The 72,089-nt window shown below is 40.3% G+C and overlaps 3 protein-coding genes across 4 annotated transcripts; all 3 read right to left on the bottom strand.

The window, feature by feature from the left end:
* Positions 1 to 803: 803 nt before the first annotated feature.
* Positions 804 to 7,757, bottom strand: calm3a (calmodulin 3a (phosphorylase kinase, delta)). The gene is made up of 6 exons (XM_023290996.3): positions 7,552 to 7,757; positions 4,367 to 4,397; positions 3,702 to 3,845; positions 3,364 to 3,470; positions 2,755 to 2,890; positions 804 to 2,535 (listed from the first exon to the last, which is right to left on the bottom strand). Exons 1-6 carry the CDS (start codon positions 7,552 to 7,554, stop codon positions 2,507 to 2,509), a joined length of 450 nt encoding a protein of 149 aa, XP_023146764.1. The 5' UTR covers positions 7,555 to 7,757; the 3' UTR covers positions 804 to 2,506.
* Positions 7,758 to 31,312: 23,555 nt separating this feature from the next.
* si:ch211-261a10.5 (potassium channel subfamily K member 13) lies at positions 31,313 to 40,592 on the bottom strand. The gene is made up of 2 exons (XM_023290998.2): positions 40,250 to 40,592; positions 31,313 to 32,190 (listed from the first exon to the last, which is right to left on the bottom strand). The coding sequence occupies exons 1-2, from the start codon at positions 40,590 to 40,592 to the stop codon at positions 31,340 to 31,342; spliced, it is 1,194 nt and encodes a 397-aa protein (XP_023146766.2). The 3' UTR covers positions 31,313 to 31,339.
* Positions 40,593 to 49,014: 8,422 nt separating this feature from the next.
* si:ch211-195m9.3 (galaxin) lies at positions 49,015 to 71,284 on the bottom strand. 2 transcript variants are annotated; one of them, XM_023291009.3, is made up of 15 exons: positions 71,201 to 71,284; positions 71,065 to 71,097; positions 67,348 to 67,387; positions 64,519 to 64,670; positions 61,774 to 61,908; positions 61,059 to 61,244; positions 60,607 to 60,620; positions 60,300 to 60,322; positions 59,553 to 59,656; positions 55,827 to 55,909; positions 54,908 to 55,134; positions 53,687 to 53,843; positions 52,779 to 52,944; positions 50,434 to 50,487; positions 49,015 to 50,326 (listed from the first exon to the last, which is right to left on the bottom strand). In XM_023291009.3, exons 1-15 carry the CDS (start codon positions 71,244 to 71,246, stop codon positions 50,073 to 50,075), a joined length of 1,674 nt encoding a protein of 557 aa, XP_023146777.3. In that variant the 5' UTR covers positions 71,247 to 71,284; the 3' UTR covers positions 49,015 to 50,072. The 2 variants fall into 2 exon arrangements, with proteins under 2 accessions (XP_023146777.3, XP_054867835.1); XM_055011860.1 differs by having other exon boundaries at positions 54,908 to 54,987.
* Positions 71,285 to 72,089: the final 805 nt, after the last annotated feature.

The raw sequence follows: 72,089 nt of genomic DNA, 5'->3' as shown, positions 1-72,089 counted from the left end.
TAAAGCAGCACATAATTACATTAAGGTGTAAGAAACTCAAAATACTTATATGTACTTGTTTTTAGGTGGAGACAAAGCCAATGTTAGGCTTTCTGTAAAATAAATCTTTTGGCCAAATAACTCAACTTTAGCTAATAAACCCTCCCAGCATATGATGTATATTCAAAGTACAGCTGATAAAGGTGTAATTTTGGCTTCTGTGTGAATTATATTGTTGATTCTCACTGCAGTAACACTCTCCAGCTCTGCAATTACACAACCAGAGAGGGATAATCACACCTGCCCGTGCCTGTGATGCTGCAGTTCTTCGTGTCCTGCTGAGTGTGCTCCTGTTTCCAAATTCATTCACCTTATCTACTTAACGGCACGATTAGCATGAGAACGCACATCCAAACGCGGCTACCTGGCCCAGTTAAAGCGGCATCCCATTGGCCTTCGCCGCTGCCCGTCGGCAAGGCAGGAGGCGTTCCTTGTTTGCATTTAGAGTGTGTGAGCAAGAGGTCATGACCCCTGCTGACCTGGATTACCACAGGCTCCAGTAGCAATCTCATGAGCCACTAAATATAGCCTGTGCCTGGGATGGTTTCTTCAGTGAAGGGCTAGGGTGACCTGCCCTGACCCAATCTGAGGCTGTCTGAATGAGATTAGTGCTCCTTTCTAGCACAGGAACACTGCCAGGGAAAAGAATGTGGTGCAATACTAAAGAGAAATTTGTGGTTAGCAGCAGTCAACTTTGTAGCTTGAAACATGATGAAAGTAGACATTCGTGTCAGATTGAACATGTCAAGGAAATGCAGGTGAAGTAAAGCTCAGTCAATTTATTGATTTATGGAAAATATATCACATCTTTACATTTTTGAGATACCCTCAGGAGTTAATAGCCCATCAACCATTTACTTCCAAACATCTGACTCAAAGGTAACCAATTAAAACGCCTCAAACAAGAGAAGTATTTTAGGTTTCACACTTAGAGGAAATCATAAGATACCCCAGCTAACCTGCATCTTAAATTTAGCCAACTGTTCAAAAACCTAATACTGAAACCACATCTAAAGCTGAATCCTTTGCTACAAACCCACTTCATCCCCGTTTCAAAGTCCCACTCTAATAGTCCAAATGGATCACATCACCCCCACCACAAGAAGTATTTGTGAATATACAGTATATGTATTCTGTTCAGTAAAACAGCAAGCAGACTGAAGTTTGATCACCGGACTACAAATTGAAGATCAGACACCAACAAGGACAAGAAATGAGTGAAACCTATGATTTGTTATAGCAGCAGCAACAGTGACATTTGGTTTCTTTTTCTTCTTTCAGAACAAAACGTTATTTTTAACATCCAGATGGTTTATACCAAAGTGCAAATATGTTCAACTGCATGTATTTTTATATGTTATTATATTAAGTAGATTTATTATATTCTAATGAACTACAAGTTTTGCAAGAAGGTTGAGGCGTTTTTTGAGTATTATGGCACATTTCAAAACCAAAGAGAAAACATGTCACAGGTCATTTACTACAACAATAGGCAAATGCAAACTTTACGATACACTAATATATAGAGATATATTTTGTGACCAAAGTTTGTCATCAATACATTAATATTTGAGAACACATTTATAAAGCGTTACATCAATATTGTATCATCAGGATATCTGTATGCAGAACAAATGTATTAACTGCAGTCCTCAAGTGTGTTTTTCACAATAACCATCCTGAAACAATTCAACACACTCCTGCTTCCAATCAGTGCTGCGGGCAATGTAAAGCCCACAACTCAAAACAAGACGAAATCACATCCCACTGGGGAGAAAACCTCCAGCACTTTTCAGTCTCTGAGTAAAGAATGCTCATCTCCAGCCGAGCACCAATGAACACCCTACATCGCAACTATTTGCTCTTGCAATAATCAATAGTGACACAAATTTTACAGATATATAGCTATATATTTATGTATATACCTCCAGTGTGTACACAATCTGACCACTACCTCTGATGGGATCAGAGCCTCCTTGTTGTCACAAGAGACGGCCACAGAAAGGGTGCATGCAAGAAGAGTACTCAATTCAGGTATTTGGAGAATCACCACTGGTGCAAGAGATTCAATTTTCGTTGTTGAAGACTATCGGGAAAGAATTAAATAGCCAACTTCTCTATACGAACTGTAGCAAGATTTCCTATCCCTCTGCCTTTTCAGAGTTGCTCTTTCCTCTAAATTAATCAGGAGCTGGGTGACTCAGCAGAATCTTGGTCTGAAGTACAGGGGCTTCAGCCCTCTTAAAGCTTGGTCCATTAACTTCTCTAGGGATTATTCTGTTGGTGTTTGCTAAACAGATACCTTAGAAGTAGTTGGATGTTCTGAAGCACAAATTGCAAAATTCTACAAATAAGTGATGTTTTAGGGGGGAAGTTGATCATTTGATTAATTGTTCCTTTTTTTTGGTTCTTAAAGACAGTGATTTTAGGAGGACAAGCAACGTTGAGAGAAATTTCAGTCTTCTCTTCACTTGGCAGTCATCATCTGGACAAACTCTGTAAGAAAAGAACAGAAAACAAGACTTAACTGACAGATATAACAATGGACAGATATTGTTTTTGACAGTGCTGCTATCAGATGAACATAATACAGGCGGACAGTCAAAACAAATCAAACAATGCAACAAATGCAGCAGTTGCAGTTATTTTACATCAGCAAACTTAAAAAGAGCTTTGTGGAGTTGACTGCAAGCTAATAAACAAACAACAGCTCACCCTCGTAGTTGACCTGACCATCACCGTCAATGTCAGCCTCACGGATCATCTCGTCCACCTCCTCATCAGTGAGCTTCTCGCCCAAGTTGGTCATGACGTGCCGTAGCTCAGCTGCACTGATGTAGCCGTTACCATCCTACAGATGGAAAAAGAACAACTACTGTTATTGTATATATTATATACAAGAGCTTTAAGTGGAATACCACTGAACTCAGCATCTCTACAATGAATTTCCAGCTAGGACAGTGTTACTTGAGAAACTGTTTGGCTATTGCAGTGTCAGAAGCACGAATTTAGGGTTCTCTGTGAAGTCACAGTCCTGATTTATATGTACTTCTCTAGCTTTAACTACACTGTGCTAAATGCTTACATTCGCTTGGTAGCATGACAAAAACTGGAATTAAAAAATACTGTGAGATTGAGTGACAGCTCAATATCATGCACAAATCTCTCTACAAAACGTTCTCTCTAAACATACAGGACTTTATTACAATAAAAGTTTGACTAGGTTATCGCATAGATATATTGGATATACAATGTCATCTGTAGTTAATTCAGAGACTTTCTAGTTTTGAGTGTTGTTAGGTAATGTTCTCAGTCCTACTGTACCTTGTCAAAGACTCTGAAGGCTTCTCTGATCTCCTCCTCACTGTCTGTATCTTTCATCTTCCTGGCCATCATGGTCAGGAACTCAGGAAAGTCAATAGTACCGTTACCTACACAGTCATACAAACAGAAATAAGTTGGTGAAATTGGGTTACCTTGGTCATGAAATAATTTTAACAGGAAAGCAGACTGTCGACCCAGGATGATGTAACATGGCACTACTTCTTTTACAACCAAAACAGCTTCAAGTACAGACTGTCTAGCGTAAACTCCAACAAATAAATCTGGAACTGACAATACTACCGACAAGAGGAACATATGACACGAAGATCCGTCCTCACCATCAGCATCCACCTCATTGATCATATCCTGCAGCTCAGCCTCAGTGGGGTTCTGCCCCAGAGAGCGCATCACAGTCCCAAGCTCCTTGGTAGTAATTGTGCCATCACCATCCTTGTCAAACAGCGAGAACGCCTCCTTGAACTCTGTGCATTTACAGAAATAGCACTGTTATTTACCAGAAGTATTCACTTCAACAAAAAGACTTCACTTTCAGTGTAGTAGTCTGAGAAACAAAAATAAACACATGGTATTAACATGGTTTGTACATGACTAGTTCAATGCAAAGAGGGAACAAAACTGTTGGGACACCAGACTGATGACCTTTGAGCAATACAACAGCATAGCCTGCATAAAAACACTTGTGTATAATGTTGCATAATTTCTAAAATATGGGTCATGTGTGAACCTTATACGTTTAGTTCAGATTTTCATTTTAAACATACAACAAGGGTCTGATTTACAACTCAGGAAGCCATGTGAATAGCATTAACTACTTTTAGCAGGACCGGATTATAATCAGGACCAAACCTGAACTAAGAGAATACAATCCCAAAAACCTCTGGTTCATATAATCAGCGTCACCTTTGGGTTTTTTTAGGTTTGGTGGTGAAATAAGGTGCTGCTAAAGCTAAACACACCAAACATGGTTAAGGTATGCACTCACCAGCAATCTGCTCCTCGGTCAGCTGATCAGCCTGTTGACAAAAGAAGGAGACACTGATAAAACCCTGACAGCCCATAATGAAAATTATTATTTGCAGCCCTGCCAGTGATAAATAAAAACAGTTAAATTTTAGAATGTGTTCAAGACAGACGTAGCGATCTACGTGCATTCATTTGACATTATGATTGGGCAAAATAATATACATGTGCAAATTCCAAAGATGGCAGAGCAACAAACAACTTATTGTGGTTGTTAATTTAAAAAAAGTACAAGTGGTGCAAGTCCAGGTGGATAGGGAGCATAACAAACTCTAAAGATAAATAAAGATTATGCTACAAACAACAAAATTAGAGAAACTGAAAGGAAAGGAACTGTTTCTCCTACATTTGTTCACAAGGACCAGCAAGACACCTGTCCAAGATTAATTTTGGGTGGATGTGACTTGAAAACAGGCCTAATGAAGATCACCTGCAGCAGGCTACACTGTGTACATAACCCAAACAGATCTGCCGATGCAAATCCACTCTAGACAAACTAATTCATAACACACCAAGATGCTACCTTGCAGCTGGACCCAGAGATTATCTACAATAGACCTAGCCAAAGACTATGTTAATAGATGCAAAACATAAATTAATGACGTAAATGCTATTTGATCTCCCTGACTTCTATTAGGTTAGTACAAAATTAATGCTGGCTCTGCCATTCTATTAAGTGTGGCATTTGAGTACTTGCATTCTATTTATTGTAAAATGTAGGACTTGTTGCATTACTGGCATGAAGTCATAGATGAGGATACACTAGGGTGGAGCTACGTATTTATTTAGTTTATTAGTGCATTTTTTTTTATTACAAAGAAAAGTATTTATGATTACATACATGTGGCAATGTCATTCAAACCTGCTGGTTTTAGAGAGGTCTTTACCACTTTTACTTGTAAAAACAAACAAAAACTTGAATTTACATTTATACACCCATTTCATTTCTCAACTCTTTCTGAGACGTCATTCTACCCTCCACGTGAGGTCTTACCAGGCCTGTCTAAGTCAGTCAACATGCCTACTTCAGGCTGAGAAAGTGTGATGAGGGCCGGGTATAAATACTCCACAGCCCGAAATACACATGCCTGCTATAATTAGTGAGACACGAACAGGGTCGCCAATGTAGCACACTGAATATCACCGCAACTAACCACCTCTTTGCATCTTTTTTACTGAACAGATGTTCAGCTCAGTTCAAACATCACAGACTAACCCTTGTGACAACTGTTGCTGGACAGTGCTTGCTTCTTTGTGTCTTTGTGCAGTCCTTGTCTGATTGTCCGACAACTGGGAAGGAACTGCTGCATGCAATAAACTCCGAAAGTCTACGGCAATTTTACACTGATACTAGTTCAGTGATGAGGATAAGATGATAATGCTCCATTTGTCATATAGTCTGGCGAATCATTTATTCAAGTTCGAAGTTAGAAATTAAACAAATGTAGCTCTAGAGCTAAATAAACTAAAATCTTGTATTAATTAAATCCATGTGCAGCAAAGATAAAGGATAAATTGGTTTCTAACAATCCTTTTGCCTTACTCAAAAACCAAAGTGATTGAAGCTAACATTTCTGTAGCTGAAGGTGGTGGTAATGCCATGTGTTCTTCGAGTCAATTTCAATGAGTCACCATGTTAGTTTGGAGAAAGGTGGGGGGATAAGAAGAAGGGAGCAAGACAGATTGCAAGCGTACCCACTGTCCACTGCCAACCAATTCAGTGGTGCTGAAGCAAGCAGTCTCTGGATCAGGGCAGAACACAGTGCTGTGAGTGTTTGAGGATTTATACAGCTGCTGAAATAAGTGCAGCAAAACAGCATGGTTACCTTCCATCTCATCGGTAAACCGGAGATCATGTCATGTATTCTCATCCTGACAATAGAAAACTACAGTGGCTGCAGGGTTTTGTTTCCATCAGAAAATCAATTTGAATTTACAAATGATGTGTGAACAGCATGCGACTGAATAGGCCTATTGTAACGTGTTCCAAGTTTCCTCACTTGGCAAAGACAATAACAGACCATGTGTCTGTTCTTTTGCAATGCAGAGAGGAACACCAGTGGAAGATAAAGGATGAGGCACAGAGGCAGGGATTCATTTGTCCTGCCATAATAGGGCTTTTTAAAATAGTTAGCTCCCATTTTGGAGGGTGCACTGCAGGTCCTACTGCACCAAGCATGGTTTGGTTCAATGCGGGGGGAAGGGAGGCGAGAAAGGAGGGGTGGCAAAGAGGATCATTCAGCAGAAGCAGAATGCGGTTCAACGTTATGCGCAATACGTAACGCAGGAGATGGTGTCATGATGCCACTGCGAGACAAACTGTGCAAATACATGTTGCAACTCCTTGTTGAACTGCACACAATATGACAAGCAATTGTTGCTGGATGTGAGCAGCAGACTACTACCTGTGAGCTGTATTCTTATGTAATGCCAATCGGCGGCGATTACAAGCTTTTTCTCTCGCTTGTTGCGCATGTCTAACTACATTGAAAACCACCCTGCTGATGTGCCTACAAGAGGTGCTGCTGCAGCGGGCTTGTGTGGCTTCACAAAATGGTAGTTAGCAAGACAGTTAACCGGAGTTCTGATGCCTTTCTTGTAAGATTAACGAGATGGGTTTCACGTTCACACTGGAAGGTCTATTTTTACACATCACCCCCTTCAACACCACCAACCACCACCACGCCCACTCCCGACTCTGAAGCTAACGACAAAAATGCTGGAAACCTTTACCGAGGCACGGCCGTTTAAACCACTTTATTTATATACACTCAGCAAATCAGCCAAATGACTAATACTACAGTAGAGCATTAGATAAACCCATTCCACCTCACAATAAGGCGTGTATGCAGAGCAGCTGAAACACCAATAAGATCTATATTTTACGACAAAATGACTGTAAAGTAACACCATATGCGCGGCTGCCGCAGGATTTTCTACAGATTTTCTTATCAGTAGCTAACTTTAGCTCGTTTTAAATCGGCTTATTAGATTGATATGATAATTATATGCTTCAATGCTTGTGAGCAGATGCAATAACGCGCACGTAGTGGCTGTAAATTCTCCCATTGCAGAGTAATCGATGTTAGCGATACCTAGCTAAGACTAGCTAGCAGTGCTACACAACGTTAGCTTGCTTATACTCACCATTGTCCCGTTGACTTTTAAAGCTCCGTTAATATGCGAAAAGGCTCAGTTTAAGGTGTTGTATTCAACTTACTTAGCCGGCATATACGCTAATACAGCAATTAAATGACACCAGTCTCTTCTAAAATAAGGGTTTCGGTGAATCTGTGCAGCCCGTATCCTGCTGTTGCAGTGGAGTTGCCCGGAAACCTCAATCCAGCGACGCCTGCGTGCTCACATGTATCCCTCCGCCGGTGTCCTGCTCATCTTTGGCCCCACTCAGTGCAACGCAAAAATACAAAACGCTACAGATATAAAGGTGTTCAATCCGCAAAAAATACCCTCTGTTTAGCAGTAAATGTTAATTAGATACTTTAACTGGAGCTGAACTGCAATGATTGCTGCTCTATGTTAAGGAAACGCGCAAAGATACCACCATCACTACTCCTGCTCCATAACAGAAGTTATGGAAAATTAGTGATGTCAAAATTATCATGATTAACGCTGAATTATTATTATTATGAAACACATTTATGTTAGAAGTTCTAAAACTGGAGTTTAAATAAATATAAAAGTGCATAATACATGTTGAGCACCTAATCGCCCTATTAAGACATGCATTTATTTCTGTTTATCTGATAGCATCTGAACATGTCAGCTTCTTGTCTAAGAAAGAATCTTGCTCACGTTGACATAAATGCCACAACAGCAACCTCACTAGGTCAAACCTAGTACATTTTGTATCACATGTAACACAAGTCTGAAAAGCATGCAGTCACATTAACAGGATGACACACACATGCAATGCTACTTCAAGTTGTGTGAAGTGATATGAGAAAGGCTTTTTCCTCATTTCACCACCAGTTTGAGTTAAAAATATCACAGAGAGCAGAGACCTTTCTCATTCACTTTGCTCTATAAAATTTCACATCTGCTTGACAACAAACCTAAGTATCACAATAATAAAACTAACACGATTAAACAGTTTAGATTTATGATACTCACCAATAAATAATGTATTCTGTTGTTCATATGTTTTTTGGCAAAACATTAACAGGGGCTGAAGTTTGGTGTGTGGCTTCTAGCTGTTTGTAGGAGTCTTTCTTCTGAGTTTCTTAAATACCTTCTGGCTCAAGCAACAGCAGGATTTATATTAGTGTCTCCAGGATGCCACCTTCGTAGGGCAACACCACCATGGCATCCTGGTCACAAAGTCCACAGCGATATGGGACCAGGGTTGTTTTGGAATGAACAGTGGTTGTAGAAATCTGAACTGAACCCTCCTATTGTTGTCTAACAATAAAAGTGCTACTAGATCAAAAATCTCTGTGTCAGCTGGTTACATTTGTGGCCACTTACTGTTAGTTGCAATTGGCAGATTGAGTGACCTGGTGATCCAGAAGACTGACAGGGATGGATAGTCAGAGCAGGCAAGCAGAGCCGGCAGGAGTGGTCACGGATGAGCGTTTTTCAGTGGTCCGATGTCATGCAGTGGTCTGAACCAGGCTCTTATGGTACAGGAATGAAGAGTAGACAGGTAGACCACTCGCTGCCACAGGTGTGCTCACTCAGGTGATTAACTAATGACCCACACCTCGAAGCATTCCACACATACACAAACACTCACTGTTACAGCGTATTCCAAGAGCTTGGAAAGCCAGTTTTGGAAATCCTATCAACTATTACAAACACAGGCTGGCTGCTTTAAAGGACAGTGCATAACATTGCTGGGCTTGCAGTCTATTTTTCCTGGGAAAATCTAATCGATTTTAAAGATCCTGTCCAGCTCATAGGCCAATACTGTTAAAATTGTACTAACAAATGTGAGTAAAGCTGCACCTTTTTACCCTACAGCAATCTACAATACAAGGTTCAGGCATATGGGTTCTGTAATGTGTCTTGAGACAAACTGAATTATAACTGGCACTATAAAAATAAAATTGAATTGAATTGAATTGAAACTGGACTTTGTTATGATACAGATAACCTATTTAACCCATAATGAGCATATCAGAGCTCTTAACTTGTTCACTTGACATACAACATGAAAAGGTTTTCAAACTGAAGTCAACTGTGTGAGGGGTATTTTTGGTCACAGGTCACTTTCTCTCTACCTGTGGAGCTGTATTTGTGCATTCTCATAGCTGCCACTGTAATGTATGTCATATTAACTGGCCAGAGCTATGAAAAAATACTTTAAAAATGTTTAAAATGCAAAGATATTGTATGCACACTCACGCAACTAATTTCCTGCAAGATGTTTTATTTAAAAATAGTGAAAATGTAATGTAATCAAGTTTTTTCTTACACCCTGCTGTGCCTGCAGTCTCAGTTGTCTGTTTTTCTATGCTTTTAACAGGGAATTAGCATTCCATAACTTATCTGAAAACATTGCATTCAGTCTCTGACAATGAAGATACTGTGTAACAGAGATGAGTCACTAATTAAAAAAAAAAAACCTTAACGCTTTGTGAGCAGCATTTTGATGGGCTGGAGTGATCACCTTCATCCCATGATAAACATTTCGATCCTGATAAGAGCGGTCTTTTCCAGAATGACGAAAGGCCCATTCACAGGGCACAAGGTATCACTGTATGGTGCGATGAGGAATGTATGTGAATCACAGGATGTGGTCCTTGCTGACACCATATTTTGTTATGGTTTTGGCTTTCTAGTTTTGTTTATGTAAGATCCTGTAGCATCAACCAACCATAACCAACTTTTAGACTCTTTTTGTCATTGTAAACTCCATGTCTGTTTTCTGTTACTTGAGCTTTTATTTTTACGATACCTAATCTTTTGTAATTTTACCTGCCTCCTTTACATTGTACCCACCTCTTTTGATTGTCTGCTCTCCAGTCAATAGTTTCACCTGTGTCTTGTTTTCTAATTTTTTCTCTGTGTACTACATATGTGGTTCTTGTGTTTTTTCCCTGTTCACTTGACATAGTTCCAGTCTGTGCTCCTGTGTTTTCTAAGTCCACTCTGCTCCTTGTGTCTTTTTGATTCCATTTCTCCTGGTTTTGTTTCCCTAATTTTTAGACTTAACCTGAGTTTATTCCTGGACCAGCTGTTAAAGTTTTCCCTCCCTGTTAGTTTTTGTTATACACCCCACATATGAGTTACCTTTTCTTCACTCAATCTGCCAATTACAACTAACAGTAAGTGGCCACAAATGTAACCAGCTGACAAAGAGATTTTTGATCTAGTAGCACTTTTATTGTTAGAAAGGACTTTGGCCTGCAAGCCACAGGACCACTGGAAGATCCTCGTGGAGGCCATGGTTTCCAGATTGTCATCAGCCGCTCTGGTAGCCCTCTGCCAACTCCAGCTCCTGAGATGGCTTGTCACTAGCCTGCTATTCTCCTCCCATCTCCGGACTCTGCATGGCATCAGATGGCATCAACCAGCTAGTATGCTGCTTGTTCCTACCTCTGAGTTAGCCAGTCTTAGCCTGTTAGCTTCCAGCCAGTCCTCATATCAGCAAAGCTCTGGATTGTTTGGTTTGAGTAACTTTTTCAGTTTCCTGCCTAATCCTGCGCCCCAAAATTCTCAGGAGCTTTCTTCTGGTGAGCCCTCCAGAGGGAAGTGTGTCCTGCCAGCATGGCACCTCACCAGAATTAAAAAGGAAGTGAAGTTGAGTTTGTTGCTTCCAGCTGTTTCTAGGAGTCTTATCTCAGCATTTCCTCACATGGAACAGCAAGCTAACTTCAATAATTGCTAATAAATTATCCCCGACATGGAGACGTGATTAGTCAGGTTCTAACCACGTCACACCGTGTACTTTTCCTCGCTTCAAACAGATGAGCTGTCACCCAGAGTTTATAAACTGCTGTTAGATCATTTGTTATACAGCAACCATCTTCAGGTTGAGTTCTGAGCTCCATCACAGCTGTCAGGATATTTTTATTTCACTGTTGCCAAAGAAGACGTTGGATTAGCATCACACATGGACAAACTCTTCAGTGTTTAGTGTATAAATAAATTAGACTATTAGTTATTGGGGCAGTTTGAAAAGCTTGCTATTAGTTGCGATTTTTGTTTATTAGAACATCTTTATGTATCATACATCACTTGATGTACTGTCCAGTCTCATATGTGTGACAAATTTACGTGCCATGACTCTCTCTGTCAGTGTCTTGGTCGTGTCTGATTAAAGCCGTGTGGAACATTAATGTTAAAGTGACCTATGTCTGAATATCAGAATGTCGTCACAAACTGTTGAATTCAGCAATATTACGTACTGAAAAAGGCTCAAGATGCTTCACATATGTAGATTTCCTTTCATTTGTCAACCATCTGTAGTTTGAAAGCTAATTGTGGCCAAATATGTGACTTACACAGGAACAATGTGGATACTTGAAAGTACAGAAAGGTCTTTTCCTTTAACTTGGAGACACCTTGCATTTAGAAGTTACACTTTTAAAAAATAATGAATGAGTTTTTATGCCAATAATACATGTTCTGATGCTCCATTTCATCTTCGACTTCTATGAGAAATGGAAACAATACAGACTGAAGGTTAAGATTAAAAGAGACACTACAATGCATTCTGAGAATTTACTTTCTGCAAGTAAATGAAATATAAATCCAATGAGGAAATATGACTCTTTTTCATTGTTTTGTTTAGTCACTTTTAGTACAGCATTGAATTCCTGTTTCAGTTATCTTGTTGTTTGAACATTTGCCATGATGTGATTCAATAAACATGAGATTTATTATTATGTGTGTTAAATTATCATCAATTTCTAGTGTAGTAATTGTAGGTCTATGTAGGGGAACATTCAGCATGACAAAAAAAGCCTCATATGTTATTAAATTGTAACACGAACTCAATTTGGAAGAAACTTGTAACTGTCTACATGTAGACCCCTATGCACACCAGTTATCATAGCCCTGTGCCTGAATCCACATCACCATTTTGTCATGTCAAAACAGCAAAAAACCAAAACCTTGGTGTGCCACATGCCAAATTCTACTGATGTCAGAGGTCATAAACATTGGTGAAATGTTGACCAAATATTATTTTTAGCATGAAATGTGGATGCATCCCTAGACCACCCTTGTTTGACAATTTTGCACTGTTTTTCCATTTTCAAGGGCAAAATAATTGAAATTTGACCCTCTCAAACATTTGTATCTGCTTGAAACTGTGCCCTCACCACATGACATGACTGTGGGAGTTAGAATTTTGGAGATATTGAAATAAAATTCTTAAAATGGCTTCCCAGACAACCCGTTTCTTTTAGGGTGAAATTACAACTATTACCAGGTGGAAAACATTTGAAATTCTCAAAATCCATCCCAAATCTTTTTGTTGTTGTTGTTGGTGTTTTCTTTTTGCAGAATTTAGTCTGGGGTCCTTAATAGTAACTGACTAAACTCTGAACAAAATCTGAGATGATGCAGAAACATATTTCCTGAATTCTGTCTGAATTAATACTGACAAACTCTACAGCGTGCTTATGTATTCTGCATATCAGTGGTTTTTAATGTGATTAACAAAGAGACCAGCAGAGGGAAACATTACTCCATCCATCCATCCATCATCTAAACACTGCTTAATCCTCATTAGGGGTTGCTGAGTTACATCCACCAGCTATGGACTCCATCCATTTCACCTTGTACTACTGCACCAGCCCCTCATCTTTGTTTTTAAAAGAATTTAGACAATTTATGTCTGATTTACTCAATCTGAAGAGATTACAATTATAGGTGGTTTCAGTGTTTCAGACTTATATAAAATCAGCGTTTTTATGAAAAATTCTGAACAGTTGAGTTATGCTGTTTCATTTGAAATATTACAATTCAAATTCAGTGATTAGTAGGTAACTCTGGTTTCATGAATATGTGCCCTCAAACTGAGGTGAGCTGCTGGGTTTGTGAAATGGCAGACTCATTTATTTCGGGGGAGAACATGCAAACTCCATGCAGAAAACTCCCATGAATGCAGGGACATGAACTGGGAAACTTCTAGCTGCAAGGCGAAAGTGTTAACCACCAAGCCACTGTGCAGCCCCCAGTATTTTGTGCTACATCAAAAATGAGAAAGAAAATGTTGAGGGGCAAAAACAAAGGGGTGAAAGCAGAAAACTAGCTCTAACTAATCTGACGCCTACAGCCCCAAAACTCCGTCAGCTTTTCATTTGCATTTGCAGTCCAGGTGCACACTACAGGTAGATTCACCCAGGATATCACAGAAACAATAACAAACACCATCATCTCACAATGCAGCCTGCCTCTGGGCTTGATGTCCATTTACTTCTCCTCACTGCTGGCTGGCTTGTTGTTGTAGTAAGAAGCGATTTGGTTTGATGTTTGTTAATAAGCCACAATGACCTCCTGAAAAATGACATAATTCCTCCCACCAGAATAGTGTTTGAAGTTTTAGTGTTTGTGATTATAGAGTCTTCTGGATTTAACGGTGGTGCGGCTTTGGAGTCCTATAAATCTAACCAGGCAAATCTTCAAAATGCGCTTTTTTATTCTGATAGGCCTGTCAATAATACTGTTTCCTAACTAAACAAAATGCATTAAATTCTACAGACCAAAAATCTTGAGGTAATCCCCCCATTTCCAGCTCGTGACATATCCACTAGTAGATCTGCAGATTGACTTCTAACAAAACCCTCCAGCCCCAACAAGAGCTTAAAAGTCTGAGGATCTCCTCAAGCCTTGCTAGTGAATTATAATAGTTATGATGTGGATGTTTGTCTGATGTGAAACATAGCTTAAATCAAATGTTTTTCTTGCCTGTAAATGAAGTGATGTCATCAGAGTAAAAATGCCCATATTGCTCAGGCTGTAAAACAAACCTACAAGACTGTTTTCAATTTAACCGCAACTCCTTTGACACCCTTTTTCGTGAAGTTACATCCATCAGCTATGGACTCCATTCATTTCACCTTGTGCTACTGTGCCAGCCCCTCTTCTTTGATTTTAAAAGAATTTGAAGAATTTATGTCTGACTTACTCAATCTGAAAAGATTACAATTATAGGTGGTTTCAGTCTTACATAAAATAGGCATTTTTATGAAAAAATCTGAACAATTGTTCTGAATTATGTTCTTTCATTTGTGATATTGCAATTCAAATTCAGTGGTTAGGACAAAACTCCAATTTTATGAACATGTGCCCTCAAATTGTGTGAGCTGTTGGTTTTGTGAAATGGCAGACTCATTTTTTTCAGAGGTATACAGTTGCCCATTCTGCCCCTTTGCTTGGTTGAGACTGTGGTTTGGAGACGCAAACACTCAACAACCAGCACTATTCAGTTGACTGGTCTGGTCCGGAGCAGTCTGGTCTGGCTGCTGCTTGTAATGACAGTTGGCCAGTCAATGATGATTTCTAATGTACCACGACTTACAGGAATTAAAGTGCTGGCCACAGTGTTGTCCTGGTAAAGGCCATGCCCACCACAAATCCTATGCCTAAATTATTTTCCATCTGTTCTGTTGGGTGTGTTTGCAGGCCCTCATGCCGTTAAACAGGAGCAATGTGGTCTAAAGCCTTGGAAAGCCATCCTGCTTCCTCTTGCCCAGAACCTGGAGATGTTGTGCCCTCTGCTCCACGAGTTTGGGAGAGGTTTGTGGAACTTTTATGATAAAAACCCGGAGAGAGACGAGACACACGTCTTTCCTCCATTTGGCTTTATTCAAAAGAACACGGAGCTCGACAGTGCAAGCGGGAACACAGTGCCAGACAAAAGCAATCGATCATGCATCATCAAACTCGCAATAATCTATAAATATTGTAAGCTTTGTAAACTCTTAATGTTTTTAATGTAACAATCATGTCCACAAGTTAATTATGAATTACAAATCCCTTTTAACTCGTTTTTAAACTACTCATGAATTCTTCTATCAGCTTTTAAACCTTTGTATAGTTCTGCTTTTTTAACCTGTGTGTAATACACTTTTGATTATTTATTTATTTTAAATCGATTTTTTTAACCTGTCACATACTCCCCCTCAAAATAGATGTTGTCCCCAACATCAGGACACATGAAATATTGGGTAATACCACTATCATAGTGCAAATTTCAAGTTAAGCGCATATTCAAACCTCAACTCATTCACCAAAGTTTACAGACTGGAACTCTTTTCATACATTCTGTTTCTTTGAGGAAAACTCATTCACAGTCTCAAATGTTGATTTCAACACTAAATGCAGCATGTGTATACTGGTAGAAACCAAAACAGTCTATTTTCTCTTTTAAGTCACCGTAGTCTCATTGTAAACACAATTTTAATGACCTATGACCTCTAATATAATCTTTCAGCATGAGCCTAATGAAAACACATTTACTCAACTTCAGCTAAATATGATTACCCATTTCAACATTGTGCATAGAACTCTTGGAAATAATAAGGGTGAACACTGTAGACCCATGGCATAGTATGTTCTGGATAACATGGAAACGCTTGAATGTTGTAACAAGCAGGTGTACCCAGTTTGTCATAAGTGAAAACTTTTGGTTTTCTGGATTCACGTCTCGGTCTCAAAGTCACTTCTTCATTCTGATCACTGTGGGTAGGAGAAGCAGGTGGGCGAGGAGAAGGAAGGCTTACCTCCACTGGTTGGTCTTCTACCTGATCAATGTTATCCTCTGGGGGTTCATTAACTTCTGCATCTTCAGGCTCGGACTCTTGCAGCACCTCTTCAGGTTGGTTGTCCTCCTGGTGAGTCGACTGTGTGGTCCCCTCAGGCTGCGGTGAGTCGGGGCGAGTGTTATGGAGGCATGGCACTGGATAATACTCATCGTCGTCATCCTCTTCTGAGTGGATTTCTGGTATCTCAGCTGATCTCGGAGAAGTCCTTCTCTTTAGTCGGGGCTGCAAAGAAGTCTCTAAGGGCAAATGGTCACATGGCAGAAGAAGATTGCGATGTAAAGTTCTGGATCTGCCCTTGCCCCTCTCAGGTTTCAGTTCATAGACAGGAATGTCTTTGCTAACTTGACGAACCACTGTATGCACAACATCTTCCCAGTGGCTTCTCAGTTTGCCTGGACCCCCACGTGGAGTCAAATTCCTCACTAAAACACGATCTCCGGGTAACAGGGTAGAATACCTTAGCTTACTGTCATAAAGTCTCTTACTCCGAGCACCGGCTTTGTTTGCATTCTCTCGGGTGATCTCATAAGCGTCTTTCATACCCTCTTTCCACTTTCGCACGTAGTTCTGATGGTTACCATCACACTGATCATCGTTTGGTGATAAAGAGAACAACATGTCCACTGGTAACCGGGGTGACCGTCCATAAAGTAAGTAAAAAGGTGAAAATCCTGTCACTTCACTTTTAGTAGCATTGTAAGCATAGACCAGTTTGTTTAAAGAATCTTTCCAGTTACTCTTTTGTTTCTCAGTGAGTGTTTTCAACATCTGAATCAAAGTCCGGTTAAAGCGCTCAACTTGCCCATTTCCCATTGGGTGATATGGCGTTGTTCTTGAGCCTGAAACTCCACAATACTCCTTCAGCTGGGCAAAAAGCTGGTTCTCGAATTCACCACCTTGATCATGGTGAAGCCTCTGGGGAAATCCAAATTTTAAAGCATAGTCATTAAAGATCTTGTCTGCCGCTGTCTTACCAGACTTGTTTGTGGTGGCGTAAGCCTGGGCAAAACGTGTAAAATGATCAACAAGAACAAGTACATACTCATAGCCACCATTACATTTGTCTAAATGTAAAAAATCAACAGAAACAAGTTCAAAAGGCTGAGTAGTAACTATGTTTGTGAGTGGTGCTCTCGTCTCACGGATTGGTCTCTTGTTCTTAAGGCACACACACTTTCTCAGTACATAGTCCTCGATTTCTTTTTGCATGAAGGGCCAGTAAAAACGGTCCCGTACCAAAGAAGTAGTTCTCTCTACGCCATGGTGACCCATTTCATCATGGAGTTCTTGTAACACTGTCGACCTATGTATTTCAGGTAGCACAAGTTGTTTTCTGTTTGTTGTTTGTCTGTATAAAACACCTCTGTCATTAAACTGTAACTTGTCCCACTCTCTTAAAAGACACACAACCTGTGGACTAAGCTGTTTGAGTTCTGAACCTGAGGGTTTTGTCTCTGTCAGTTTATATTTCACAATCTGTCCAACCATAGGATCGGTTTCTTGGTCTCGTTTGATCTGTCCTACAGTAAGTGGAGCTATGGGCATGCTCACTGACACTGTGGCACTCTTAGCTGAAATACCCATAGACCATGCTGCACTAGATCCATTCTGATGGTCAACTGCTTGTATAGCTGCACTCACAACATCATATGACATTTCTTTTGAACATTTCTCCATATAAGTCTCCATGTCTAAAGGCATTCTAGACAGACTGTCTGCATCTATGTTCTCTTTTCCAGGGCGATACTTCACTGTAAAACGGAAATCGGCAAGTTCTGCAACCCATCTACACCCTGTAGCATTCAACTTAGCTGTCGACAAAACATAAGTAAGCGGATTATTGTCGCTAAACACAGTGAAGAACGGTGCATAGTACAAGTAATCACGAAACTTATCCGTAATAGCCCATTTAAGAGCTAGGAATTCTAACTTGCCTGAGTGTAAGTTGTAATTTTTCTCAGCTGCAGTTAGAGTCCTAGACCCATATGCTATAACACGGAGTTTGCCACTTTGCCTTTGATACAATACAGCTCCTAAACCTTGGTTAGAGGCATCTGTATGTAAAATAAAGGGTTGCGTAAAGTCTGGAAAACCTAAAACAGGAGGCTGAACTAAACAGTCTATCAACTGCTCTAAGACTGACTGGTGTGTATCACCCCATTGAATAGGCGTACTTGAGGGCACATTGTTGTTTTGTTTCATTGTCTTTCTCCTTATGTTTAACTGAGTCTTTGCTTTCAAAGGAGCTTTGAGTAAGTCATACAAGGGACTAGCAATACGAGAGAAATCTTTGATGTACTGCCTGTAGTAGCTTAACAGTCCAAGTATTGCTCTGAGCTCACCAACAGTACCTGGTTGCTTGTCTTTCAGGGCTCTTACTGCAGCGGTGTCTGCCGGGTCCATTTTGCTTCCCTCGGCAGATACAATCCTGCCTAGATACCTTACTTCTGGTTTGAACAGGTCACATTTTCGGGGTTTTAGTTTTATCCCATTGTCTCTGAGACGTCGTAAAACTCTCCTGACGTCCTCGACGTGGTCCTCAAAAGTTCTGCTAAACACGAGAACGTCATCAAGATAAGGAACACATATCTCGTCCCGCAGTCCTTCTAAGCATTGTTCCATACACCGCTGGAATGCAGCTGGCGCGTTCATGAGGCCGAAAGGAATCCTTATCCATTCGTAAAGGCCCCAGGGGGTCACAAAGGCGGTTAGATGTCTGCTCTCCTTGGACATAAACCCCTGGTGATACGCCTTTCCCTGGTCCAGTAGTGAAAAGATGGTGTTTCCCCCCAGGCTGTCCATCACGTCCTGTACCCGGGGTATGGGGTGTCGATCCGGGTGTGTTTTACGATTCAGCTCCCTGTAATCAATACATAAGCGCAGCGAACCGTCTTTTTTTCTTACACATACAACAGGAGACGAATAAGAGGAAGTAGACTTTTCCACCCACCCCTGTGCTATTAAGTCTTGTAAGTAGTCCTTCATCTCTCTGTACAGTGGCTTTGGTACAGAAAGATATGTTTTCGAAACTGGCTCAGTGTCCTTTAACAAAATGTCCATCTGTAGATCCTTCACACACCCAATGTCATCGTCAGTTTTTGAAAATGATGCTGATTCCTCTCTTAGCATCTGCTGAACTGTCTCTCTTTTGCTTTCACCCAGATGGGACAAGTCGACAGGAGGGTCCCATTGCTCACTGGTGGGAGTGCATCCTGAGACGTCCTGGACATTAATCTTGCTGATGGCCACAGGCGGGAGATCTTTATTGAAGATGTTGGCAGAATAAACAGACCTCACTGACTGCACAGTACCAATAGTTGTTCTCCCTGATAGTGTAATGTCATGGTTTGTAGGGTTCTGCACACTTACAGTTATCTTTGGTGTGGACCCTGCTTTCACCGAAACTAGCGTGTCGCAGAATTCTAAACCATCTGACCATTGCGGGTTTTCAAAGGGTTCAAAAATCAGTGTAATGTCCTCTTTAAATGGCTTAACCTGCACCCTACATTCAATAAACACTGAACTCTGGCTGGGTACAGTCACTCTCTCGTTTGTTGTTTTCACATTGTACTCATGTGCTTGTCCCACACTAACTGCTTTTATGAACGTTCTTGCTTTGCTTCTCTTGAGATGTGGGAAAGCTAGTTCCACTGCTCTCAGAAATCTCTCTTTTTCACCTGAGTCTGTATCATCTCTCATATTTTCAGAAACCAAGTACTCGATAACATTAAATCCAATAATTGGACACTGTTGTTGGTTACCTTTAAGTACTAGAACCGGTATGAGTAACTCAGGGTCACTGACGGTAAGTTTAAACGGCATTTCAACCCATCCCACAAATGGCATATCTGTACCATTAGCTGCTTCGAGTTGGAGGGGTTCGTTTGGGTCAATAATCTCACTCACATTTTTCAGGGGTACTTCAGGTAAGTTAGCGTCTTTCCATGACTCATCAATAGCACAAACCTGTGAACCAGAGTCCCAAAGTGCTGCAACCTGTTTGTTGTTCAAAAAGCATCTGATTTGACATTTACTCCCCACTAACTGTCTGACTGAGGGTATTTTGTCTTTTTCACACATCTTATTTTTGACTCGTTTTTCAGAAAACCTCCTACCTCCCTCATGAAGAGCACCACAAGCGTAGGGTTTACATTTGGTTTTGTGTACCGGCCAATGCTCCCCTTGGCACTTTTTGGAGCAGTAAAGGGCACCTTTACACACAGAACAACATTTTAAATTCTGACTTTCACCTTGTGTAGTACAACCATAACAACACTGGGACCTTTTAATGTCACTGGTCACACCATGTCCCGCTGGGGTGACCTCTCCTAGTTTAAAGTGTTACCCTTGGCTGGTTTCACTGGCCTCGGTGCTTTACATCCAGCACGAAAGTGCTCACTGCTCCCACACCGAAAACAGTGCTGACAAAACTCTTCACCTGCTTGAATACAAAAATAACACCTTTGCTGTGGGCGGGGCATGTAGTACCGCTGCGGAGCGAAGCGCTGCTGGAACTGTGAAGTGCCTCTCATCGGTGCCAGGCCTGGTCCTGGGTGGTACGGCTGAAGAGCTGATCGGGAGTGCTGCTGAAAGGCTGCAGGGACCCGCTGTGGGTAGTAGTGCTGAGCAGTTGGATCCAGTTGGTATGATGTATAAGGTGTGAAGCTCTGTGCTGGGTAGTGGTCCTCAGGTCCTTCACTGGTCGGTTGTGCTGGAGCTGTAGACTTTTGCATGGTCTCTCTGATTTGGGACACCTGAGCTCGCAGGTCCTCTAACAGCACCATCCCTGACCGCATCTCTTTAATTTCTGACAGCAGATCGGATGTCGGGATGGCTGGGCTTTGTTTTTGGACAGTCTTTTTCTCAACAGGTGCTGGGGTGTCACTGGGCTGAACAGCATGCACAGTGGTCGCTCGCTGGGGGACAACATGTTTCTTCTTGTCTTGTCGTTCTTTTTCATTTGCACAGGCGACACTTACTTTCTCCAGCAAAACTTCATCTGATGTGGTGGGCTGTAGAAGGTAGGGCTGCATGTCACTCTTTACATTGTCACTCTGCAATCCTGTTAGGATGGTGTGCATGAATAAACTTTGAACGAGGGCAGGGTCATATTTTAGACCTGACTCAGCCTCCTGGGACGCAAAGAGAATCTTCTGGCGAAGGTCCATGGTTCTCAGGAGGAAGTTTTGTGGCGTCTCCTTACTACTCTGTACCTCAGATGAAAGCTGCTTATACAGTTCAGTGGCCCCTCTCTCCTGATAGTGAGACCTTAGGATCCTCCGTAGGGCGGGAAGAGTCAGATCACTTCTACCTTCCAGGTAACTTCTAAGCTGCAGACCTGGCGTGACGGCACGAATTACTGCATCAATTATTTCATCCTCTTGGTAGCCTTTACTGTGCCCACTTTCAATTTGCCTGGCCAAACTTGAAAATGTGAGCTTGTCTTTTTGTCCTGGCTCACCTATTTGGCCTGAAATCTTAAAGTCTTTGCGCCACATGTAGTTATCTTGGGACACTGGCACTCTTCTCTTTATTGGTGAATTCTGCAGGCTCATTTTCTTACCCATTAGCTGACTCATGGCTTCCTCTTTAGCTTGAAGTGTCGTCCGTAGGGCGTTTACCTCTTTCTGCAGGTCTTCTCTCTCTTTATCCTCATCTACTAACTCCAACTCAGGCATTTTTATACTTTCAATCAAGTCTTTGATACTGAGCAAATGAGACATTCTCTCGTCCTCAAGCTCAGCTCTCTCAACATAGCTTGTGATAATTGTTATTAGCTGGCCTCGAGTTTTGTCTGCAATCCTCTCTTTTTCCAGTCCAGGAATTTCTAGCTCATTACATATTTTTAGCAGTTGTTCAATATTTAGTCCATATAAAGCACCTGTGACTTCTAGCTGCACTTTTTCCAGCTCCGACTCCATTTTCATCTGAGATTCGGGCATAAAGCAGTTCAACTGGGCTTCTGTTAGCTTTGTGATACAATAGTGTCCTCTAGTGGTGGCTGTGCGCACCAGATACAACCTGCTGCACTCGCTGACAGAGCTGCGGTGAATGCCTTCGGTGCCTCGCGTCTCCGATGCTAGCTTAGCAAGCTAGGGTTCGATGAGGGATATTTAGCTTGAGCTCCCACTTACTTCTGGCGGATTTTTCTCTCACTAAACATCCCAGCGGTGCCTCCAAATGTTGTGCCCTCTGCTCCACGAGTTTGGGAGAGGTTTGTGGAACTTTTATGATAAAAACCCGGAGAGAGACGAGACACACGTCTTTCCTCCATTTGGCTTTATTCAAAAGAACACGGAGCTCGACAGTGCAAGCGGGAACACAGTGCCAGACAAAAGCAATCGATCATGCATCATCAAACTCGCAATAATCTATAAATATTGTAAGCTTTGTAAACTCTTAATGTTTTTAATGTAACAATCATGTCCACAAGTTAATTATGAATTACAAATCCCTTTTAACTCGTTTTTAAACTACTCATGAATTCTTCTATCAGCTTTTAAACCTTTGTATAGTTCTGCTTTTTTAACCTGTGTGTAATACACTTTTGATTATTTATTTATTTTAAATCGATTTTTTTAACCTGTCACAGAGACAGCTGGAGCACAGGCACAGACGTTGGGGTGACATCCTCAGGTCCGGCTAGACGTGAAAGGCTACATAGTTAACAGGAGCCAAGGAGAATGTAGACGCATGACTCACAAGGGAATCATAAAGGACAACGAGGGCAAAAAAATATGTGGCAGACAGTGGGAGGAGAAGGAGGGTACAAATGAGGAGGCTTTAAAAAAACAGAATTCAAAGACTAACAAAAATTGAAGCATGAAAAGCATGAATTATAAGTATATAAATTAATAAAATAAGTGAATAAGAGGACAGACAAGTATAATAAAAATGCAGGCAGTGTAGACCAGACTTTATAATAAAAAACTGGTTACTTAAAAGCAGCAGAAAAAAGAATCATCTTCAGCTTTACTTTCATAAATGAATACATTTGTTCCAGTGGGAGCTGGTTCTATAGCAGCATAATGATTAAATGCTATTTATCCTTGTCTAAACTCTTGGCACCACTAACTGACCAGTAACTGCAGATCTTAGAGGCTTACCAGGCTTGTATTCAATTAACATATCTCTGATATATATTTTATTTTATTAGATAAAATATAATGTTTGGTCCCAGACCATTAAGAGACTTATAGAAAATACCTAAGGCCTTAAATTAATTTCTATATTTATTTGGAAGCCAGTATCTTAGAATTAGAGCAATGTGTTCTCCCTTTGTGCTGTTTTGCAATATTCTAGCAGCAGCATTTTGAATGACTCTAATGGTCTTATAATAAAAATATATCCAAGAAAGTTGCAGTGCTTATCCTGTCATTCAGACGAAATGTTGGACAGTGATTGTGAAATAAAAATACTTGGGGAAAAAAGGTTAATAACTTGAGAACAGCTATTCATTCACTCAAAAGAAATTTCTGTGTCAAAGTAAAGGCTTAGAGAGGCCAAGATTATACTCCAGACCTCAGACTTCCTGAACTCTGTTGGTATCTAACCTACTGGACATGAAACACAGAACTGTTTAGAGTTCAAAATGAAACACTAGTCCTGATGGTGGAAAACTGTTTCTTGGGGTTGCTATACAGATTTATCCTATTTAGCACCTGTTAAAAATTTTTCTGTTTAAATTCTAATGCAGCTGCTATAGATATTTTAACGAGAGTTCGGTGTGATGACGATGAAGAACTGTAATGTAGATTTTGTTCAAGAAACTCAGGACTGAGGAAATGCTGCATGTTGACTGTGCACTAAAATGCTTTTTATCAGCATTTATATAGACATATATGTATATACAGCAAGGTTGTTTTTTGTTTTATTACATGTTTTAAATTACCAACATGTGTAATTCTGATGAGCATCTATTTGCTAATGAGCAGGCTTCTAAGAATTGTATTTTGAAGTTAAGCAAAGTTCGCAAACCTGATGTAATGTTTGGAGGATTTTCAACAAAATCCACTGTCAATGTACATGAGTCTATATTGACAACAAACTATTACCCATGTCAGGCTCGCAATTAACATCTGAATGTTTCTTTTATAATTACTGTTGCTTTTCCGACCACTTCCTGGGGCGATACTCTTTTTTTTTAATTGATCATTGCACTTTGGCACGGTGTGTTGGTCCTGTAACACTTTGCTTTTATCTAGTGGACATTTTATGGAGACTTTCAAATTATTTCTAAAAAACCTGGGACAATAAACCACATCCCACAGAAAAGCAGCAGTGGTGTGATTTTTTTAGAGAAAGAGCAGAAAGAGACTTTCTGTGGAACTAGAGTTTTTAGAATCAAAGAAGAAAGAGATCACAACAGCCAATTTGGTTACAAGACTGAGACACTTGAAACCAAATTGGTAAACTAAAATGTCAGTTGTGGCTGATTTGTCTGTCGTAGGCAGTGCCTGTGCATGTGAAGGCTTTCACCAGGTTCTCCGGCTTCCTCCCGCAGTCCAAAAACATGCTGAGGTTAGCTGGTGATTTTGAATTGTCCGTAGGTGTGAATGTGAGTGTGACTGTTTGTTTATCTCTCTGTGTAGCCCTGAGATAGACTACCGAAGTGCACCCTGCTTCAAGCTGCCTGGGATAGACTCCAGCCCCCCATGACCAAAGGAAGGGAGGAAGGAAGGAAGGAAGGAAGGAAGGAAGGACGGACGGACGGACAGACGGACGGATGGAGTGAAAACATGGGCCAAGTATGCATTGTGCTCAAATATGAAACAGCATGGTTTACTGTGAATTCCTATGGTGCCATTTTTGAGCTGGAGTGCACAGAGAACATGTAGGAGGCTCAGCTCTTCTACCCAGGTCTACTGAAGGCCTCAGATAAGGCTAGCACAATGCATGAAGCTGAGGTATCTCCAAACTAGATGCTACGTGGTGGAGATCCTTCACACACTGGTGACCGACCTGCAGACTTTAATTGGGCCCTCTGGCCTATGGTCTGTGGGGAATTCCTGATGATCCTCAACAACAGCCTTAGGAAATACCTGCTTCCTCAGAGTTGCAAGAGAGCCATTCTCACACTCTTCCAGCAAAAAGGAGAGCCATTTTTCCTATTCTGGCCCAGCTACAGTCTCCTGCCCAATGTGACAGTCAACACAGTAGCGAACATGACCATGTTTTGGACGTTACTGTTTAATGTCTGCAGGCCCTCATGATTCCTTAAATTCAATGTGGGACATTTTTTACTGTGCATGCAAACCCTGAAAAAATTAAATGTCTTGTTGTGGTTTGGAAGGCCACCTCACTTCCTCTTGCCTGGAGACAGTTGGAAAACAGGCACAGAGCCAAGGGTGGCGTCCTCAGTTCAGACTAAATGTGAAAGGCTACATAGCTGACAGGAGCCGAGGAAAATGTAGAAACCAGCATGACTCACGAAATTGGATATGACAATGAAGGGGAAAAAAAGATAAGGCAGACAGAGGGAGGAAAGGTGTGAATGAGGAGTAGCAGCAGTCAAAAAGCAAACAAGTTAATTAATAATGCACAGATGTTCTCTGAAGTGCTTACAGACAAAAGTGAAAAATAAAATAAAATATGTAGATGAAATGGTATGAAGATGAAACACAAAACACAACAGAATATAAGTGACTTAATTAATTAGAGAATAATTAAAACAGAGAATTGAGCTGAAAAAGATTCAAGAAAAATGAAAGCATGAAAAAGATCAAGAATATGACGAAACAGAAAAAAGTAGCTAAAGGACAGGCAAGTCTAATAAAGTGCAGGCAGTGTAGACCAGACTTTAGAATAAAACTGGTTACTTAAAAGCAGTAGAAAAAAAGAATCATCTTCAACTGTACTTTCATAAATGAATACATTTGGGGTAAATCTAAATTCAATGGGAGCTGTTCTAGCAGCATAATGATTAGTTTCTAGTTCTCTTGTCACATCTAAACTCTTGGCTAAACTTACTGACTGGTAGCTGCAGATCCTAGAGACTTACCAGGCCATTCAGCCAACATAACTGTGATAAACTAAGACCATTAAAAGACTTATGAACAATAATAAATCAAACTGATAAACCTGATAGTCCACATTAACTGGGCCTGCTGTGCACCTGTGAGATTTAGCAATATTGCTCTAATTCAGGATGTTTTGGACGTCTCTTGTTAATATAGGTTGAACCTTCATCTGATTTCCAAAGGACAAGAAAAGGCTTTTGACTTTATTGAACACAAATGCTGAGTGCGTTTGGGTTCAGCTGAGATGTCCTTGCCCAGATTCAAGGCCTATATAGAAACAATGAGAGCGTACTAAAGATTGACAGCAGTTTGAGGGTTCATTCTAAATACTACCCCTCTCCGGAATGCTGGTTTATATGCCCCATTGCCAGTGGACTGCAAACTCTCCTGACACTGGTTCACGCCCCTCTCATGGGGACAGAGAGTAAATTGTGACTTAGACAACAAGCAGGTTGCTGCTAGGTTCAGCACAGGGCTTGGGGAGAGTCACGGAAGACAAAGCAAAAATCGAGGTTTTCAAAACTTCCAGCATACCCACATTGCATCATCATCCTTTCAAGCGGAAAGATCCCAATTTGTTGGACGCACGATAATGAAGATGAAAAGGAGGCTGTGCGTGCATGAAACCTCTCTCACAAAAACTCATAAGTCCAGAGAGCGGAAGGTATACGTCATATCCCAAATTCAACTATGATGAACTAATGATGAACCGCTGCAGGAATGTGAGCTTGTCAACCCCTCATTGTGTGGCACACACCCCTGTAATAGGTTTAACAGCACAGCAGTGCCACTGTCAAACTCTGTAAACGTACCATTACTCATTCAGCCTGAGTTTTTCCCACTGAGGAAACCGTCTGTTGATTTTGGAGGAGTTCTGAATGTGTACGTGTGTTTTAATTAGAAAACTGTTGCTCTGGCTGATAGTTAAGACTGTAAAGTGATTCAAGTTAACATCAAGGTTGAGATGTCATAGAAGGCTCTCCTGGGCTAGATTTCTGAGGTGAAGCCACAATGGGGAGAGGAGCACTTTACAAACCACCAGTAACCAGACATTTTTCTTTGGTGTCCTGCCGGTAAGTGGTTTGTTTCATATGCCTATCTGAATACGCATGAGTGCTAGCCTTTCTGTCCTCACAGAGGAACATTTCTACCGTGTCCTAGACTACGTGGCTCCTCTGATTCTGTCTTTACAGAGGCTCTTCAGTGGGCTTGGTTGAGATTTCTCCAAACATAGCTTTATCCTGGATTGCAAATGCTCAAACAAACATGAAGAAAAAATTCTTTCTGCTGGACCAAGCCAAGATGGCCACCTACATACACTGAGACAGAAGTGCTCACTAAAATCTTCGTTTTGTGAATGTTTTACTTGCATAGCCACAAACATTTACATCGTTATTTCCATTACACATGTGACTGGTGTGCTTGAGCTTTGCCTTCTGTGAGGGCTTCATGGTGATCTAAGGGTCATGTGCTAACTTCAAAAATGTCTAGACATACCTCAGTCTTCAGACGTTTACATTCTACAGTTTTGTTATCTCAGTAGTCCAAGTTGTAATTTCCTTGTCTGTTTTCAGTACACACATTTATTATACTCCTCCATCCTGGGAGAAGGAATTCTAGTTGGTTACACTTCCTGAGGTTTTTGCAATGTTTTTTTTCCCAGTGAAGAGTGTTTTTCAGAGTTTATGTCATTACTGAAGACAACTGAAAGCCATGCTCAGCCTATTATCAGGCCTTTTCTTAAACTGCTCAGAATGGCATTTTGTTCCAAATTTTAAAAAACCCTGAAAACTAATCCATTGTTGTCATGATTATTTATTTGAGTGAAGCAATCAGCTTTTCAGTCACATCCGATGAACTAATTTAACTTAAGCTGCAAACACACAATAATTTTGCTAGCCATTTTTAAACTAGAACAACTTTGCAAAACTAAGCAAATGCAACAACATTTTGAGTAATCTTAACAAGTGGACAAGATAAGGTCTTAAAAATTATTTTAAAGCAAGATCAAATGAGATTTTACAGTGTGGAGATAATGCTTGTCTTCTCACCCAACCCAAGCAAAACACAAAAATATCTGATACGACTATTCCAATCTATTTCGCAATGTTATTTTAATGTGATCATTTCTCCTAAAACATTACATAGAGTGAAGGATCACAAGACAAATTATGTTTTCATATCATTAATGTGCTGCTTGATCAGAAACAATAAGTAGGTTTTGATGTCTGGTGCGTGGGTATCTGTGGTAAATAAAGACAGCAGTTATGACATACTTCAAAAACTCGACCACAGACCATGCGTCAATCCATTAAATGAAACCAGAACAAACCACAAACATTACACAACCACAAGGTTAAAAGGGAAGCATTTGCAATATCAGGCCTGTTTTACTGATGAAATTAGTTTTTACACAAATACTCTCTCTCAGCTTCCCTGAATGTGTTAGTTTCTGAATGAAAAAGATGATTAGAACCAGATTCAAAAACAATTGGCTATGCTGTTTGTCTCTTTGACATTGGTTGCCGTAAAACTGTGTATAAGGGATGATGGGTCTTTTGCACATCTGTGTCAAATTTCCCATTCTGTCAACCCATTTTTATTATCCTCTGAAATGAGTTAATCTAATGTTGACTAACAATGTGTTTCGAAAGATTTTTATTGTAACCACTGTCAGTGAAGACAGCCTCCGTGATTGGAGTGCAGCTGCCTTAGTTTTGAGAGATTTCCTGTACAGCAATTATCCCCAAGGCAAGTTAATTTCTTCACCGCTGTGATGAACCACCTTTCAGATTGCTGCTACAAGGTGACTATAATAGAGACATGGAAAAAAAAATTATCCCTGAAAAGTTGCATATGATGTGATACATTTTTAATTTTGTTTTGTATGTCATAAAAAGTTGGAGTTGTAAAATAAAAGCTGTGACAGTATTAACACACTTGTCATTCCTTTGAAATAAAACAAAATAAATAGCCTTGTTGCTTTTCAGAATTGCTGAATTCATTGAGCTTAAAATTTGCATAGCTCCATGAGACATTTTTTGTTGTTTTACAGACATTTTTGGCCTTTTGTTTAGTGTAGCGAGGCAGACAGTAAGGTAGGGAGAAGACCTGCAGCAAAGGGCCGTGAGCTGGAATCAAACCCAGGCCACTGCATCAGGGACAACAGCCCCTGCTTATCGGTCACCCACTCAACCAGCTGAGCTACCTGGGCGCCCTCAGGTGAGCCATTTAGAATAAACAGTCACACAGTCCGCAAGAAGTATTGCATTCTAGAGCTGCTTCTGCTGCCTCTAAAATGTTTCATCCCTGAGCAAAGCACACCAAATGTTCTGCTGTTGGCTGCAGGAGGGAACAAAAAAGTTTTCATGCACTCCCAGCATCTCAGGAACTACAGATCCAGTGGACTATTTCATTTCTGTTCACAATGTCTCCACAGCAACAGGAAAATCCTTAGTGATAACATGTTGCATGGCTAACGTGGCTAACATCAACATTAGCTTTGATCATATGTCCACAAGTCAGAGCTCCGTGGAAATTGTAATGCTCAGGGACATTTAGACATGATGTCAACTTTACGAACAATTTGAAACCAATTAACAAGAACTGAGTGGGATACTATTGAGCTTTAGTGTAACCTAAACTATTTGCATCCGTTTGTTTCTCTCCTGTTCTCTGTGCTTCAATAAACTACATTGGAATACAGTGCAATTCCCAATAAAACTGTTCTCATAATTTTTTATTTTTGTTATCACGAAACAGAACATGGATGAAATACTCACTGAAGTTCAGCCAATTAAGGCTACATGTTAGCAGGCGGGTGCCTTCAGAGACATTTCCATTGATTTTATAATCACAACATTGTCTGACGGTCTGCTAAAACTATAAAATTCCATGTAAAATGATCGCTCAGAAAATAAATTAGAGGTAATGTAGTTTCTTATTCAACTATCAGCAAAACTATCATCACGCAACACAAGATTGTATGACAGAATTGCAGATTTAATCCCTTCATGCTATTCACAAACAGAAATTATGTAAATAACAGAAAACCAAATAGTTCAAAAAATATTTCCATGGCGATCTAGAGAGTAAAGTTTGCAATCTCACTTTCAGTGTAATAAAGTTATAGTGTGACAGTGTTAGTCTTATTCTTTCAGCTGCTTGGTGACCTTAACAGGTTTTGGTAGCAAGTAAAACAAATAGAAAATTGTCATTCGAACCGATAAGTCATCTTACTGCAAATCTTGTAGAGTCAAGAAGTACAATTCTGTAGCGCTGCATCTGTCTCTCTTTTAGGATTATTTTACTATACAAAGACTATTAAAACAAAGAATTGTCTTTAAAATTGCAGCTCTAAAATCTCTTGTCCTCCTCAGAGACCCTCTCATAGGACTGTCTTTGCACAGAGCTACAGAATACTGGACAACTGACTGGACAGTAGGTGTGTTTTAGTATGCGTGCAGCTGTTACCTGAAACATAACTTGCTCTGAGGCCGGTTAGGACGTCCCTTACCATTACGATGCATCTCAATAAGAAGTGAACCAACTTTGTGAAAACCCAGAGTTAAACCAGAAGTTACCTCACGAATCCTAAATCCTGCTCCATAGTACGGATGTTCATTCACGTCTGTGTTGGTTGCTGGTCAGTCACCTGCTTTTCTTCCTCTTGTCAATTACAGACGCAGAGAGAGTCTTCTTCCTGAAAAGGCTGTGGACAGCTGTACTTTCTTAATTTGTTGAAAAGGAGCACAATATGGGACCTTTAATACAGAGACTTACACTTTCTCTTCCATAGCACTGCACTTGTTTTGGCTTTATGAAGCGGTAGAGCACGGGGTCGCGGTGTTTCTGTCAGTGGTACCATTTTTTTTCACTAATGCTAACTTTTGTGAATATCTTGTATTTCTTTTATGTCTTCAGCCTTAGTTTACTATCAGTATGTTCCTGAAATATCCTGTCCATTTGCCATTAACAGTACTTGGAATGAAATAAATTCCTTGCATTTTGTTTAAAAATAGGCTGCTGAAATAAATACAAAGCAAAGTATATCACATCTTGCAGGTTAGCTGCCGAAATAAACATTTCAGCATTCCCACAGTGTATGGAGAGAACTCCAGATAACTTTATCTGTTAGACATTGTTGACAATATTTTTTTTGGAGATATGTTAATTTGGTCACGTAGGCAGTGGTTTAGCATAGACTACATTCCTTTCATATGAACAGATATCCTGTTTTTGCTCTTGTGAAACTCCTCTGTCTTTGTTAACGTGATATAAAGTTTCCACTGTACCTTCATTGCAAAGGCATTTACCAATAGCACTGGGAACACAGGTGCGCCATAGCATGATGTGACCTGCACTGGAAATTGCTTGCATTTGTGACCTGTGCACAGTGTCATCTTTACAATAACTTACAGGTGACTCAGAGTCAGAGAAACATAGCTGGAACAATGGTCTGAACCGCAGCCTAGTGTGTTGGATGCCATCATACATCCAGTCCAGTGTCCTCAAGATCCAGTTCAGTCCCTGTTTGATGATCACAGAGATGGCATTAAATAGGGAGTATGTGCAGCACACTCCTAACAACATCAGGAGACAGTTGGCAACCTGGTACCCCCGGGTGTCCTCGTGGTGCTCTCTCTGACCACTGACAAAATCCCCAAAGCCCACTGTACTGAACGCTACAAAGCAGAAATAGAGGGACTCCAAGTAAGTCCACCCCTCCATTGCTGAATACAGAGAAGCAGCGCCACATGCAACAAGCAGAACGGCGAGAAAAAGGATGAATGTGACCTGATAAACGGATGGTTTCCATTCTTCATTTTGGTTACCCTCGCTAGTTTTGTTCTCCAGTCTGCTTGGTTTGCTTGTCCTTGTGTGGCACCAGAACATCAGGAGGCTGAGTAATGTTGTGACTCTCTCAAGGAAGAGATTGAAGAAGAGGATTGTAGCCGAGCAGCCCGGCAATGCATACAAGACAAGCAGCACCTTCCCTGTCGTGGTGGATGGTGCTGTCACTCCGAACCCTATGAGAAACACATCAGGCGTTAGATCATATCTGTTTGATGCAGACGCTGCCATGACATTACTGTCAGCACAGAGCTTTTTCTTGCTACTGTGAAATTAGTTTTAGTGTCATTATCATTTTTGTACTATTTTAGGTAAGTGGCAAATTTAGCAATCGATACAACAAAATTCAATTCTAAGTTCTACAATGAGAAGAAATGGAAAACCATTAAATATGACACATGCTACTGTGTTGTTACTGTAATCCACCATAGTCTAGACCTGTCTAGTCTAAAAATGACTGACTTTATGTTTAACTGTGTTCAAGAAAATTAAAGGAAAGGAAAAAAAAGGCCTCATTCATATAACTTTTCGACAGCACCTCCCCCACACTGCATTGGAGCTGAGCCAAACAATGACATTGTCATGAATTTATGTGAACTGTTTCATTTCTCTATGCTTATTCATTTACACAATGTTTAAAAGTTAACTGCCTAGCTCTGGATTCTTACAAATGCATGTTAAATTTGAGCACAAAAGCAAAAATGGAACAAATAGTTAAAGTGTTGTAGTGGATCCATATCAATACAACAGTTCTACAGTAATTTAATGAAAAATGATTGTAATGCAAGCAACCTATGAATACTCAAGACAAATAGCATTGAGTTATTTCCATCCATCCATTGTCTATACACTGCTTTATCCTCTGTAGGGTCGCGGGGGTGCTGTAGTCTATCCCAGCTGACTTGGGGTGAAGGCAGGGGACACCCTGGACAGGTCACCAGTCTGTCACAGGACTATATATACAGACAATCACACTCACATTCACGCCTATAGGCAATTTAGAATAATCAATTAACCTCAGCATGTTTTTGGACTGTGGGAGGAAGCTGGAGTACCAGGAGAAAACCCACGCATGCACAGGGAGAACATGCAAACTCCATGCAGGAAGATCCTGGGAAGGCCGGGACACGAAACAGGGATCTTCTAGCTGCAAGGTGAAAGTGCTAACCACTACACCACTGTGCAGCCCATTGAGTTATGTACTTCTGTATTTTCTATTCCATAACACTGCACATGATTCAGTCTGTGTGCCTGACAAACTAAGCCTTAGCTCATGTCTTGCAGAAGAAATCAGTGAAGTTTGTGTTGATGTTTTTAACTCTGTATCACTGCTTCCTCCAACTATTCCTGAGCTACTGACCTTTGCGTCAGGAGCCAATTCTATGAACAATGTACCTCCGCTCTGTAATGGAAGTCATCTTACCCCGTGTCCTTCCCCTATGTTTGATGTTGACCGGATAAGTACTCTCCAGGGAAACGGAAAACTATTAATGTTTCATAACCTTTCTCCTTTATCTGCCATCTAAATAATAATCAAAAGAAAGCACTGGATCTAAAAGTAACTTTTACATCTAACATATATTTGATAAATTTCGTTCTGAATGCTGTTTCCTTCTGGTGTAACAGATAATCTGTTGTTCACACTTTAGCTCACCTTCCACATTAGTCATTAGACAGTGTTGCTGATTTTGTGGAGTGGGTGTCTTCCTTTCCTGCTTTGTGCATGCATGCCCCATTCTCTGTGATCTTCCTGTGGTTTCACCCACTCTATCCTCTCTGAAACTTTTAAAGTTCTCAGGAAGGGAACTGAAATAGAGACTTCCAGATGTTTTCATTTTCAGGCTATTTATTCTTATAAGGTCAGATTGATGCCATAGCACATGTTCTCAGTTGACCGTATTCATCATTTATGTACTCAGATTTTGCAGGCCACACAGTTATCTGTACTTTCTCCCACATTCATAAGTAATACATTGTAATAAATATCAGAGATTAGTTGATTATTTCCACTGTCACACTAATAGTGACAGAACACTGCAAAGTAGCCAAAAACACATTTGTAGTTATAATGGCAACATCAAATTGTGGATATGTTTGTTTCAATAACTTTATTTCTGAATAAAGCACCCCATTTACTGATCAATGGTTTTCTCTGAGAATCATGGTGTCCAGTAGATGCATCATACTGTCTTTTTCTCTATGTCCTACTTAGGATAAATAATAAACTGTAAATTCTTCTGTGTGAGATCAGCATGTTAGCAGAGCAGCACTACATAGGAGTAGTTCTATGTGGCCAGTGTAGCCAAATGGTTTGGAAAGGCAGAGTAACTGGTGATCCTAAATTGTCTGTAAGTGTGAAAGTGAGTGAGCTCATTTGTCTCTCTATGTAGCCCTGTGGTAGACTGGTGACCTGTCCAGGGTGTCTCCTGTCTTTGCCCTCAGTCAGCTGGGATAGACTCCAAGACCCTACAGAGGATTAATCGGTGTATAGATAATGGATTGGTTTTTTTTTTAATGAATTTTGACTTCTTTTTTCCTCTTTATCTATATATCAATATATCTCTATATAGATCTATCTGTGTATCTATAACATGAAGTGGGTGAGGGATGCTGTGTGTATTGTTTTGCTGAATTTTTATTCCTTTCATCCGTGAAGAACTTTGCGTTGCATTTCATTTGTATGAAAGTGCTATGTAATGGAAGAATAGTGTTACACACATATCTGGACAGATGTTCTGCTTTTCTTCAGAAACATGTTTGCTTTAGCTGCTCTTTGCTTGAGATGTTGTGTTGCTGTGCTTTTACTCCAAAAGTGTTCTACTGGATAAAAGTCAGGCCATGGTTTAACTTTTTTTCTTTTTAGAAACTATTTTGTGATTTTGCTCAGCGTGTTTTGAATCATTATCATGCCGGAATATTCTTCTTTTGCTAAAATCTACACTGGACCCAGCTCAGGTTGAAAACTACAGACCAGTTTCATTCTTGCCCTTCCTGTCTAAAATATTTTAGTGAACTGTCTTTGACCAAGTCTCTGCTCTCCTCTCTAAAAATCAGTCTGGTTATACATATGCTCACTCTACTGAGACTGCTCTCCTATATGTAACACAATCACTGCATTCTTCTAGAGCTGCTGGACAGTCTTCCATCCAGCTTGAATCAACCCAACTCAAACCCACAAAGCCTGCCAGAAACCTGGGTGTCATGACTGAAGGCCAGCTAACCTTCAGTTCTTCTGTAGCCTCTGTTGCTCTGTCGTATTGATTTGCCCTGTACAACATCAGGAAGATCAAATCCTTCCTGTCTGAACATGCAACACAACTCCTGCTATCATGCATTGATGACTGCATCTCCTTACTGGCAGGACTCCCTGCATGTACGGTCAAACCTCTGTAGACGATCCAGAATGCAGCAGTACGTCTAGTTTTCAACCAGCCAAAAACAGCACATCACCCCACTGTTCAGATCGCTTAACTGTTTTCCAGTTGCCGCTTGCATAAAATTCAAATTCTTGCCTACAAAACTGCAATGAAAACAGCGCCCTCCTACCTAAACTCTCTTATTCAGGTCTCCCACTCACTACCCTCGGCCAACAAAACGTGCCTGATGCAACCATCACAACAGGGCCCAAGGTCAATAGCCTACGCATTTGTCATAGTTGTCCCATCCACATTCATGAGACAGGAGGAATATTGGGAAGGACTTTATTTAAACTAAACAAGAGCTAAGACAATACAACAGGAACCAGGGTTGAGGGGAAAACCAAATCTAGCTAAATATGAAATACGCAAAACCAAACAAAATTGTCAAATCCAACACCAAAGTCCAAAGGAAAAAACCCTAACAACTACACTAAACAAACAGAGTATTCACAAACCAGGGGAAAAACTAGACAGAAGGGACAGGGAAGCAAACTCAGGGAATCCAGGGTGAGAGGAGCAGAATCCATGGAGGCTGAGGCAGTCAAGAGGTAGCAGGGCTCAGTGGGGAGAACAGGATCCAAAAGGGGAGCAAAGTCTCTGAAGGGATGTGGTTCTTTATGATCCAGCAAGGTGTAACTGAATGAGCTGAGCTTTATACTGCAAGAGGTGATTGTGAACAGGTGTCCGGAGTGAGCTGATTACTGCAGCTGACACTCATTGCAGTAATCAGCAGGTAGCAGAATGCAGGCAGGTGAAACAGGGAGAGCAGGAGGGAGAGAGACAGGGAGAGAGAGAGACATGAGGAAGAGGTGACAGACGGAGGCAGCCAAAGAGAGACAGGTCAAAACAGAAACAGATCAGGACCCAAGGGAGAAAGGAGGAAAAAGAGGAAGAAGGGGAAAGAAGGGCAGGGGCTAGAGCAGGATCATAACAGTGGAATGATGCTGCAGACATGCAGATAGACATAAACCATAGGTTCAAAACTGACTAAGTTCTGCTGTTCGCAGGTCATTTTATGAGCATGTGTCAGAAGTGCACTGAATTTTGCTCCAATGATTAAATGATTGTGTGCCAGTGATTATAAGTGTATTTACTTCTGTTTCACTGTGTTTCTATTTTAGAGCTTGTATTTTCAATGAAATCTCTTTGTGCTATTAATTTTTTGTTGTTGTTCAGAGGAAATTCTCTATTTATCAACATAGATATGATGCAATGGAAAGGTGATACAATTTTAAATCAGCTGACATTTAAGTGATATTGTGCAGAGGTTTACTCACATACATGGTATACTGTGAATTATTAGTACTAAACAAATAAACTAATAATTAATAGACCTAAAACAAGTTTGTGCCTGGTCATTTGTCATAATACATTTTATTCATCAATCCAGCCATTATCTATACACCGCTTAGATCTTCTGTAGGGCTGGAGTCTATCCTAGCTGACTTCGGATGAAGGCAGGGGACACCTGGACAGGTTGCGAGTCTATTGCATACAGACAGACAAACAAGCACATTCACACCTATACGGACAATGTAGAATCACTAATTGTCCTCAGTGTGTTTTTGGACTGTGAGAGGAAGCCAAAGAACCCAGTGAGAACCCATGCAGGCACAGGGAGAAGATGCAAACTCCACACAGAAAGATCCCAGGCCATTATGCAAACCAGGCATCTTCTAGCTGTGAGGCGACAATATAAATTTTATTCAGTTACACTGAATTATGCATGTCACTTTTTTATGATATAGGCACATTGTTCTCTTTTAGGACTGTCTTAATTCTTCATTGAAAGTGAAAGTATCAGACAAGGATGTCACCGCTTTGTTTCTCACAGCCCACATTTAAAAATATTGTTCATATTTTGGACAATGTGCTGAAAGGAAGGAAGGAAAGGTAGGAGTCTAATGATGGAATGAGCAGAAGCCATTAAAACCATCGTGAGTCATGTGAATTGCAAAATGTCTCGGGAAACAAAAATGTCTAAGAGTTGAGTTCCGCTTTTAAAATCCCTGTTGTGTCATTATCTCATGAAATGACTGATTGCAGTCGGTAAATAGAGAAACTATTGTTAAAAGGAAATTGATCTGGGCTGAGTGCTGCCTGTTCCTGAGTTTCCACAGTGACACGGAGTCTCTAAAGATAGAGGAGAGAACAGGAGGGCTGCTGTAAATTGATTCTCAGAGATAAAGCTGGTTTAACATGTACCTTGTTTGTTCACTACAGGTTCAGGTAAAATATTGACTCTCCTAAATCTCATCAAATCAATATGGCTTCATATATCCATAGACGTTCATTTTATTAGTTACCTTGTGTGTGACATGAATAATGAGCTATGTGTGGTTTTAAAGCTCAGCTGGGTTTATCTTGTGAAAACTACTGTACTACAGCAATTTCATATCAGCTTTAAAGTTTGATGCATCATGTTCAGCTGTAAAACCCGACAAAGTAATAACTGAAGTTCAACCCTCCTGTCATCTTCAAGCTTATTAGGTCTTTTTCCTTGGAGTCAGTTTGATTCCAGGAATTTATACCTCCTGGACGTTAGCATAGTTAAAACTGTTGATGAGGTTGATATGCCAGGTATTTTCTGATGTTTTGATGAGTGATGAAACAGCTCTTTCAATAAAACATAATGTAATATTATGACCATTCAGTCAGTCAGCCATGTCTCCACAAGCCAAGTTGTTCTGGTCCGTTGTCCCTCAAGGGGATTTACTGGGTTACAGCTGCATATTCCAGGCACACCTTAATTGTTCATCACATGCTGCCCATATTATGATAACGTAATTGCTTACATTTACTTGGTAGGTTTTTATCTAAAAGACAATGGCCATGAAATGCAGCCAGGCATTCAGTCACAGTCATGTCTGGGTTTGGATTAAGGAGACAGGGTAATCGCTGAACAATCTTGTCCCACACACCCTGTAATGTTGTGGGTTTGCCTCATTTCACTGTTACCATAGCATATAACACAGAAGAAAACATGGACTATCTTTACAGGCATAGCGGCAGGAAAAATTGCACTTTAGTGCCACTTACCATTCTGCTTCACCTGTTGACTTGTACACTTCCAGCAAACCAATATAAGCTTGAAAGTTGGACAGATTCATGTTTTTTCAAGTGACTTCATGCATCACCTCTAAGTCTCAAGTATTCAATTATCTGTATAATGAAGGGGTCAAATGCAGATTTTATGAGTTGAACATGGATGGCTGCACATCTAATGGACCTTGGAACCATTCTGATGACATTAGCAGCACTAAGTCAACCCTGGCACTCTAGTGGCGACAGAGAGCATAATCATTTTCTATTTTTGGAAGGTCCTTGCCGGTGGTTGAGAGACAGGAAGGTCAACACTAAAGGTTTCATTCTCATCAGTGGAGATTGCCTCATAATCAGAGTTCTCCTTGACATTATCCTGTCTCAGACATATTCTCCCCTGTGTTCAGTCTACACCACAAAACACTGTAAATTCACAGTTAAGGCAGTAAAATTGTGACCTGCAGGTTTCAAGTCATGTGACTCGTGTTACTTCTGCTTTGCGCATAAAACCAGTTTCTCTATTGAGAAGTTGTTGGTGTTGGCATCCTGTGTGTCTTGTTTTTAAAAATAAATCCAACATAGCTATTACATATTTTACTGTGAGACTGGGCTGCATTGGCCTCGAAACCTTTGCTTCAAGGTGATTTTCAATTGAGAGAGAGCATAAGAATAAAAAAAAATGCTGTGCAAGCTTTAGCATGTTTGTGTCTTCCCTGTGTTGTGTGAATTGTCAATGCATTTCCCTGCACCCAAACTAACCCCAAAGATTTCTACAATTCTACAATTTCATTTTGTAGACGCATTCATCCAAAGCAACATCTGAGAGTAGATACAACACAAGCAAGGAGCAAACAACCTGGATAAGTGCCATCAAACAAGTTCAAGTATGACAGGACCTTAGTGCCTACAGGCACTGTGGGAGGTAATAGGAGTAATTCATTTATTTTTTATTTTTTTCCCAGCCTGTCAAGTGCACAGGTGTTCAGTGAAGAGCTGGGTATTTAGTCTTTTCTGAAAGACTGAGATGGACGCTGCAGATCACAGTTTGGTAACTCGTTCCATCACCTGTGGTACGGCAGAAGAGAAGAGTCCAGCTATCCACTGGCCCTGCTATGGCGGCTGTATCAGTCGCCTTTTGTTGGCCGAGCAAAGTGAGCGGGAAGGACTGTAGACCTGAATGAGAGAGTTTAGGCAGGAGGGAGCTGTTTTCCTTTGTAGTTTTGTAGACAAGTGTCACAGTTTTGAATTTATGTGAGCAGCAACTGGAAGACAGTCAAGTGATCTGAACAGCAGGGTGAGATGTGCTGGCTGAAAACCAAATGTGCTGCTGAATTCTGGATCATCTGCAGAGGTTTGACCATGCATGCAGGGATGCCTGCCAGTAAGGAGATGCAATAGCTGATGCATGATATTACGAGAGCCTATAGCAGGAGTTGTGTTGCATGTTCAGACAGGAAGGTCTGATCTTCCTGATGTTGTACAGGGCAAATCGACACGACCGAGCAACAGAGGCTACACGAGCGAAAATGTAATTGTCCCCCACAAAAGAAATCATTATTTATTTAGAGATGCTAAACACTGCATGGCATCAGATTGGTTGTGAAGGTAATAACAGGGTTAAATATGAAAGTAAAATAATCCTGAAATAAATATCAAATATCAAATATTGAAAGTGTATCCTGCTCGAGGATTTCCCATTGTGCATTTCTGGTTTGTAGAATTACTAGCAGATTACTAAAACAGTATTCTTGGCAGATTTTTCCTCTTGACTTACCAATGGTAGAGACTACAGTTCCCACAAAGTAGAAAGCACCTGGAAGATCCCATTGGGCTCTGCCTTTTTCTGTCTGGATACCTGCGGTTTTGGCCTCCTCAAAATGACGCAACAGAGATTTTAGGTCTTCACAACTAATGTTGTGCTCCTCACAAAAGCTCCTTAGCCTCCATTCCCAGAGCTGGTGGGCCTGTAGCTCTGCTGGTCTCTCCAAAAAAGAAAATACAGCAGCACCAGCTAGCATGTAAAAAGCAATGAGCACTCCAAGGAGATAGAAGTGAGCAGTTTCCCTACTGGGGATCAGGGATGAGCAGCAGTGCGAGGAATCTTTCTTCATTGCCATTAGTAAGGGCTGCAGACAGAGTTTCTGCTTTGTGCCAAGCAGTAGCAACAAGAAAAAAGATATCGGCCCAGTTGTTTGATACCACCAGTATACAGATGACACAGGAGATACAGTTGTTAGTCCAGTTAGCTCTTCTCTTTGTCATCTAGTTCATCATGCAACTCCATCTTAATCAACACAAGTGTTAAATTATCACTACTTACAAAACAACGTCTCCAGCTGACAACTGCGAGGTAATCTTTGCTTCTGAGTCTGCAGGTGGCTTTAGCAGTGCCTTTAATGACCTGTGTATGGTTACAGCTTATCACTAACTCAATAATCCATCTTCACTCTCCTTTTATGAGCCACAAACAAATGCTTCTGTTCTCCTGCAGTCTTTTTGGTCAACATGAGCACACCAACATAAAACAGATTTTACAGTACGTTTGCCTACTGCGTTTGTTTCCTGTGCAATCTTTCCACTTCACCAGACTTTGTTTATCTGGTCATGTACAGGCTTTTATCTGGTCAGGGCTCCAGACCTTTGTTTTGAGAGTGTGCAAGTTCAGATTTCAAGTGGACACATCGAGCAAGGGCATGATGATAATTAAGTTGTATTGGTGTTGTTCTAACCGGTGTTGTGCCAAAAAACTCTTTTTCTGTCAAAAATTGATTTTAGTCTACAAAATCATTTGTCCTCATGTCTCTGCATAATTTTACCTTCTCCGTGTTCCACATGAACCACTTCAGCAATATTTTACCAGTTGAAATAGCTTTAAAGGACCAGTTTAGCTCATTTAATGCAATTTTCCACTTGCCAAAAAGTGACTGTAGCATCTACATTGTGTCTGAAATGTTGATAATGCTGTCATGGTGCGGGGGGAAATTGAACCCAAAGTAAGAGCCACACAGAGCAGTCAGCAGGCAGATCACAACTAATCAGGTTTTATTAACAAATAAACTATAATGCCACTCAGGCCAAAACTCACTACAGGTGAGGGAGGGGAAAGTCAGGCTCCAGGGGAGCAGCAGTCCGGGGGCTTACACCGGCCGATCGGGGTAGTCTGGGGGGGGGGGGGGGTCCACATCCTCTCCCTAGAGGGCGGCAGGGGTCCACGTCCTCTCCCTAGAGGGCGGAAAGGGTCCACGTCCTCTCCCTAGAGGGCGGAAAGGGTCCACGTCCTCTCCCTAGAGGGCGGAAAGGGTCCACGTCCTCTCCCTAGAGGGCGGCAAGGGTCCACGTCCTCTCCCTAGAGGGCGGCAAGGGTCCACGTCCTCTCCCTAGAGGGCGGCGGGGGTCCACGTCCTCTCCCTAGAGGGCGGCAGGGGTCCACGTCCTCTCCCTAGAGGGCGGCAAGGGTCCACGTCCTCTCCCTAGAGGGCGGCAAGGGTCCACGTCCTCTCCCTAGAGGGCGGCGGGGGTCCACGTCCTCTCCCTAGAGGGCGGCGGGGGTCCACGTCCTCTCCCTAGAGGGCGGCGGGGGTCCACGTCCTCTCCCTAGAGGGCAGCAAGGGTCCACGTCCTCACTCCGGAGGACAGCTGAGGGGAAAGGCAGGCTGCTCCAGTGTCATACCGTGTGTCCAGTGGAGAACAACAGGAATGATCTGGCACTGCATGCAGCGCTGGTCTTTATTGCAGCGGTGATGGTGATGAGCTTCAGGTGTGCTTCCTCACAGCCGTTCTCCCTCTGTACTGATCAGGGAGAGGGGGGAGAAGCCAACGGGCAGAGGAGCCGACAGCAGGAAGGGCTGCGGGGTCAAACCCTGTCCATGACAAATGCACCAAAATGACTTGATTTCATTCATTACTTAAATTGTTGATTAATCTGTTGTTTATTTTCTGGATAAATGCCCTTCGGCTTGTAAAATCTCAGAAAATGGTGAAGTATGTTGATCAGAGTCTCTCAAAGCTCAACATGTCCTTGTCTTGTTTTCTCCACAACCCAAAGAAAATTAGTTTACTGCTATAAAGAATGACAGAAACTATAGAACATTCACTTTTAAAAAGCTGGAGTCAGTGAATTGTGACAACTGTTTTTTCAAAAAATTGCTCAAACCAATTAATAATCAAAAAATTGGTGACAAATTTAATAGTTGACAAACTGATTGATTATTCATTGCATCTCTAGTATAATCCTAAACGCCAGGCCTGATTATAACTGCAAACATTTCTTTGGTCACAATTGTTCAATTACAAGAAACGTTAAAGTTTCATAAAGACAAACCTTTGCTGGCACCACAGACAGAGTTATGTGTATTTGCATGTTAAGGCTGATTGATCAACATACAAAGATATATGTAGGCTGACTGGTGATAACTTTTTTGCTCAACACCAGCGCAGGCAGCTGCTGTTAACCACAGTGGTCAAAAGTAGTACTTTTTACAACTATTTACACTTAAAAATGCGATCTTCTCGTGAAAGAGGCATCTACATGCGCTGTTTGTTCTGCTCATAGAAAAGACCACATGCAGAAAAAATCATTACGTTTGATCTGGGACAAATCTGAAACTAGAACGCCCTAGTTTGACTCTTTTTAAAGTAATTTTTGGTCACACACCTGTTTGCCCGCACTGCAGCTTCAGCAGTCTCCAATGTGGGGTGTTTAGGGAACATTGGTAAATTGTTGGGTCTGTAGATTAGAAAATGTTCAGCAAGTTATGTGTTTTGCCTGTGACAAGGTGGTGCAACCAGTAAAAATGTTAGTCTGGAGACCTATATGTGATGATTAGTCAAACTGTAAATAAGGACTATCATATGATTTCATCAGTACAGATGATCAATCTCCATGACCTCATTTGGTAATAGATAGTGATTTAACAATTACTAACACATTAGCAGAATATTAGAAACATGTTTGATTGAAGACTGTTTAATTTGTTGTTGTTACTTCACAATGACTCAGACCTTAATGGCATGTTAAGTATTTCGGTATCTCCCTAAAAGCTGCCAGTCTGTTTTTAAGCATCTCTGGTATTTTCTGTTAGAGGCAAGCCTATTTTATTTGCACATTCTAGTTCCATTAAGGAAAGTATGACTCACTGGAATGGGAAAAACAAAAGTGCCTGTTTGAAACGAAAGGTCGCTTGATAAACAGTTGATTCTTTTTCCCTTCCCCTCCTTGTTCCCCCATTCCCCTGAACTGCTGCAAACACACACTTGTGGTCAATAAATTCCTCCCTGGGCCCACATAGTAACATAAATAGCAACAATTTAGAGAAACACTTCAACCCTTGACCCCTACAGTGAGGGGTTCTGTTCCTCTGTTATGCTGTGAGGAGCACTATGCTGGTGTGGTTCCGGTGTTTTGGTCCCTGTACTAAGATGGTCCCTGTAAATGAACCCACAATGTTCGTGGTGATCACCTATGATGAAACATTTCTATCCTGATGGAGTTGGTGTCTTCCTGGATGACAGTTCCTCCATCGACAGGGCATGAGGGGTCACGGAATGGTTTGATGGTGTGAATCAGATGCTATGACCTTCATAGTCTCCACATCTCAACCCAGGTGAGACCGACGTGTCAGAAATTGCTCTCCACCACCATCATCTAAACACCAAATGAAGGAATATCTTTTGGAGGAATGGTGCTCATTGCTTTCAATGCGAAGGTGCATTGAAACTGATCTGCAGCACATCGTGATCCGCCATCTTACTCAGACACTTTATGTTGGTTTTTGTGTAAATTTGTCACCCATCTGTATGTGGGTAAAAGGTAAGAGAACAGGACATAATCCTGACTTTTCATTTTACGTAGTACAACATAAATGGTAATTACAGTCAAGTCCATAAATATTTGAACATTGACACAATTTTCAGCATTTTCGCTCTGTACACCACCACAATGGATTTGAAATGAAACAATTGAGACTTCAGGCGGTCAATGAGTGAAGAATTTGCAATCATATATTAAAAATGACATTTTGACTAATGATTAAGTTAGTTTGTCCAGTTACTTTTGGTCCCTTCAAAAGGTGGAGGGCACATGCAAAACATATTTTAATCCTACACTGTTCACCTGATTTGGATGTAAAAAATTCTCAAATGCACTTGAAGTGCATCTTGATTTATTTTCAAATCCATTGTGGTGGTGTGCAGAGCTGAAATGCTGAAAATTGTGTCAATGTCCAAATATTTATGGACCTGACTGTATGTTACCTGATGATGTGACAAGAAAAATAGGAAAGAATTGATTGAAAGGTTGATTTTATTGATTTGCATGTCACATAGTATGCGCTTGTGTGTTGCTTGTTTCAATTCTAAACTTCAGTTTTTAAAAAAACTATTTCTTTAATGTTCAAGACTTATTATCATTAACACATCGTTCACTGTTACAAATTTTTCTGGGGATCAAAGTATTCAGCTAACTGTGGGAAGAGGGGCCTGCATTTATAGTTGTGACAGTAAAATAGCAGTGTTTTTTGGCCTTCTGTTGGCTTTATTTGATAGGCACAATCAAGAGGCAGACAGGAAAGCAGGGAGAAGACATGCAGTAAAGGGCAGTGAGCTGCAATCAAACCCAGGCCACTGTGCTAATGGGCTACTTGCTCAACCAGCTGAGCTACATGAGCACCTGAAATAGTTATGTTTTTAATACCGTGTTAACATACATTAGTCTGGGGCATTTAACACAAGAATTTATACAGGAATTACACTGGTTTACAAGCAAAATGTTAATTTGTTATTGGTTTCAATACATCCATATTGGCCAGAGTTTTGACAGAACATGTTCAGGCTGGCATAAAGGGCAGAAATCTGTGTCTTGGAAGTGGATAAAATGCATGCATGTAGAAACATTTCATGAACGGTGCTACTTATCGATCTATGCATCTGAAGTCACGTGAAACTGTCAGTGCTGGATATCTTTATGGAGTATCTCATATTTGGGACCTCGGGAAGCAGAGCTGCCTCGAAACAGTGTAAAAATGCAGATAACTTTTGTAATATTTGCATCACAAAAGTGCATGCACAGCTGCAGTGGTGAAAAAATGGCATGCCACCTTTGTATTCTATGCAAAGTAATGCATCAGGACAAGAGTTTTTTTTATTGTTGTCACATATTTCCAACTAATCTTCATCAGTCGCTCAACAAGAAAAGAAACTGAAACGGAATGTGTCAGGGATGATCCTGCAGATGTGTATTAGAGACAAGCTCAAAAAGGGCCATGTAAATACTGAATAAAGACAAAACTTTTTTAATGTGATGTTTTAGCTTGTATTCTGCAATACATTAAGCTATTTCTTGTTTTATCCTTCACGGGTTAGGACCTAGAAATGTTATACTTTTTAAAATGTAGATACTCTTTTCAATGCAATATTTTCTATTCTGTCAAAATACATAAAAGTTTATCGTTAAATATCTCAAAAAGCATTAGCCAACCAGCACTTTTATCATTTCTTTTCTAATCCATCATATCAAAGTTTGTATGATTTAGCAGATAATTTCCCCCCAAACGATTTTAACCAGTGTTATCTGACAAACAAAACTCCTGCCAGAGAAGAGCCACAAACTGCATGTGTGTCTTTTAATATTGCAAGCAATAAAAATCACACACATTGATGTTATTCAGACAATATACAGTACATCTTTGTTGAAGCCAGGCGTAAGTGATTATAACCCAAGGCCTTTACCTCATGATGACACTTTTATAAGTTATGAGCAATGAAACTGTGGGAGTAAGTGTCAAAATTACAGTGTAAGACTCGGTTACACTGTTTGTCTATCACATTATAATTAAGGTGTAGGTCAGGGCATGTGGGCGGAATAACAATACACTCTTTGTTAGTACTGTGTGCCAGTGGCAATATGTGGCCATAGCCAGTATGTTATGACTATGGCAAAGTACTTTTATCTAAGCATTAAAACAGACAAGTTTTAACAGTTAGACAGTGTTTGTTACTTGTGTGACCTGAAATAAAGCTTAAAGCCTTTTGATGTTTCAGAACAAAGGCCCAGTACAGAAGATGAGCTGAATTCAAAGTTCTTTAAAGGAAGCAAAGGGGATATGTGCCAATTCCTGTCACTTTCCTTCTGGCATCCTTCCTACAAAACATTTGAAATTTCTCGTAAGGTCTATCACAGGTGAGTATTCCTGGAATATCAGTGTACATTGTGCCAGATGAGTTGCCAAATCAGAATGGAGTCACGGTGGAGAAGTTTTGTTTTGAGAGGTAGATGCTCAGAGGATGACGTTGTTAGTGCTGTTCGACACTTCAACAACAAATCATGGTGTGTGGATGTACAGACTCTGTCCAAACATTGCTCAGAGGATGTGGGAATCTTGATTCTTGATGATTTAGTGCTACAGTGTTACTATACTGCAAAACAAGCCCAACACACCCAGGATATGTTTTCATTTCCTACCTTTATGAATTCTCACCACCGCTCCATCCTCTGTAAGACATCCCAGGGTTTCTAAGCCTGGATGTGAGCCTCTCCACATCAAGGGGCAGTGTAGGCACCAGATGACCAAATATTTACAGGCCCAGAGCCATATTTTCTCACAGCGAGAACAAACTATAATCCCAGAACAAAATGAGGAACTCAAAGCCACACAATTGCTGCAGCCAAAGTATGGAATTAAAGCCAGTGAGAAAATTGCAAACTGTGTGAATGTGTAACTATTAGGCCTTGAATTCTTATTTTTTTGATTGTGTATTCATTCTTTCTTCCAATACTCAAACAAAATCCAGAGCCTCACTTCTGTTCAGCCAAAACTAATATAAAGATTAGTAGTCAAAGCTCTTACAAAGTTGTCCGGTGTGGAGAGACAGAGTGTTCAAATGATCAATATCTCTTGACAATTGTTTTTAGACAAACTTGAACCTTTCCCAAAAGCACTTGGTTAAAAAAAAAAAAAAAAAAACTCCCTCTGTATTATTTATAATTTACTCAAGTCATTTATTTTGCAAATGTTTTTTCAATGTGAATCAAGATTTGTTGAGATTTAAAGTAAACTTCAGATTAACCACCTCATAAATTAGTCCTACAGATGCACATTGGCTGCATCCCCACAGCAGGCCAAACAGCAGTTTCATCCAGACAGTGGAGTTTCTCTTCACTCCCGACTCAGCAGAACCAAAAAGGTCCACACAAAAACAACAAGCTACTGTGAAAACTCTTCTGGGATTCTGGGATGTCAAAGTGCTGTAGTGAAAATCCTCCACCAATGGCAGGCCATAACACAGTCAGAAAAGATTCACAAGGCAACAGATTAGAGACAATATTATTGAATTGAACTATGTTTGGTATTGACTGGTTAGAAATTACATGAGGCCCATACGTTTTTCATTTAATATACATAGATTCAAATAGAGAACAGATATATTGAGCTGATTTGAAAAACAGAAACGTCTGCATTTGGAAATAGTGCAGTTTAAATCAAATTACACCAAGACACAACAGGTTTTCTTGTGAGTGTTTTTTATTTATTTAAAACTGATTTAAGAAAATATATCATCCATAGTAGGACATGCATTAAAAATAAACATGCAATATATATGGCTATACCAGTAATGTCAATAAACACAGTAAGGAATGCAGTATATTGGTTTCTGTCCCTTCTAGCTTAAATTTATGTCAATGTCATTCCATAAAGAAACGCACAGCAACTCTAAAAGGACCCACTATTTCCAAGACCACATATTACAGTACAGAAATCACATTACATGAAAACCAACTGTGCCTAAATGGAACTAAAAAGAAAAAATAGTTGGTTATGGATTCACAGAGCCTGTGGGTGATTGTTTGTCCCTCATATTTTTGATGCAATGCTTATCTTTTACAGTACTAGCTTTATCAATCAGAATTTTATTAATCATGTACTCACAAATGATAATCATTTACATATAAACATTCAATTTAGGTGAGTGAAAGACATGTGCAAACAGTTGCCATATACTACATAATTCAGTGCAAGAACCAATATAGCATACAAAAATATTGGAGACAAATGATTCTGATATTTCACAAACAGAACTAGCTGACATCAGTTTAGCTTATGTGACCGGAAAGTCATATTCTTGTATGCTATCTGCTATCATGACAGCAAAGACACCAGCTTCTTTTTATACCAAACTGACAGCATAGATAGATAGATTACTTTGCAGAGAGCAGAGCTTTTGCTGCTCCAGCTTTTATCAGCTTTTACCCGACTTTGGTTATTAATGCTTACAGTATCCACACGGATCAGAACAACAGTGTACAGATGAATGTGCCACCATGCACTGTGTGGACCTGAATACTGTGTTTAGCAACAAGTTGTGTGATTGATTATGATTTGAAACTCACTAAAATATTGCATTAGTAAATTCAAACATTCTACTGAGTTCCAAACATCAATACCAGATGTCCATAAGTCACCACACTCTTTGGGACATGTCACAGTGCCAGTCACAGGAAATGGGATGGACAGAGTAACAGCTCATTAATAAATGTAGAAATTACTGTGTGTGTGTGTGTGTGTGTGTGTGTGTGTGTGTGTGTGTGTGTGTGTGTGTGTGTGTGTGTGTGTGTGTGTGTGTGTGTGTGTGTGTGTGTGTGTGTGTGTGTGTGTGTGTGTGTGTGTGTGCTTTGCTTTTCTAGACAACGATTCATCCGATGTACTTCAAACTTGGCATACTATTTTTGGGGGAAGCAAGCAAGTACACTGGAGTCTGCAGTAATTTGGACAAGCGGTTCTAAAGAATGCAAAACAATTTTAAAAACAAACATTGAAGGGCATTCTATGGTAGAGCTGGTGCACCTCATTGATGTAACGCCAATGAAATGTTGTAAAAATGTCAGCCAGGTCCTAACTAAGGCTTTGGTTAGGTGCGGCCTGGACAACAAGCTGCAGCTAAAAAACCTTGTCCACAATCATCTTACCTGTGAGAGCATTTTAGACCCTACAGCGTGGTGCTCTGGAAGAATTGCAAACTGGAAATGGCTTAATGCACGAGAACAGCTGTTATTACTATTAGCATAATAACACAGCAGTGACATGATAATTAGATGTTTGAATTCAATTTAAAAATATTATTGAGACTTTTTGATATTCATTTTCGGTAAAACAATTGTTCTATTAATCAAATACTAAAAAATAATCTTTATGATATTTCATAAAGTAGTCGCTACAGTAATAAAAAAATAATGAGATTTATCAATTCAAAAGACAACATGCTGCTCAGAGCAATCTAGAGCTGGTCAAGGATAAAGCTCTCTCAATGGTGATTGGTTATACCTTACGAGGCAACAACTATTTAGAGTTTAAATGCTTCCAGCTGTTGTTGTAACCCAACAGTTTGGTCTGGATGAGTGGTTGGTTGCTGATATTGAGAAAGCTGCATGCAGCAATACTGAAGACCAAGCAATGGCCCTGAACAGGCGCCAGTTGAACAGGCACTGCATTATTAGTATAGTAATGTAATAAGTAAGTGTGTAAATATGATTGAGTAGTTGTTCAGAGTATGACTAACTGAATAACACTGACCAGGAGCACAGGAACAGATCAGCCAGTGGTGTCCTATGGAGAGCATTTGTTTAAAAGGAAATAGAGTGACTGGAGTGCAGTGTCATGGTTGAAATCAGCAACAACATTTACATCATTGAAGTAGTAGAACTTCCCAAGAATCAGTTTTGGGGTGTTGCAGCGATTGGGTGTTGCCAGGACGTAGTGGAAGGGCACTGGGTGAACATTTCCATTTGTTCCATTGATTTTCAGCACACTGCTGAACACAATGCTGTTCGGAGACACACTTTGCACGGTTCCAATGTAGACTAAAACAAAAAAACACAAACACATTAAAGCTACAAATCTACATATATTTCTTTACAGTATTTGTTCCCAAGTTCACACAAAATTTAGTTATGAATGCATTTCTTACTTTCTCTGCAAAGATGTGTTTCTTTCAGATTGTTCACAGATTGAAGTCTGCATTCTGAAAAAGAACAATATACATGTATATGAAATGGAGGAACCAGAAAAAATGAAAGTTTTGTGTGTGTGTGTGTGTGTGTGTGTGTGTGTGTGTGTGTGTGTGTGTGTGTGTGTATATATATATATATATAGACATATATATACACACATATATATATATATATATATATAGTGGTTATGTGGCCAAGAGGCACACATATTAGCTGATTCTGCTTTAGAAATTCATAGTCTGAACTGGTTATAGGGCTGCATAGTGGTCAGTGGTTAGTGCTTGACGCCTTGCAGCTAGAAGTTCCTCGGTTTACATCCCGGCCTGGGATCTTTCTGCATGTAGTTTGCATGTTCTCCCTGTGCATGCGTGGGTTTTCTCCAGGTTCTCCAGCTTCCTCCCACAGTCCAAAAATATGCGAGGGTTAATTGGTAATTCTAAATTGCCCATAGGTGTGAATGTGAGAGTGATTGTTTGTCTTTCTATGTGTGGCCCTGTGACAGACTGGTGACCTGTCCAGGGTGTCCCCTGTATTCACTCTAAGTCAGCTGGGATAGACTGCAGCTCCCTCACGACCCTAATGTGGATTAAGGGGTGTATAGATTATGGATGAATGGATCTGGTTACATGTACATATGAGAAAGAGAAGAAACCTGTCCAGAGAATCATAATTTGCATCTTAAATCTCACCAAAATGGACAAGACCAAAGAGCTATCCAAAAACATCAGAGACTAGACTGTAGAGCTTCACAATGTTAAAAAGGCCTACAAGACCATGAGCAAGTAACTTGGTAACAAAGTGACAAGTGTCAGTGCAATCATTCGCCAAGGGAAGAAAGAAAAAACAACAATCAATCACCCTCCATCTGGAGCTCCATTTAAGATCTCACCTCATGCAGTATCTCTAATCTCGAGGCCGCTGGAACTACAGTCACAAAGAAAACCACTGGTAACACACTGTGTTGTAATTGTTCGAAATCCTGCAGTGCCCACAAGGCTGCCCTGTTCAAGAAATCACATGTACAGGCCCCTCTGAAGATTGTCAATGAGTATTTGAATGATACTCAGGAGTCTTCGGAGAATGCCATTTGGTCAGATGACACCAAAACTGAGCTCTTTGGCATTAATTCGACTCGCCATGTTTGGAGAGAGAAGAATGCTGACTATGACCTCAACAACACTACCCCCGCAGTCAAGCACGGCGGTGGAAATATTATGCTTTGTGGCTGTTTCTCTGCCAAGGGTACAGGACGACCGTACTACATTGAGGAAACAACAAATGGGGCCATGTACTGAAAAATATTGAACAAGAACCTCCTTCCCTCAGCCAGAGTACTTAAAATCGGTTACAGGTGGGTCTTTTAGCGAGATAATGACCCAAAGCATTCAGCCAAGGCAACAAAGGAGTGGCTCAAGAAGACACACATTAAAGTCAAGGAGTAGCCTACCCAGTCTCCTTAGTCCTATAGTGGAGGAAGCTGAACCTTAATTATCAAGAGAGAATCTGCAAATAAGAGCGGTCTAAAAAAAACCTCCTGAGATTTGTGCAAACCTGGTGACCAAAGAAGAAACATCTGACGTTTGTGGCTATGAACAAGGGTTAATCCAATAAAGTACTAAGCCATGTTTTGCAGGGGGATCAGATACTTATTTCCCTTGATCAACAGGAAATTAACTGCTAGATAATGTTTTTCTGGACAATTTTTTTCTTGTTGTTGTTGTTTTTGATTAATGTTCTGTCTCTTACAGTTCAAATGAACCTACTATTAAAATTATAGACTGACTGTTTATTTGTGTGTGGCCAAAATCATAAAATATGCAGAGGATCAAATACTTATTTTCCTCACTGTAAATGAGCAACTGAGAGTAGCTTCATCTGTTTGGTTTTAGTTTAGAAATTTCATCACCATCTACGCTTCTGTTCCTGAGTCATGGCATTGGACAACAGCCACAAAAAAGTGTTTTTCCTTAATTTTATGACATCACAGGATATAAAATGTCATAATTTCATCCTGTTAGACATTAGTGTGAAATGTTGTCATGATTAGGACATGAATACTTATGTTATTGCAAAAAAACGTGTTCTATAAGATGACGGTAGCATTGACTTTGGATGTTTTGCCACCAAAACTCTAACCTAACGGTTCATCCTCGAGTCAAAGTGAATCTTTGAGCCAAATTTGAAGACATTCCAGACGCATTCAATAGATATTGTGTTGACAAAAATGTGATGGGCATGAACGGATACTCAGAACTTGAGGGCTAATTTGCAAGATGATGTCCGAGCAAAGACAACTACCTACCAGTCATCTTTCTCTGCTGCTGTCCTGACCGTTGTACTGGACTCAGACTTTCTGCGCAGCACGACCACAGAGACAAGTTGAAATAGAGGTGCCCACAACAGCCGAATCCCGTCTTTCCAGAGTAAAGCACCGCGTTGTCCTTACTTGAGCAGCAAACTTTCTGCTCCTAAAATAGATGTAAAGCATTTCATCATCAATAAAAAACATGAAACTGAACATCTCAGAAGGGCCCACCATACCCAGAAATAAGAGCACCAGATTGGTGTTATAACACAAAATGTTGTGTCTGAGCTTTCTATTTTGTAAGAATCAGGGATGATAATGTTTAGCTTGTAAGCTAATATGTTACAACATGTAAATAAAAAGTTTGAAGTTGCTGAAGGCATATTTTTGTTACTTTTGACAGAGTTAGTCTAACTATTTCCCCGCATTTTCAGATGGTTCTTTTATAAGCTAAATATATTAGATTTATAGCGCTGAACAGTGTTTTCCCTTCTCTATATTTTTCAGTTTTTCTTCAAACAATATACTTAAATTTACTTCGCACAGAAATTAGGGACCTCACATAACAGCCCTACAAGTTTTGGTTATTAGTTTTAACTATTTCAGCTTAATTTCTGAAAAAACATGTTTTGTTGATTATTTATGGAAGCCCAGGACAGACCTGAATATTATAATACCAATGAGTCAGAAGAAGTCAGTCAGGTGGTAGGAGTTGGAACAGGGCGCTTCATTGTTGCCTTTCTTAATTAAACACTGCATTAAGGGACATATATTTCTGGAGCCAAGGGGTGCCCAAAATAGCTCATCCCACTTTGCAACTCTATTGTGTCATAACACCTCTCTGGGCATAACACATTATTAGATTCACAGCTAATCGAGTTATCGTTATAAATGGTAAAATCTACCTGTGGGTTTCGTAGAATGGATCCACAGCATGTCACATCACCTCTGTTTCTCAGATGTGCCACGTTGTACAACGTTCCTGCGCAACACTTCATTTTTGGGTCTTTAATGTTGTATGCTTTAATCCCACAGCAGTGAAGGTTTTCTTCTTTGGGATATCTGGTGAAAAATAGTTTTAGGAATTATTATCAAATGAGGAGAGTGGCATGAAGAAGTTATTATGATCATTATGTTCTAAAGACAAATAATTTGACAGTGAGTTAGAATGTGCTTTCTTCAGTATATTACATACACTGAGGGTCAGCCTGGAAGATAATTTATTTGCTTCGTGAGCACAGTCTTTAAACAGCAGTGAAAGCGTTACATGCAGTCACAATAGCAGACTTGAAGCGTAACAACGCACAATACGCACACAAAGTTGCATTTACAAATGCAAAGTCCAAGTAAAAACCACAAAGCTTAGACAGCTATCTGTGTCCATCTGCCATGCACGAGACAGAACGGAATTTCCACAAGGGAATGAATAAAGTGTCTGTCTGTCTGTAACAGAAACATGCAACTGAAAACTTCCAGTGTGGTGACTCTTGCAAAAAAAAAAAAAAAAAAAAATCCCAAAAAACTGTGATCTAAAAATAAAAAGCAGAAATATCTGCAGAGTTGGGGGAATAATCGGAATAATCACCACTAATGACCTTCTGCAATGGCTAGAAGCTGTAAATGCTAAAGCCCTATTAAATATGATAAACCCCTGGAAGATGCCTTGACCTACTTGTAAAAGTCAGAAACATACACACAGACAGATTTAACCGGCAACAAATTCCAGGCATCAAAGGAGAAGCAAACACAGACAAACAGACATTCTTGGCACAGTAGCCGGGTGCCAGATAGAAAAACAAAGGCGGGACAGGGTCAGTGCTGCAGCTGGAATGACTGCCTGTCTCAGAGAGCGTGTGAAATCAGTTACAGAGAATTTTTCAGAGTCTATCCAGTCTGGGTTTTTCTCTACATTTACTCCAAGAAAAAGGAATATTAACCAATTCCCATCACACCCTTTAGTCTTTCACTGTGGAAAACATGTCAACAAAGGACCACCGTGAACAAATAGCACGTCAGCCAGACACTAAAATACCAAACGGATGAAAAAACACTGTCCTCCCATTTCTCTGGATTTCATCAGCATCCTAAATGAACACAGATCAGCAGAAGTAAGGACATATGATCACCTGTGCCCATCGCAGCAGATCTCATCACGAGGCTGGTAGACTTCTGTCCCACAGCAGTGCTGGCCGGGGGAGCCATGAAACTGAGAAGAACATATAGTCCCTTTAGCTGGGTTGTAAGGAATACTTGTGTCTGAGCATTCCTCTCCCTCCTCTCTGTCTTTGTACAATCTGTTGTTACAACAGAGAACTCCAGGTTGTGCTGAGCCATAGGGTGTTCCTCCACAGCACTTTAAGGATCAGAGAAAACGGAATAAATTGTGCAGCAATACAGACAACAGCAGGCACTGTTTTTTTTTTTTTTCAACATTTAAATGCACATGTCAAAAATTTTGACAAAAAATAAATGAGTAAAAATAAAAATCAGGAATATGAAAAACACTACTCATCATAACATGCATCTTTCTACATTATTTCTACACATAAAGTGTGTTCAAGTCATGAAAATCTTACCAGAGCATTGGTATATTATCCTTTTCGCATAAGCGGTTAGCGTTAACGCCGTTACATGAGTTTAACACATCAGATTGAAAACACCCTCCGATATTGTATAAAAAGCAGGATAATAGGGTGGAGCTATCCGAGCCCTCTCAAAAACAAAGTTTTTTTTTTTTTTGAACCGGACCAGCATAACTGGGTTGCTGCTGGCAGCTCTCAATTCTTTGCACGAATCATATTAAAGTAGTGCACTGTTTTTATTTGTTATTTAGATCCCATGTTATCATGTTTATTCATTAAAAAATGTTTCCAAAAAGCATTTTGAGAACTTTTTTGAGGAAAGGACTGAACCAATTATTTACAGGCCCACAATTTTCTTTGAAAAGGGTGTGTTGACTTTACCATAGAAACATAGACAGAAAACCTCCTGAACTCAGCCAGCTGAATGCATCAAAAACAAAGAGAAAAAACAATAGAACATTACTTGATCCATCCCAGGCTTCACGTGGCCATCACAGCAGACATGTGTATCTGGATCATACACACTGAAGGCAGCATCATGTTGACCTAAACAGATGGGTGTGTGGGTTGGGGTGAGGGAATAAAAAACAGAGCAGTTATGGGAAAGCAGACGGAGGGTCATGATGGATGACGTCAAAGAGAGATGACTCAGAGAATCTATCAGAGACAACAATCTGATTTATTGAAATAACAAGTGAGACGTGACAAAACCACACACATCAGGGGTGATGCTTACAAGCACCTACAGTTACGATTTTTTTTCTTGAGAACAATACCTTCTTTGAAACACACACTAGCAAGAGCCTGTCTATCCTTGTGACTGTAAGAGACAGTAACTGTGTGGTTTGGCAACATGTCACCTGAGACAGTTAAGATAAAATCTAGAAGTGATCACTGCAAAGTGACCCCCCCACCCCTTGTGGAAATCCATTTTGCCAGATTACAAAAAGAAAAGATTTAAAGGACCCCTCTCATCTGGCTAAGACCCTTTGTAATGTCGTTCTTTCTGACAAAAAGACTAAAAAGTATTAAACAAGAGTATCCAGACTGTACAGTAGCACATGCCCTGATACTGTCTGCCCTCTGAACACTCTAAATTTGGCACTGCAGGCTACTTTGCAGTTGAAGTAATTGTGCAATAAGGCAGATGATTCTAAAGCACTCAAAGTACTTTCTTTTTTTTTTTTGGTCTTCCTGTCTGTGTTTAGATGAGTTCACTCAGACATTTTCCAATCAGTTATGTCAATATGGCAGTAAAGTAATGAATTTTCAATTTTCAATGGATGGGTGTGGAATGGAATCATGGGTGTGGTGAGCTTTTTGTTTAAAGCAGTATAAAACTAAGGAATTCAGTCAACAGAGATGGGAATCTCCAAAGCTGCAGAGACCAACTGGATTTTCCCACTTTTCTTTCCAAGGAAAATAATTGTTCCATGTTTATAAGATCCAGGTCTGGAACAATAAGGACAGGATAGGACAAGAGCTGATACTCAGGCCTGAGAAAGACAAGCAGCAGGAGAAGTAATCACCCTTCTGTAGTAAATCCTAATGTCACTCACTGGTACCACAAATATGTTTTCTCAGGAGGTGACTGCCTGACCATTCAAAGTTTAGCTATCTGTGTCTAGATTGATTTGCAAGTCAGAGGACTTTCCCATCAGCTCCATGATTGGACAGGATTCAACTGTGGGAAAAGGAACAGAATCAGAGTCTGTTCTTCTAACAGGGCTGCCAACTCTCACCCACACAGGACTCACACAGCTGACATTTTTAACATGCGATGTAATGCAACACCTTTCTATGTTCTCACGCAGCAAATACACTATTTCATGAGTGATTGTGTTGTGAAAAGAGGTCATGAACAGTGCACAGACGTACCATACAGCGCAGGCAGCAAGTGATTCAGGGTGAAAGCAGGAAATGTCCACACATCTATTATACTGTAAGGCATTCCCAGACATGCTGCTCTGAGTATTTTCTTTACTAATAATTTTGTGGCAGCAGCACAGCATCTGTCACTTTCTCCTCTGGAGTCATGTAAGTGAGTTCTAATTAGTGGACTAATCGAACAGTTTCTGACAGAGATCCATGGCCTCAGGCTCCATAAAGTTTACATAAATATAAATACAATTACAAAATAGCCCTTCTTCTAATAATCATTTCCTGTCTGATCCAACCGGGTTGGCGCAATGTTGGTTTTCACAATACCTTCAATCTAGCTAAGCTGCTTAGTGAAGGTGGATGTCTCTTGACTGAATACAAGAGGTTAGGGAGCATAAAAATGTTTTAAAAAAAAAAAAAAAAAGAAAGAAAAAAGTGATGATACATCTGTTCAAGTTTGCTCAACAATTTTAAAATAAAACCAGTTCCCCAGCCTGTATCCACGGAGAAAGACAGCAAGCTTTTTCAGTTTTCCATCTATAACTAAACAGCCCTTTTCAAAAGCCATCCTTTAACCTCTCCTCACATTTGGCACCTGCATCCTCCCAGATGGCTGTCTTGTAAATGAGCCGTGTATTTATGTCTTAAGTTGTGAAGAGACATTCTTCACTGTCTGGAGGCAAACAGGTCACAGGAAAGGCATCAGACAGTGCAGTGAGAAAAAAAGATCCTTCACTTTTCATTTTTCCTGAACAACGGCCCAGCAAGCACAGAAATGATTTACCCACCCAAGACAAGAATGCTTTAGTAAACCTCAAGAATGAAGATTTGGGTGTGCACAGTTCTTGTGTGATGGAATTATAACCGTGTAGCCCTGTTGCATTTACTCTACTTTCCTCCTACATGCTGTTATCTTCTTTAAGATGTACCATTATGTATTATATATTCATTTTCACCTGTATTTGTTAGCACTCAAACGCCTACAACAAACGGTTTATATATTTAGCTGGACCTCTAGTGAATGAAATATGACTAGCATGACATTGTTTTAAGTCCACTTAAACTTCACAGGTGAGAGAGCCAGATGACTGAACAGATCAGCAAAGAGCGTAACTACAAACAACATTTTTGTGCTACATAATAATAATACAATACTGACTTGCAACATTGCTTTTATTTACACATAACCACGATCTTTTCCATAACCTCCTGTTCAGTACTACGAAGTGAATGCTGACTGTGCAGTATAAAGGTTATAATATAATCGTGTTTGGTTTGGCTCCCTATGATCTTCAACTTGACTACACAATCCTGCCTGGCACCAGGTGCAAAATCTCCAAAATGAAAAATTAGGGCTTAATTTACAGCACAAACTGAGTGCATCTGCGGCTGCACAGTCAAGCAGCTCTACAGAACTACGTCAGCACAAAGCAAAGCAAACACCATTCTGAGGTTCCTAAACCGGGCATCCTTCTTACCACGGATATGACTTGAGATCCTGCATGAATATCACAAACAGGATAATGGACAAGAAGCAAACTCGAGTCCAACACCCACCAGAAACGTGTTTGACTTTTTGATAAGATCACAAACACAGCTATCTCTTTGGTTCTATGATTACCAGATGTTTTGTAGCAAAAGAATGAATTAACTTTATCTCCAAATGTTTATTTCTGTTCCCTCCTCCACCCCGATGCCAACCCCTGCTGTATTTATCTATACTTGCTTTTTGTAGTTATGCTCAAACTATGTTATTACTCCCTATAAAACGATGATTATTTCACTTTACCTCTTCAGTGAACATGTCTAATGACTTCATCTGTGGTGATCTGATATGGGACTCTGAGCGTTCATTGCACAAGCTGACATACTTCAAAACTCAACACACAAAATCAAAAACATTGACATCCAATTTCTGTCATACAGTAGTTAAACCAATAGCTTCGCTTTACAAAATCTCCTGACCCAGGATCACGTTACATTATATCTTCACAGTTGTCCTTCAAGACATTTCTACGTGCAGCTGCAATGAGGTAACATTTGGCACAAAATAACCCAGAAACTAATTAAGTTGTTCAACTTGTTGGGAAATTTGTGGCCTAAGAGGTTAATATGTTTACAAGAAAAATCACAAGACAAAAACATTTTCATCACTCATGTCTAACCACCTTGTTGGATCATAAACAAGACGTTTATCATTCTGTTAGTCTACCTTGACAGAAGATACATGACAGGCTCCAGCTACTGATGTAATGTCTTTTCAGCAACCAGTACATGCATCTTCAATGCAATGAAAACAAAAACTTACCTGAGGCAGGGTTCCATTGAGGCTTGATCTCTTTTCTCTCACAGCAGCGACGTTTGTTTGGATCGTAACACAATGACCCACAGCGATGTGTGTTTGGTTCAGTGCTGTGGATGTGCAAAAGACAAACATTACCAAAGAACACAAAGCATGTACGCACAAGTGTGTATTCTAGGTCACATTAGCAGTAAAGGTAGCCCCTCTTGAAAAGAAAAGTTTAAACTACTCTACTGTTTACTGGTGCTGATAACGTGTCCAGACATGCAGTAATATGCAAGCAAAAGAATAAGAACACTACTGGCTAGTAAACATGGATGTAAATGTTGCACCATGATGAGAGAATGTTGCTTTTGGTGATATTTACCTAAACTAAAATTGAATCCGTGCTGTGAACTTTAATACAAATAAATATTTTTTAAACATATATGTCAGTATTTGTTTGGGATGATGAATTATAAGTTGCTCACCAGTTGCTTGCAATGACAGAGTTTTTGTGTAAAACATTATTGTATCTATAACTGGGTTATTGAGACCATAGACTATCTTGGGTGGAAACCTAACAGTAATATAAAAATAACACAGGTCAGAACAGGCCTTTGCCTCTCAGTGGGACAGCCAATCATACCAAAGGTCTGTATTTAACCATGCAAAATTTCCTGTGCAGAATGAATTGATCATTGTCAGTGTCAACAAGAATAAACTTGGGTTGTTTCGGTAGGATGCTGTTGTTAAAATATTTAATTAACTTACCAGTGAGGCTGAAGTTCAGGTTTCTGAAGAAAATAAAGAGAAATGAAATGTCTCACTCTTACCACTGTGTAAATATGTCATAGAGCAACACGTTGTGAACACTTTATTCATGTTTTTTTACTGACAAATGTGAGGCAATCCAGTACAGCATCAAAATACTAGTGCAGTTTGGGCCTTACAAAGGTCAGCTTTCTGGCTTCTGTGTATTATATGACATATGTAGTCACCAAAACAAATACAACACAGGGATAAACTGTTGTGGTGCGTTTGGGATTTCTGTCACATAGTCACTGAAGGAGGGACGTACCTGATATTGAACACCTGTGGAAAGAAAAAACAAAGAATTTTGAGCCAAAAAAAACATACCACCATTCCTGTGCATGATTTCTCATGAAGTGCAAAGAAATGCAACTTATTCTCCCATCAAATCAAAACTGAGGTGCAGGTTGGAGGGACTCATCCTACATGTTCAGACATAAGCCTTAGTAACTGTTTATCTCTGGAAGAATCAAATGATCACACTGAAGCTCGTGACCAAAAAAAGTAATTACAATATAAGGTGATCTCCAGTTTAGTATCTTTAGTGTTATTAACTGAAGTGCCTTATAATCAGGTATGGTCTACTCGCCTGCATGTAATAATTCTAAATGTCTGTATTTCAGGATTTTGGAACGTAGGGGAAAAGCTAAAAACAAAGCATAAAGTTGACACTAACATTTAAACAGGTTTCTTTAGTCAAAGGATGATCTTAAGATGCACCTGAAGTCGCTGGATCGCATTGTGAATTCTTCGGCTTTGAGCTTATCTCATGAGACCCATCATCATTCCAGCGGCAACACTCAGTCCTGAAGTTGAACTGGCTGTCAGAACAGCACAGATGGTCAGCAGAGTTCTTTACTTGAATCGTCCCACCACAACATAGCTCCGTTTCCACATCATATGCCTCTGTGGGGAAAAAAATGTGTACACTTAAAACAGTGACCTCAACTATAACTAAGCTTTCTTCTTTCGGCTTTTCTGACCAGTGTGCTGGTTTAAAATCTGCTTTATTTCAGTGACATGTTGGAGATGATGAGTGTTACGATCACAAGACCACAGTGTTTCCTGCATAATTTAATATGTGTCACCTAACGGTTTTGATGTCTTTGGTATTTATTTCTACATTTGGAAAATGACAAATGAAAAGAAACACCCTTCAATGAATAAGTGTGCCCAAACTTTTGACTTGGACAGCATATCTAAGGAATACCAGAGCAATTGTACTTATTTATACTGTGGTGATGCAAATAACATGGTTAACACGGACAGTTTAATATCCACACAAATCTACACCTGTTAACACAGTCCAGTTACTAAAAAATAACACTTGCCAGTCTGACTTAGGAAACTTATGGTGTGGGAAAAACGTAACTAAGTGTTCACCATATGTTTACATGATGCCTGTTATTCATGAATTGTGTCCAGCTTTACTGACCTTTACCACAGCATTCAGCCGCGGCTGCAGGTCTGCCAACAATCGTTGACCCACAACATATTTCATTGAGTTCGTCGTAGGCCTTCAGTCCACAGCAACGGGAAACATTCGCACTTAAACCCTGTGTCACTTGAGCTGCAGATATAAAGATCAAAACAACACACTTACACCAACAACTCAGTGAAACAGCCTAATCAAGAAGTAATGGCTGGGAAGTTCCAATGTTCAATGAGAGGCCTAAAGTTTGACACAACATGGGACATGGCCCAGTGTTTGTTCTTCGACTGGAAAAGCTCAGATGTCAGCCAGAGTTTAGCTTCTTAAGGACCGGGGAAAATATTGCCTCCTGAAGATTACGTTGGCTGTATGAGGTAGCCGGAGACTTCAGAGGGAGATCAGTTGCCTTAAAACCACATTGAGAATGTTACGTAAACTCTGGGGAGATGCGGGAAGAGTAGGTGTTTAATCCTCTCCATAAAGCGGTTCCTTTTACTATGAAAGTGCTTCATCTGGTCATACTGACCACTAGAGCACTTTTGTCTAAATTCCCCTCCCACCCACTCCTACGATGTGTGTGTTCCACTTCTGGTGACGTTCTGGTGAACTTTTTTGCACCAAACTGTGCCTGTTCTGCATGAGTTCATGGTGGAAATATCTTTATCTATGTGAATAAAAACACTAAATTAATTTACCAGGTGACAATATTTCCTGTGTCACAAAATGTATAGAAATATAATGCAGTAAAGCTCTGGGACATTCTCTAATGTTTTCAATTTTGTATTTTCATATTTCCATCCATCCATCCATCCATCTTCTACCGCTGGTCCGGGTCGGGTCGCGGGGGCAGCAGCTTTAGGAGGGAAGCCCAGACCTCCCTCTCCCCGGCCACATCATCTAGCTCCTCCCGGGGGACCCCAAGGCGTTCCCAGGCCAGCTGAGAGACATAGTCTCTCCAGCGTGTCCTGGGTCTTCCCCGGGGCCTCCTCCCGGTGGGACGTGCCCTAAACACCTCACCAGGGAGGCGTCCGGGGGGCATCCTAATTAGATGCCCGAGTCACCTCATCTGGCTCCTCTCTACGCGGAGGAGCAGCGGCTCTACTCTGAGATCCTCCCGGATGGCCGAGCTTCTCAGCCACCCTGCGGAGGAAACTCATTTCAGCCGCTTGTACCCGCGATCTTGTTCTTTCGGTCACTACCCAAAGCTCGTGACCATAGGTGAGGGTAGGAACGTAGATCGATCGGTAAATTGAGAGCTTCGCCTTTCGGCTCAGCTCCCTCTTTACCACGACGGACCTGTACAGCACCCGCATTACTGCGGACGCCACAGCAATCCGCCGGTCGATCTCTCGCTCCATCCTTCCCTCACTCGTGAACAAGACCCCGAGGTAATTAAACTCCTCCACTTGGGGCAGGACCTCATCCCTTGTTTTAATTAATTTCTGAACCCATAGGAAAAGATCCAGTGCCGAATAAAAGAAACCCAATTCCTGTCAGAGGAATGCAAGTCCTAAGTTCTAAATACTCTATTGAGAGGGATATATCGAACGTTTCTCCCATGCAGAAAATAAGTTGTCTACGAGAACTATATGTATTCTAGAGCCTACTTTGGGATGTCCCCTCAACACAGAGGTGCCAGATTTCTGATTGCTGTGTAACAATACTTTGAACATTTGATAAATTATAACTGAGAATTTTGTCCTACATGTCAGTCATGAGCTGCTTTACTTCCATATTGTGAAAAACTCCATGCTTCTCACTAGCGCTAAATTCTGCAGTACATTTTCTGACCCTCTCAGCATCCAAATCCCAAAGCTGTCCTCTTGTACAAATATTTAGAGAACTGATACAAACAAAAAAAACATCGACAAAAGTATTGAAACACCTAAAATACATCAGTCCATCATAAAAATATGTATATTTATCACCTAATATACCTTTAAAGCTTACTATGAAATAATTAGCAGCAGTGCATGAAGATAAGTCAGTTAGCATTAGTGACGCTACTAACATTTGTCACCATTGTATGACAAAGTTATATACACTTAGTTACCAATCTATTATGTAGAAACCAAATGCAGTTTTTGGTTTCATTCTAATGCTATACAATTCAGCAACATTATAAATGGCAGCCTCCAAAGCGACCACGAAGTTGAATCAACAACCCTTAATGAAAGCAGGATGTGTGACGGAGCTTTTGTATTCAGCTGTGTTGGTTTTAGCTATTTATGCCTTAGAAAATGAGAGTATGTCTGGAAATAAATACAGATTTCTAGTACTACAGTAAAGCGCAATTAAGCAAGAAATATAATCCAGTACACATCACTTGAGAATCAGAGTCCCACAAAGGATGTGTTTTCCTCAACTGTTCATTTAGGGGACATATCAAAAACTTTGATTTCACTGAGAAAACCGTTGAAACAAAACAAATGTTTAAAAAAAAAATACTCATAAATGTCTGCAATAATTGATGAAAGCATCACATTGCTTCCTGTTTTTTCCTTAATGTACAATCCTTGTTGAGCCTGGCTGAAGAAAACCGCTGAGGTTGAAACAAGTTGCAATTTAGGGAAGCTGCTGCCGTTAAGCCTTGTTTTATTGCTTCCAGCACTTCCAGCGCCAATAAGTATCTTCACTAAGATTGTTACATTCTGTCACTTTCACCTTATTCAATGGCTCTCCTGCTTCTTTGTATATTTACAAAGTCAACATTTCATTCTAACTTGTCGCAGGCTTTAAGTTCGTTACCTTTAAAGTGCCCATGTGTTGTGTTGCAGCAGGAGGCTGTTGCAGGATTGAAAGGCTGATCTCCGCAACAGGACAGCCCAGCCCCGACATGAAGCTGATTCCCACAGCAAACAGCTACGCAGCTGTCATACGCTATTCCATGACAGGTTTTTCTGCAAAATACGCAACATATGTCTGACTGCTATGCTCACATCCATTGATATTTTGTAGACAACACAGTAAATAAGCTGAAAATAAGCTGGTTACTTTATACATAGATGCATCCTCCTGTCAGACCTATATATATTTTACACTTCTACTACTCCTTTGTAATACTGCCCTCTGATGGATGATTGTGTGAAAACATAATACATGAATGCAGAGTATAGTTCAATGCATGTGCATTCCTCCATCCTTCTGTGCAAGTGAACCAAAACTGAATTCAAACTTTTACCCAACCGATCAAGTATTAAAGTCGCCCTCCAGTCAACAATGTGTCTTGATCAGTGTTTCTTCTGTCGGATGCTCAGTGTGACAATACAAAATGATACTCAGAGACTCACAGTTTGACGTTAGAAGCCCCTTACCAAACTTCCTTGATGAAATTGAAATGTTTTGTTCTGCTTTCTTAAAATCTTAATTTAAGATTTGTAACTGCCAGCAGGATTTGTGAGGGTGAACTAAGTCAACTAAGTTAGACCCGGTCCAAGAGACAGCTACACAACTGTAATGTGCAAACATTAGTCATACAACACAAATAAGCTTTCATCGATGGAAACCCTCCATTAAGCAACCAAACTTTCAAATAAAAAGTCTTTGTATGTTCACAGAGTATGAATTTTTCAACAAGAGAAGAGGTGTAAATGTGATTCAGAGATCATGAATACAATCTGAAAATAAACTTAAAATGGTGGCGCATTAGACTTGCATCCTCTGTTCTTCCTTTCCAAATAGATCATTACCATCTTTCAGATATTTTGATTCTACAACATGAATGTCACATACGTAGCAATCTCCCTGTCTACAAATAACAGACGATATAAATCTTGGCAGTTCCAAAATCAACTTTGCCAAACAATGCACCCCCCCCTTTTGCATTCCTATTCTGACACTTGCGGATCGGAGCAGTTAACTACATGTAACTACTTAGTTACAGTCCAAGTTTTTCTACTGACTTGAGTCATCTTCTAAAGTAAAGAAGACAGATTTTATGGCTGATTTGCATTGATTTGCAATCATCTAACACCCAGTTTATCCAAGGAATGAATAGTAATGAAAGTGACTCAATGTTTCTGGTGATGCGCCACCCAAATTGAAACATTCTCTTTTTTGAAGAACCGGCTTATAACTTGAAACTTTCCTCTTTGACAGAGCTTATATTTAAACTGGTTCAGGGTCTGTAGTGCAATCCCTTTATTCTGCTATATGTCTGGATCGCTGGAGGATTCTACACTTTTTTAGTACATTGCATGTCATAAACTTTGACAGAGTTCTTTTTTTAAAACACAGTTTGTGTTTTGTTGTCTCTGCTGGTATCGCTTGATCTGCAGATACACATTTCTGATCTGCGGTTGCTGGTTTCACCAAGCAAACAAGTCTTTCTTATTTTCTTTGGCGTCCCTTGTCTGTTCTCTATCTACTATCCTGTTCTCGCTCCTCTTTACTCTCACCCGGTTGATGCAGATGGCTGCCCTGCCTAAGCCTGGTACTGCCAGAGGCTTTTTTCTTCCTTTTTGAACTTGGTGTGATCTGAGGAATCTGACAGTATCTCATTTTTGAAACTTGGGTGGTAATCCAAAAGTTCTGAACATAAATTAGCTTCCAGCTTTGATCCACTGGTGGCACTAAAGTGCTTGAGGCACAGACATGGTACTTTGTGAAGAGAATCAGGGGACTGTGTCAAGTTAATGTGCCAAATTTCAAATTGTTTTACCATTCATTTACAGAGGTTGCAACTGACTCCAATAGCAGAAGAAGAACAGGAAGAAGATGAAGCAGTTGAGGCACCCAATAAAACTGAGGGAGGAATCAAATGGTGCCATCGGCTATTGTATTTTATCAACTTTAGCTTGATATAGTGAATTTGACAATCAGTGGCCTGCATTTAAACACTTCATTGCAGAATAAAGAACAAGTTTCCATAACTATTGATCAAGAACAGACAAGAATTTGCCTTCAGAAATGTTCAGACAAAACATACTAACAATGCTCTTCGTCTAATAACTAAATGACTTTGGATACTTTATCATCACTGATGAACCCAACAAAAAATATTGGTTGTTTTCAAATGAAACTACATCATTTGAAAGCCGTGCATTGCGTTAGAAATCATTAACCTACAACATCCAGTAGGCTAGTTTGTGTTTTAGCAGTGAATGATTGCCTCACATCCATAAACACTCTTCAGACATCAGGTCAACATCTCACAGAGAGTGTTTTGTACTCAACTATCCTGCCAAACTTGTTCCCTTTTTTCATCATCAGGCAGTTTGTTGTGTTACACGGCTTAGTATAGCGAAGGCAACGGTTTCTTTTTGCAGCTTATAATTGTGTGCCAGATAAGGTTCATATTCTATAGTTTGTTTGTTTTGATTTTGACGCTATTCATGCAGCTAAGTTCCCTAAATTAAAGTGTTTTTTCATGTTTAAATATTAGGAGTCATTTATAGGAATATGGAATGTGATGCAGATTTAATGGGCATTCTTGAGTGATTAAAATTGAGGGTGCATGGGTCACCAATTTTGCATAAGGCAGAAAGAAAATATGCCCCTGCAGGAAGTTTAACCTAACCAACAGCATAACACAAGTGTGGTTGCACTTGGTAGAGAAGTGAAGATGGTGAAACTCACCGGTAGCAGTTGGGGGATGCATTGGCCCTCAAGGCAGGTTCTGTCAACAAACACAAGTTTCAAGTAATGAATCAAAGGTAATACAGTTGAGCTGCGAATGAATTAAAATGACAACACCCTAGAGTTTCATTCTAAAGCAACTTCTTCTCTTTGTAAAACTTACTTATTCGTTTGAAAGTCTTAATCTCTCAGTCTCTCGCATTTCAATTGGAAAACACAAAAACCAATTGTGTTAGTTGTCGCTCACTTGACCCTTACTGTGAGTTTTTATTTGAATTCTCAGAGCTCTTAGGTGATTTTGTGCTTAGTACAGATATAGTCTTTATAGTGGGTAACTTTCATATCCATGTAGACGAGATTGACAGACTCAACTTGATTTGGCTTCCTGTTGGCTGTTTTTTCTTGAAATGTAAATGAACCAACTCAGCATTTTAACCACACCCTTGATCTTGTTTTGGCATATGGCATAGGAATTGAACATCTGTTTTTCGACAGAACCCTGTTTTGTCTGATCATCTTTAATAACATTTAAATTTACAATAAGACCACAGAGCATTTACCAAGAAACCTCTTGGTTCCATTACCACAGACATTTATCTGATAATGCTGAAACTACATTTAAGGAAATTATTCTATTACTATTTATTTTCAAAGTCATATGCCAACACAATGGAGAGCAGTTCCTCTCACAAATGAGTCATAGACAGGTGGATAACCCTGTTGATAGGGTGTGACCTTACTGTATCCAACACTCAACACTGTTGCCCTTCTGAAAAACAACTGCACATCTTAAAACAGGCTTGACTGAAAAGGCGGAGGCGTTCCAGTAATTCAGAAGAATTTAATCTAGGTAGCAATGACTTCGTGACCTTCTTCGCAAATAATGCTTCAAGGTCAGAGAAAGAAAAAAAATCCTAAACATGTCTTTGTTTGCTGTGGCTCTGGAAGCATCCATAGACTGAGACTTATATTTGAACCGTTTCTCTGCTGTAAATCTCTCAGAGCTCAGGTCGATAGTCACTTCTTCTAAACCAGCAACATGTCTGTTAGACTCCATCCCAGCCAGACTGTTCCAAGGATGTCTATCCTCTAATTCATACTCCAGACGTCACCTCCCTTTATTAACAGGCAACATATTGCAGGCTTTTAAAGTCGCTGTAATCAAACTGCAAAGTCTACTATGGATCCAGGTGTTTTAGCTAACTACAGACCTATATCCAACCTCCCTTTTATTGCTAAAATTCTTGAAAAAGCTTCTGCAGGCCGATTATGTGACCATCTGCACAGAAATGGTTTGTTTGAAGAGTATCTGCCAAGGTTTAGAATGCATCATAGTGCAGAAGCAGCACAGGTGAAGGTCACCAATGATCTTCTTACAGCGTCATTCAGTGGACCAGATTCTATACTTGTTCTGCTGGATCTCAGTGCTGCATTTTACACAGGTGATCACAGCGTTTCATTACAAAGACAGGAACAAGTTATTGGCATTAAAGGAATCGCACCAACTGGTCTAAATCGTAGTCATCAGATAGGTTCCAGTTTGTTCATGTTAATGATGATTCTTCCACCAACAACAGAGTTAATTATGAAGTTCCACAGGTTTCTATGTTAGGACCAACAAGATTTATTTTGTGCATGCTCCCCTTAGGCAATATTATTAGGAAGCACTGCATACATTTTCACTGTTATGCAGATGACAACCTGCTGTATTTATCTATAAACTCAAATGAAATCAATCAGTTAGTCAAACTCCATGCATAAAGGCCTGAATGACCTGTAATTTCCCTTATTTAAATTCAGACAAGACTAAAGTTATGGTATTTGGCCCTAAACACCTCAGAAACACATGGTCTAACCAGTTACTCTGGATGGCATTGCCTTGGCCTCCAGTTCAACTGTGAGGAACCTTGGATTTATTTTTGACCAGGATATGTTCTTTAAGTCATACATAAAGCAAATCTGTGAAGCGGCATTGTTCCTGCATGGATAAATGCATGGACTGTGTTACACATGCATGCAGTCCATGCATTCCTTATTATCAGGATGTCTCAATAATTCTCTTAAATACCTCCAGCTACTACAAAATACTGCAGGCAAAGTTCTGACAGAAACTTGTAAAAGAGATCAAACTTCTCCCATAATAGCTTCTCTTCACTGGCTTCCTGTAAAATTTCAAACAGAATTTAAAATTCTGCTTCTTACATACCAAACTCTGGATAACTGAGCTCCATCTTACCTTAAAAGATCTTACTGTACAATTCTGAGCCCTTCACTCTCAGACTGCAGCAAAGTGCGCGTAACGCGCGCGCTCACACACACACACACACACACAGACACACACACACACACACACACACACACTTCTCTAGTGTGGAATCAGCTCCCAGTTTAGATTCAGGAGGCAGACATCCTCTCTACTATTAAGGCTTCAAATTTTCCTCTTTGATGAAGCCAGCAGCTGCTGAGGATCACCTGCTGTCCCTCAGGTCCTCTTCTCTGCTCTCTCCTCCTTTCTCTTTCTTCCACATAGTGACATCTCACCATTACATGTCACTAACTTTGTGTCTCACCTGAACTTCTGTTCTTGTTCTCTCTGCAAATGTCTCTGACCTACAGTTTCTAGCCTCACTGAGCTCCAAAATGTCCACTGCTCCCTTTGTCTGTCCTCCATCTGCCACCCTGCTACTGGACTTCTCTCTTGTGGGGTTCCTGAAGAGACTCAGTTTAACCACTTTGTACTGAAGCTCTTTGGATTACCAAGAGCTGGATAACTGAGAATCTACACACGCACACAATCTGGCAAAGGCTTTTTTAACATGAACACTAAGGTCAGAGAATTTGCGTTGGTGGCGTTTTTATAGTTTAACCGATGTGGAAAAAAGCTCCAGGGCGAAATCAGTCACGTCAGTCCTCCGCCCGACTACTTTCCCTCTGTCTTTCACTTCACACCGCCTTGAGAAACTGCTGCGTCAGTGCAAAGAGCATCGTATTCGACAGAGAAAAGAAAAAAATAAACCCGTGGAAAATAAAACACCAAACCAAACAACTGGCGACCTAGAAGAAAGATTTGCGCATTTTGGAGCCGTCCCGTGAGGCATGGCTGAATTTCCATCCCTCCCTCTCTTCCTCCTGCGCCTGCATCCTCTCAACTACCTGATCTGCGTTAGAAAATCAGCACCGGCTTCTGGGTCAGTATCCACCCATCCATGAGCTCCAAGCACGTACACCATCTTCCAACACTTCTACATTTATTTCCCCCCTCTATCAGTAGCACACACACACGCGCACACACACACACACACACACACACACACACACACACACACACACACGGACGTCTAATTTCACCTATTTTAACTTCTCAGCAAGTACAACGAGCACAAGTACATCATAGAAAACAATGCTGGCTGAGTTCTTGGGTAAGAAATAAGTATTTTATTGATTGTTGTGTTTTTTAAAAATCTATTTATGCTAATATCTCTATTAAAGTTTAATGTATTTAAATTTTAGTGTGATTTATGTCAGGGTTCTTGCTTCTTTTTAATTGTTGCTAAATTATTATTTTTTTGACTCTGAGTCACGTACAAGAATTCCAATGTACCTGTACTGTGATGTACATGTGCAAATGGTAATAAACTGTATTCTATTCTGAAATCCATGCGCTGCCTTGAACTCTGTCTGTCAAGAAAAAATAATAAATAAATCAGCCTTACTCACCACACATAGCCACGAAGCCACAAATCAGCCACCCTGGGGGATAAAAAACAGAAATGAGAGCTTTGTTATACTGTCAAAAGAAAGTGACCTAAATGAGTCAGAATCCAGATCTACAAAATGTGCGCCTAATGCATACCCAGTCTAACCATGACCGTGACCATCTTGGAGCCCTTTTGGTGCATCTGACACAATCTGAGAGAGAAACTACCAATATAAAGAGATTACAGTTCAAATTAGCTCCACCTCCCACCTCATGTTACCTAAAATATGGTATTTATAGGCGTGCAGCCAAAACAGCATCGTGACAGGGTGTAAACCTGAAACTCGTTAAATATTTAATACAGTGTGTTTGTAAAGAAACATGCAATGTGTGTGTATATCTCTACAAGATACAGTTTACTTGCAATGTATATTTTCAGCACACAGGATGGGATAAGCCTCAGCGGGATTTTTAACTAAAGTTTTGTTCTTTGGGATGTTTTTTTTGTGCGTGTGTTTGGTAGATGTGAAATTTTCAGTTGACTCCATCACTAACTGCAATCTGAATGAGGGGAGGACTGTTAAGAACAGCCTTCCTTTTATTTCACATTCAGATTGCATGTGGTACCATTAAGCTCACAATCTCGTGTTTCTGATTTTTGGATCTTTTTAAAAACTGGTTTTCTTTTGGAAACCTTTTCTCCCTTTTATCTTTATTCATAGACTTTTTATTCAGTCTATTATGACTTTAAAACGTTGCTCCAGTGCTAAGTGTTCAGGCCACATGTGGTACAGTATTTCGTCTGCTGAAAAGAGCGTTTAATGGCTCGAAAGGCACGTTTTTTTCCCTGTTTTTCTGTTGTGTGGATGATGTCTAAACGTTCCAATGGGAGTCTGTTAATTATGGCACACATTATAGACCTTCTGTAAGAGTCACCTTCCTGCATGTCTGCTGCCCTCCACCGCTGATTTATTTCCGCTGTTTGTATTGAACTGGCTGAAAAAAAAAATCAACGATACTCAAACAGAAAAACACTTTCACAAAT

This window comes from Amphiprion ocellaris, chromosome 7, assembly GCF_022539595.1.
Source record: "Amphiprion ocellaris isolate individual 3 ecotype Okinawa chromosome 7, ASM2253959v1, whole genome shotgun sequence".
NCBI lineage: Eukaryota > Metazoa > Chordata > Actinopteri > Pomacentridae > Amphiprion > Amphiprion ocellaris.
Note: the sequence above shows the minus strand (reverse complement) of the source record. Positions and strands in the feature narration are given on the sequence as shown.

Coding starts and splice junctions, on each gene's coding strand:
- calm3a (XM_023290996.3), bottom strand. Junction 3,471..3,701: donor CAATGAGGTGGATGCTGATG/GTGAGGACGGAT, acceptor ATGACTGTGTAG/GTAACGGTACTATTGACTTT. Junction 2,891..3,363: donor CCTTCAGAGTCTTTGACAAG/GTACAGTAGGAC, acceptor TTCCATCTGTAG/GATGGTAACGGCTACATCAG.
- si:ch211-261a10.5 (XM_023290998.2), bottom strand. CDS start 40,592: ATGGCAATGAAGAAAGATTCCTCGCACTGCTGCTCATCCCTGATCCCC. Junction 32,191..40,249: donor AACTGTAGTCTCTACCATTG/GTAAGTCAAGAG, acceptor TGTTTCTCATAG/GGTTCGGAGTGACAGCACCA.
- si:ch211-195m9.3 (XM_023291009.3), bottom strand. CDS start 71,246: ATGCACCAAAAGGGCTCCAAGATGGTCACGGTCATGGTTAGACTGG. Junction 61,245..61,773: donor GGCTGAATGCTGTGGTAAAG/GTCAGTAAAGCT, acceptor TTTTCCCCACAG/AGGCATATGATGTGGAAACG. Junction 50,327..50,433: donor AACACATCTTTGCAGAGAAA/GTAAGAAATGCA, acceptor TTTTTGTTTTAG/TCTACATTGGAACCGTGCAA.